The following is a 72089-nucleotide window of genomic DNA, read 5'->3' as shown; positions in this document are numbered from 1 at the left end:
CGTCGCTTGGGGGCGGGACTTACATCCGTAATCCTTTTTAAGGACGCCTTGGCCCATGACAAGGGTCCCACGTCATACGTGGTGGACCCGGTTTTTTATTTTGTAGATGTTGCATGATAACCAAACAGGTATGTGTTAGAGTTATGGTAAAATGTTGCTAATATGTTTAAAGGGATAGGAAAGTACGTATATTTATTCCGTCAGCAATGTGTACTACTCTTTCAGGTTCTACTATATTGTATTAGGAAACAATTTGTTTGTGATCGCTACATGTTATGCTGTGTGCAATGTTATGCTGTATCCACGCATTGAAAGTGAAAATGGTGGTTACAAAAAAAAAAAAAAATGGAAACGCAGAGTCAACGCATAACGATTGTTATATTTACCATTCTTCTAGAATTAACTCTTCGTCTGCCTGCAACTGTTCGCTCCCGAAATGCAAGGCATTTTCATCCACGCTTGACCCAAACGCTGAATCCAGTATGACACACATCTCCTCCATGAAGCGCTCATAGGAATCGCCACTGCTTTCTTCAAACAATTGGTCCGGAGGTAGGTTCATTTCTTCGGGTACCCATTCCAATGCATTTTCAGCTGAAAGGCTTGGTACATAATCATAGTACTTATGTTGTTGTACAATGTGGGTTTCAGGAATGGAGGGTGCAGATATTGCAGCAGGTATCGATTCACACGGAACAGTAGTAGCGGATCCATTGCTATTGGCATTAGGAATAAATATGCCATTAAGCACAATATGTGTGCCCTCTTTCACGGTGAAATGTTTATCCTTGGCAATCTTCCAGAAACCATACCTGTCTTCTAGCTTATCCTGCACACGTTCAAAACAGTCATTAGTTGATAAAGTGAATCTTACTGAGGAATTAAAATTGCGCGCATGCCCACGTTCTTGGTAATAAGGATATTTGGCTCTAATCAAATCATAGATTTGACGTGTGTTAGCTTTGTGTCCGCAAGTGGACAAAATCGCTTCTGCTATCATGAATTTATAGCCTTTTTGCGGATTCATAGTCGTTACGAATTCTTCATCCATTGCAGATTAACAGGACAAATGTGTGCAGGTCTCTGTTCTTTGCTCTTAAGAATGAAAGTGGTCAATGCATAACAATTTGCTGTGTTTCGTTTTCAAGGTCATAAAAAGTATCAACTCTTACTCCTTTTTTTGAAGCTCCAATTGGATATGTTGAATTAATTGGTTGAACGTTTGTGGTTTCTGATAGCCGTTTGTCTGACAAACATGTATCTTTTTTATCTCGTTTCTCATAACATCCCGAGACTTTTAATTAAGTAACATTGTGGTTTCTTGAAAAATAAAATAGAGCACTGTGTGAACATAGTGCTTACAAAGCCATATCATGAAATACACAGACACCTGCAAAAGGAAATGTTTTTTTTCCACATACATTTCTGTGTGTATTTGAAAGTCTGGTTAACTCCCTGTCTGCATCAGTAGAAGTACGTCTGTATATATATCTATAAATATATCTCTCTCATAAATATATATATATATATATATATATATATATATATAATGCAGGAGTACACACAACATATTGATGGCAGTAAGTAGGCCTTGTATGCAACCTATTAAAATGGTGTTAAACATGAGTGAATTAAGTAATAAACATTTGTTTTAGGCCAATACTGTTATAGGCTCACAGTTAGTATAGTTCTCAAACATTAGGCCTGTATTCTTAAAATAGTGTGTTTTCACAAGGAAGCATGAAGTGTATGTTTTTGGTAAATACATATATACCAGTTTAGATAGTACTATATATACATACACACACACACACACACACACACACACACACACACACACACACACACACACACACACACACACACACACACACACACACACACACACACACACACACACACACACACACACACTGTGTGTGTGTGTGTGTGTGTGTGTGTGTGTGTGTGTGTGTGTGTGTGTGTGTGTGTGTGTGTGTGTGTGTGTGTGTGTGTGTGTGTGTGTGTGTGCATATATCCATACATACTACATATATATTAGTATAAATTCAGAAATGTTCTTGAAACAAGAACACATAAATGATTAAAGGACAACATTACAATGGCCATCAAAGGTAAGTAATATTTAACACAAAATCCTACTGTACACGTACAAGAAAGATGTTTTCAGTTAAATAGGTGTTTTTTAAATTGCATGTGAATAATATGCACATGCAATGATTACATCAAGTAACACACCCAAATGCAATGTTTTGCTGCAAAGTCAATGGCAGCTTCTCTAAACTTAGCAACTGGCTCCTGGTGGACCATTACTGAATACACGATTCATACATCAATATTAATAACACTATTAATTAATTAGGACTGGTGAAATTTCCAGAAGTTCACGTGTACAAGAACATACTTGAAAGTTTGGAAACAACACAGTCTTCAGCATACATACAATATTAATTAGATAATCTGAAGTCAACAAAACAAGGCCAAATACATATTTAGTGAATTAGAACATTTTTTTTTTGTTCCTTTTGAGAGCGTGTAACAGGCCTGCTTGTTGTCTCTTGTATTTTCCTTTTTCGTTTTGCAACAACTTTAGCCACAACAGAGCCACTTTGAGTGGCCTCTGGCACTTCACGGGCAGGGCTTGTGGCCAGTGACTCACCTACAGGGCTTTTGGGCAGTGACTGTTCACCTACAGGGCTTTTGGGCAGTGACTGTTCACCTACAGGGCTTTTGGGCAGTGACTGTTCACCTACAGGGCTTTTGGGCAGTGACTGTTCACCTAAAGGGCTTTTGGGCAGTGACTGTTCACCTACAGGGCTTTTGGGCAGTGACTGTTCACCTACAGGGCTTTTGGGCAGTGACTGTTCACCTACAGGGCTTTTGGGCAGTGACTGTTCACCTACAGGGCTTTTGGACAGTGACTGTTCACGGACAGGGCTTGTGCCCACTGACACATGTGAGCAAGTTGGTAGACACTGCACATTTGATGGTTGGTCTGTTTCATGTGTGTCTTTTTTTGTTTGTGTCCAAAAACTGGTCAGTAGTAACTGCTTGTGCTGTTTTGTTTTTGTCGCCTCCTTTGTAGGTGTCAGCTGCTGATTTTGTACAGATGGCAGCGGTAGGATGTCGTCAGGAACCTGCACAGCAATGTCTGCTACTTGACCGGTAACATTCGGACCTGGGGAATGAAGATCAGATGCATGTGGTGAAAACTGACCAGCATGTACAGATCCTGCCTGTGAGGTGTTGAAGTTGAATTGTGGTACATTAGTCATTCTCAAGTAATTTGCTTGGGTTTGCTGAACAACTAATGCTTCGAATGAGGTGTTGATTTTTTGCAACTGTTTAGGCACTTCAATGAAGACTCTGTGGAGATGTGCCAATTGTGATACTGTTTCTTCCTGCAGTGCAATCATCCTTTCCAGCACTGTCATCAGGTCAGAATGGCGACGATTTTCTGCTTCCACAATTTTTCCCTCAGAAGCTACAATTGCATCGTATGTGGTAGTTGCTGGACGATTTGGCGGTAAAACAGTTTCAATTGGAACCTCTTCATGGTCACTTGCTTGTATTTCTGTGTCTATGGCGGCATCATCATCATCATCATCATAATCCTCATCATCATGTTCTACAAATAAATGTACACATTATTAAATGGCATGTTAATCTCTGCTGTGTTACTATGTAATTCTACTGTGTCATAAGTAACACCTAACATGTTTCCATATGTTTTATAAGCTCACATTAAAAACTACCTTGACTTACGAATAATGTTTGGACTCAGTATGAAATATGAATGAATGAAAACTTGCTCTAAACTCAGAACTCCTACATGATAGTTCACATCACTAACACAATACATGTTGCCTTACACTTCATTTTCACTGACACTAAGTAATCCTATTTAAAGAAGATGTGCAAAACAAATAATGAACATGACAACATAACATATAGAAGTGCACATATTATATGGCCACCAACTGATACACTCACCTTCTAGTTGTGTTGAGCTGCATGACCCAGTTGAAGACACTTGTTCCATCTCAGGTGACACATGTCCTCCAGGGGCAACTATATATAACAATAACATTAGTTTTACATTTACATGTGTAAATATTGAACAAACACTTATTGTATGTTCTGTATTTATGATTACCTAACAGCATCAGTTCCTTAACCGAAAATGTGTGTGAAAGTGAACATAAATAGTTGTAATAACAATGTACATGCCTGTGTACTTAGAACTTTTGAGTTCCCTAACATACAACATACTATGTTTCTGCAGTAATGCGTGAGGATAAATAGATTAAATTTGTACATAAAAATCATATGTTGTGTAGTCATATCAGTATCATAATGTACATAACTATCATGAGATGAACATTCACAATGGTTATCATGAAGGTGGTCATATTGCAAAAAGTGTTGTTTTTGGTACAGGATATGTGTGGTACATTAATAGAAGATGTGGCACACCTGAATGTGGCTGTCACTCAACAAGACAACACATGCAGTGTGTGATAATGTGTCGTTGATAGTAGTTCAACTATAGATATGAGTGAACTAATGTGTGACGTACGGTTTGATAACTAATGAGTTGTTGGGGCATTTAGTAGCTAGAGTTAAGCTTTCAAATGAGTGTGATTAACTTCAGTTGTGCTAGTCAGGTTGTAAGAACGGTATTCCCTTCCCCAAAAAGCCTAATCAGCCACACCTTTCAATTACTTCAAACAGGTGAAAATGGTGTGAACTAAGTTGACCCTAAAATGAGCCTGTAATTTGTGTGTGTGCTGAACCCCACCCCCTCTGTTGAAGTGTATGCTGTGATGAGATATTAATTGCAGCTGCTTTAACACAATGGTAGAGGAGCTAAATAGTCGTCTGCAGTGTTTAAGTTATGAACACAATGACATAACATATGCTACGTGTGCCTCATTATGCTGTCTGTATATGACATAAAGCAAAAATGGACCTTTTCATAAACAACTATAGATGTGTTAGTGCAAGTAATGTTTGTAGGCCGTTGCATGCAATATATTTGATGCATGTTTAAAATAGGCAGTAATGTCGTGTTTGTAGGAGTAAAATAAATAAAATACACAATAATATTATACATATTTATGTTCTGTACCTGTAGCTACTAATAATTTCTCATTATCATGTGTTACACATGTGTGCTACCCTGTTGTTCCCCATCTTCGCCCACCATAAATTGCTTCCAATGCAGCAAAGCATTGTGGGAATTCACATGCAAATGAGCACGCAATGCAACGTGGTATATTAGTTACTGCTTTTAGTAGGACTACAACAGATATGTCTAATTTGACACACACACACATATATATATATATATATATATATATATATATATATATATATATATATATATATATATATATATATGAGACAGAGAGAAACAGACATATACATATATAGAGGTAGGTATGTTTATATTGGGAAGACACTATAAAAAGCTGCGTAAATATGCAAAATAACTTTAAACAACGACACGCCTAGTACAGTAATATTTCTCACCTGGTGGAAATTGTGAGGGATAAATTCCAATATCACGGTCACAAGCCAATCCCTCCACGACGACGGGAAGTAATTTTCCCCGAAGCAGCTCCTCCAATGGAGTTAATATCAGACGTTGTGGTGTGGGCCCACCTCCAGTGCCAGTAGCATGCACGCGTTGGTCTTGTATTTTCCTTTTTAATTTTGACCTAATATCGTCAAATCTCTTGTGACAATTCCGCTTGTCCCTGATATGATTCCCACACGCATTGACACCAATGACTATTGTGTCCCACATTTCTTTTCTGCTTGATGCACTTGTCCGCCCTTGAAAAACATATAAAATATATGAGGTTAATTAATAATAATACAAGCACCAGTTTCCTACACTGCTAGCTGTTCCAAGAGATAGCAAACATGCTGTTTTAGGTGTAATATGTGAAGCACATGAGCATTCACTGCTAAACCTATACATGTAAGCAAGCTTGCATTCATATTTTATGCAGTTATGGCAAATTGACCGCCTGTGTTTAGTTGTCCTTGTAACGCATGATAAAAAGCTGTGTTTCCACACTAATTAACATAGACAGATATTCTGAACCCATATTTGCATATGAACAAAACTCAGATGACCTAGGATCACATGTATTTGAATAATAAATGTAAAGGTACACTTACCTAGTAAATGTCCATAGATACTGTCATAGTGCTCCAGAATCCCAGTGACAAGAGCTGTATTTTCCTGGTCATTGAAGCGAGGATTACGTGGCTTCTCCACACGTTTCTTCCGAGCAGGTTTAGGGTCAGAGCTTGGCTGGTGCTGACTGGACTCTCCTTCTTCCAATGGAAGAGCCTCCAAAAGCTGGCCACCAGCAAACACGCCACCACCAGACACCCCATCAGCAACTGCGCCACCAGCAGCACTCCCAGCACCAGCACTCCCACTCCTAGCACCAGCACTCCCACTCCTAGCACCAGCACTCCCACTCCTAGCACCAGCACTGACACTCCTAGCACCAGCACTCCCAGCACCAGCACTCCCACTCCCAGCACCAGCACTCCCACTCCCAGCAACAGCACTCCCACTCCCAGCAACAGCACTCACACTCCCAGCAAAACCACTCGCAGCACCAGCACTCCCACTCCCTGCAACACCACTCGCACTCTCAGCAACATCACTCCCCTGAACAGTACGTTCACTCCGACGCGTACTCGCACGAGTAGCACTCCCACTCCCACCAGCATCACTCTTCCCACGCTTTGCGGGCATACTTACAGCACTCACAAAAAACAGACAACAAATGTACAGCCAATCACACGAAACACTTCCACATATAAAACAAGACAAAGATGTAAACAAAACAACAAAGGACAAAGCTTTCCCAATACACAACAAGTCTCTCAGTCAATATGCAAATCTTCAATCACCAAGCTCTGTGCGTCTCTCTCTCTCTCACTCCCAACAACACAGAGAATGATTAGCAGTACACGTTGCCTTTAAATATGGCGCGCTATCCAATACATGCTTGTTTCGCCTGATTCAGCAAGATTTGTGATTGGGCAACCTAACAGCACCCCGCCACGCACGCCGATACACCTGTGTGTGATCGGCTAATCATCGTGAGAGTGGGCGGATTTGTTTTCGCCTAGATTTTGAATGTACACTGGCGACACACTTTATTCGAGCTCGGCTAGTCCCACGAATTCGGGTATACCCGGGTGTATTGAGGTTTGTGACTGTTTTCTGCCCGAGTATATTGGGTTATTTTCTAGGCAGGGATTGAAGCATTTTATTCCCCCTGGCTGCAATACTGCACAGTATATATATATATACTGCATTACAATTCATGAATTTATGCCATCTGGTAGACACGCGAAGCATTGCAGCCTATTAAATCCTAATCATTATCATTTAACAAATCAGCCGCCCATCAGCCAGGCATGAACCCAGGCTGGGAAGGCAAATGCAACGGGGCTTGTCAGAGGTGAGGAGCGGCGCATTCCAGGTATCTGCCAGGTACATACCGGGTATTTGCTCGAATAAAGTGTGTCGGTGCAGTATTCGGCACTTACTGCATACGGAGAGGAAAAATCGCCAATAACATGACTAATCGGTAAGCTTGCCGATTTCACATAATCGTCGCTTACTGCATGAGGCCCTAAGTGCTATTCCCTAATAAGGATGCACTTATATCTAAAAAATCACCAAAAGTCTCTAAAAATAAGGCTGCTGATGCTAAATCTGGAGGACATAAATACCCAGGCACTAACGTAAGGTGCCGAATCTGGCTGACTCAAATAATAAATATGTCAAACCTAATATGACGATGCAGATCAAAAAGAAAACAGCGTGATCATCACACTACAGATACAATCAAATTGGTCTATAATTAACATGCTACAATGGAGTAAAGACACCTAGCATAGGAATATGTAGTCCTGTAAAAGGGCTGGCACAAAGTGTGCATACGTAACGCCCTGAGGCACGGTTCACAGACCGTATCAAGTTATAGCCTCGTTAACAGAAACATATACAAGCTCTGTGAGAACATAAACTTTTGTATAAAAAGGAATGTACAGAATAGTGACATATGTCAGAACTTTCGCTAGTGTCTTACATACAACTTGACCACTGGATATGAGTCTCATAGAAAGTGTATATATTAGTGGTGCACAGGCATGGTGCAGTGGTACTGGCTCACCGCACACATGTGTTACAAACAAGGTCTCAATATGTAACAACCGCATAGTGAAACACTAGCAAACACAGAAACCCATAAAGTCATTAATGCCCACCTGTAGTGCAGCAGTAACAGTCAGCACACTACTGCACCACACATATATACATACATACAGAGGTCTCTACATGTAGCAATCGCTTAGTGTAACACTTGCCAACATGGAAACACTTCAGTACATAAAAAACCCCTCTCAGGGTCCCAGAGGTTACAGTCAAAGGATATCACCGGGTTCTTGTAGATCTCAGGTGGTCTAGACTTTTTGTTGAACCAAAGAATATTTTTTATTTTACATGGGGAACTAATCAGTTCCCCATCTCGACCCACCTCCTCTCGGTTGGATTTGAATGCCAGCTAATGAGTTGCCCTAGCTGTGCGGATCTATAGTAGTTTTGTAAGTTCGGGAGAGCTAAGCCTCCTTCTGATTTGGATTTATAGAGGATATCTTTACGAACTCTGGGTCGCCTATTTTGCCAGACAAACTTCAAAATCTTCTTCTGTATATTATTTAGGTCTTTCTGACAGATTTTAACCGGGAGAGTTTGGAAGAGATGGAGGAGTCTAGGTAAAATATTCCTTTTAATGGTAGTTATTCTCCCAAACCAGGATATTATATGTGGGTAAATCCTTAGCTATCTGGTCGAAAAAGGGTTTAAAATTTGCGTTGTATAAAGTCGAGTAATCTTTTGTTAATTGGACCCCTAGATATTTGCGCAGCGTAGTGTCCACACCATGAGCTAGGAAACAGTGCACTTAGCTCAGTATCAAATGTATCCGCCGATACATAATGTAGCCCAGAGAAGTGGGGAGAGCAGGAGACTCCAGCAGTGTAACTCAGGCAGCTGAAATCGCCGGAACGCTGGAGCGCATATCAGTAGCGTCCGTCCTGTATGGTGACGTCACGCCGTGTGATCACCTTGGAAGCAGAGGAACGGGATACCCTCTGGGAGATAGCATATCCTGTGAGACTGGAGACCGCAAGGGCAGAGCTGTCCCCGCTGGGGAAGAAGAAGGACTGCCCAGGGAGCCAGTAAGGCTGCCTAGGATAGGACATACCCCACAGGCCCCAGTTAGTCCCTATTCCCCAAAGAGGTTTATTGTAGGGCTGGCCAGTAGTCGGGGACTTGCCCTATTAGTGGGCACAGAGAAGAAGCACCGGAGCAGAACGGACCAGGGCGGAGGATTCCCAAGGCCTGGTGGAACGACCGCGTGGCTGCTGGAAGTGAGGAGAGAGGGGATTGTGTCGGAGGCCCTGCATCGTGGGTCCACGGATGCGGCCTGTCTTTGGAAAGGAATACCCTGGTGTACCCGAGTACCCAGCAAGGTACCCACATGCACCAACACTATACACGGGAGCGTAGCGCTGCCCTCACACTTAAACTTGGTACTGCCTAGGTGCCCAAGGGACATTGTGTTCCAAGATATAAGGGGAAATAGCTTTATCTTGGGGATAGGAGGAAAGGGGGCTGATATCTCTGTATCATTGCTGTGTTTTGATTTGCTGTGTTCTTGCTGTGCAGTGTTATGCCCATGTAGTCTCGCTCCCCACTCACCTCCATGGCGTGTGGGGGGAGGCTGCAGGGCGGACAGGAGCCACCGGGGTGGAATGGCAGTACAGGCGGCGGCCATCTTGATCCTCGCACATGCGCAATGGCAGATATGCGCAGTGTACAGAGTTGCGGCAGCCATAAGCCAGGCTCCGCACGGGACTATGAGTCCCAGCAGCCCCAGGGGCTGTACACTATGTGGGGCCTGACAGCCAATTGGGCCCTGGTATCCTCGGCAGGAGATGGATACTTTTGGTGCGCTGAGGACCGCACGGTTCAGTCGGGAGCAGGACGGCAAGGGGTGAGGTAAGGTCCAGGGAGAAGTGCTCCCTTGGACTAGGCCAGATATCCCCTTAGGTCCCAGCTAAGCCCCGATCACCTATAGCTTGTGGTGCTGTAGGGAAGGCCCCCAGATACGCTCCCGTTAGCACTTTAGTATTAAAGTACTGCCTCCATGACCGGACAAAACGGGGAGCTGCAGCCAGCGGTCTGGGACCAAACCACAGGCACACTTATAGACATTTAAAGGGACACCCTTCAGCTGGAGCTCCTTCCAGAGGTGGACGACTGAGGACAAGAGAGAAAGAGGATCCGGCAGACTGCGGCGTGGGACTACGTTGCGGTTCAACGGATCTATCATCCTGTAAGGGGTCTAGGCTTTTGCTTGAACCCGCCCTTACCTGGCTGCTGGGGACATTTTGATCACTGGCAGCCTGCTATATTGGCTGCACCTGTTTCAAGGCTTAAATGGCTGACAGTGACTTCCAGCAAGTCTGAGCATTGTATGCATTTGTCTGAGTGCTGGGCCCCTTGTATTCTGATTCCTTAGCCTGCCCTGTTCCCGAGCCCTCCTTTTTCTTTTGGATTCCTTGTTGCCGACCTCAGCCTGTACCTGACCACTGTTCCTGTGCCGCCTGCCTTGACCCCAGCCTGTACCCGGACTTGCACCTTTGCCGTCTGCCTTCATCTCTGCCTGGATCACGACCTCTCTAACAAGATTCTGTCCCCTGGCTCTGGTTGATCTTATACCCCTACCTCAGCCCTGTGGGACCGCTTCCTATTCAGAGTCGAGCATCGTTACACATCCAAGTTGGCCTGGTCTGGCATAAGACCAGGAAGGTACCCAACGTCCACCAACGGCCATACACAGTGGGTAGCGCTACTCCACACACACTTTGGATGGGCCTCGCTCTGTGGACACTGGGGTGGCTAGGTGCCCAGGGCCAGGACACTCCTGACGAAGCCGGATACAGTTTATCTAGACTGGGCGAAACGTGTAGAGTGGTATCTTTTTGGACCTGAAGGCGATCCGTAGTTCTCCAGCCGAGTAGCAGTGACGTCACACGCTTCGACGGGTGCAACGAGACAGGCCCCGATAGCAGACTACACGCAAAGGAGTCTTGGAGGATCCAGGGGAGGCGGTGAGCAGTGCGGTGACCCTTCGTTTCTCACAAACTGTGACCAATGCTTGTTTTTATTTTGCACATTGTAAGTACGCACTTTTATACCTTTTTATACATAAATTTTGCCTATCTGACTGATCGCGCTATGTAGTGTTCTCTTATCTCTCCTATATTCATCAACATACTGCTGAGTGTACCTTTGAAGGAGATCCTGACTGCATTTATTCCATACGGGTAGCAGCCCTAATTGCAAACTGCTCTTTATCCATCTGAATCCTGTGAGTAGGCTGAACACCCGAGCCAAGATTACATCATATGCCAGATTCTATGTTCCACACATCTGCACTTAAATTGTGTATTTTCTCTTTCCCTTTATCTCATACATGCTCCTCCTGGATTGTTTGAAATATATCTTACTCCTTGGAACCCGTGCAACAGGTCCCAGCAGAGGGTTTGAGCTGGGTTATTAATTAGCACATATTATGATTTTTTAATATCACGTTTATTAATTTTTACAACATCATTGATTAAGTTCACTTTATATATTTTTTAATATTGTTTATATCACTTTTAAGTTGTTTGCGCCTTGGTTCACTAATTTCACAATATACTATGTGCCCAGGGCACCTCAGTACTTTGGGGGTTCCACAGGGGTGGTGTTATGGTGTGGGCATTGCATTGTGGGGCCTCGCATGAAATTGTGTTATACTGTATGTATACTGTTATATTAGGTTGTTTGTGTTCAGTAAATATTCTTGTGTGTGTAATTACTGACTGTATTGGTCCCTGTGAGGGGCTATCCTGCTGCGCTTGAATCCCTCTCAGGTAACCAGGGAGGGTTGGGGGGGGGGGGGGTTAAGGGTGCTACACAGGCAGATATATTTCATGGCTACATGGTTACTTATAGGGCAGGGGTAGCCAACTCCAGTCCTCAAGAGCTACCAACAGGTCAGGTTTTCAGGTTATCTCTGCTTCAGCACAGGGGATTCAGTCAGTCTTTGACTGAGCCACTGATTGAGCTACCTGTGCTGAAGCAGGCATATCCTGAAAACCTGACCTGTTGGTAGCTCTTGAGGACTGGAATTGGCTACCCCTGCAATAGGGGAATAGAAAGAGAAACAGATGTACTGTAGCAGCCGATATTGCTCACACTGATGTGTTGTAGCGGGAAACACACAACATACCAGCAGGAGCAGACACCACTGTGTATGAATTAGCCACTTGCGAAAAAGGGGTGGGGCTAATGCATTATTGCACATAGTACAGTACGTTTGATTTAAAGCGATCCGTGAAATTGCATTACTGTAAAAATGGACACTGCTGGATAAGAATATTTTAGCAGTGGCTCCAGTTGTCAAATTACTGTACAAAATCTCATGAGACCTGGGATTTTTTTCGGGGGGTGGAAACATTAAATTTTTATGAAAATATTCTGATTTAATTTTGTTCAAAACATTACATATGAATGAAAAAGATCTTATGTCAAAGATAGAGACGTAACGAATGTTTAAAATGCTAAGAACAAGTGCTACTCACTCCATGTGAGTGAGGCTTGATCACCAGAGTGGGCAATCTTTGTAAAATGGATGCGGTTTATTCAGATTTCTCTATAATATATTGATGCCTTCGAAATGTTAATTTCACTTCACAAAGCAACTTGGGGAAATGAGCGAAGTATCAAATTAAGCTGCTTTCTGATCAGTCATAAGCCAGGTAAATAATAAACATATTTTGCCATGACTAAAGAATTAGGCCTGAACAGTTATACCACGATACAGTACAGTATATACAGTATATATTCTATCGTGTAATTCATAGGCCCAATGGGACTGATTTCACCCAGCTCACTTGGTGGATGGTTGCAACATTCTAAAATGTTACCTCAAAATCTGTATGTTTATGTATTCCCTTAGAGAGCTGCACAACATTAAATATGAGATACAGGTATTGGGACACGCTTACTTTCTGCCTTTTTTTAATTTCATTTGTGATGCTTTAACTATCAGGCTGAGTGATTCCTCTCTATTTTGAAACAGCGCAGATATGTCACCCTCCCTGTTCTTCTAATCTAAAAGTGATCAAATTATCCATTTGTTCAAATTAGTATTTTAATTTCTCAAATTACTAATTTCCATTTTTAACCTTTGTAATAATATTTTTTTTATTAATTAATTATTAACTATATTTGATGGTAGATGCCTAGAGACATAGGTTTTACCCTATAAATACCCCGTGTAATAGGGTAAAACCTACAAGTAACTCTCTAGGTATCTACCATCAACTATTGTTAATTATGAATGAATTAAACTGTATTTTAATGCTCTCACTGCTGGCAGGGTATTGATGGTAGTATATGGTGATGTGCTCGTCATGTGCTCTTTAATAATTAATTATTGCTCATTAATTATTGCTCCCCTTTTCCAAACTATTGGTAATTGAAATGAATCTGTACTAAGTATACACATTTGATGTTAAAACACTAATAGTACCACCAATTTGGGGGATTTATGTTTCTCACACGTTTCTTGCATTATTTTTTCCCTTAGTGTGCACCTTACTAGGTAATATTAAATTGGCTGAGCAAGTGTTTATCTTCTCGTTTGTCCTTTGTTATAATAACCACAAGTTCATACGATTGCATGAATATTGTCTGCACTACGTTACACAGTATGGATTGTAACGCTTCTACTAAATGTAAATGTTCAAAAACATTCTGCATTCTATGGTTTCCAATTGTTTGCTTATTGAATGTATACCACAGATCTGCTTTTCTAATTATGTCCTTAATATTCTGCCATTCTCACATGCCAACATTTTTGAGTCCACATTTGAGTGTCAATTGTCTTCATTCTTGAGTGTTCCTTACAGTAAGAATTGGGAGTTTGGGACAAAAAAAGGAAAAATTTCAAACTTTTTTTATTCTGGGAAATAATAACTAATTTCCTCTGAGCGAGACTCACTCCAAATAATTATGACAGGTTTTGTATTAGATGGTGACATGACAATGTGCGTCTCTAAGCCATAATTCTGCAGCTCTTGATGAATAATGAACAACCTGAAAGTTTAGGGTAGCCTTTTTTTAATAGGATTATCCGACGACGAGAGTGGGGTCTGAGTGGCGAGAATTAGACATCTTTAGACATATCGTACACATTGCTTTAATGCTCTGCATTTTCTCAGAGATTCTGAAGATTACTCTGTACGTAATTCTAATTGGTTTTCTTTTATCTCCAAGGGGATCAAGGAAAATAAAAAGCCTGGTGATTATTTTTTTTAATTAAAATTTTTATTTGTGTTGTTTCGTTTTGTCATAAAATATCCCAGATAAGATTAACATCATTCAACAAAGATTACATCATAGGATGGAATTTAATACAAATTAAAAAAATCAAACAAACGTGTTTTCTTTTTTTTTTTTATAGAAAAGCTTTCTATCTTTATTGCAAAAACTTAGAAGGGATTGGAAAATGAGAAAAGATACAGTAAGACAATTATTTAACAAGAAATATTAGTGTTGGTGTTGGGCAAATTTACTAGCCTACCATGCTGAAAATCAGTATTGCAAAATAATTAAAAGAAAATCTTTTTTACATATACAAAATAGTACATATCCTTGGTTCTAATCCGTTCTTTTCTTCTTCTTTTTTTTTACCCCCCCCCCCCCCCTCCGGCCAAAAATGTCTAACTGGTTGTCCTTCGAGACTTTGCAAAATAAAGGTCAGAGATTCTTAGAAGTTGGGAAAAAGGATTAGAGATGGATAATTCACATACGTAATTTGGGAAAACATCAGAAATACTTTTGAATGGCTATGACCTGAATTGTATACATCATCCACTTGCCTACTACAATACTGATTTTATTGAGACTCTAGCTGCTAAACTTTGGCATTGTCCAAGTTGTATCACAACAAACTTGCAACACTTATGTTACCGTTGTCTGTGCCACTGTTTCATCATTATGATCCTCAATCTATGATCTTTCTCTTAGCCTTCTATTAAAGTCAGAACCCAGAAGTATAAGATAAGCACCTGAACTTGGAATAATACCCTTGGTCATTCCATTACTCACAGCTTCTGTGACTGCTACTGTATGTTTAGTTCAGCTTCAAGATTTAGCTCGTGTCTTTATAGTTTTTAGTTAGTGTGAGGTAGCTTAAACCTGGGAAGTTCTAGATTTTGCCCTAAACTTTTTTTTTTTCATCTCAAATTGGAGAAAACATAGGGCAGGCAAACTGAGAATCCTGGAACTTTTTAAACTTTCTATCAATAATAATAATAAAAAAATAAAACAAAAAAAAAACAAAAGGTAAAAGAACAAAGCCCAGTTCAACTTGTACTTTCCAAAAAAAGTTTTTTTTATGTCAGTTGATGTTATAAAATACAAACTTGTTTTACAACAATAGCACCATTTCATTTAATTACACACACAGTACTCCCGCTGATATACACTGTGAGGGGGGGCGGGGTGGGGATTGTTTAAAACTGCACTTTGTACATCTGTTAGGGGGGGCCTTCAAACATGCCAATTAGTTTCCCACCTTCACGTGACCCACAGGTCTTACAGGAAGACAATAAATAAATAATACCATAATTTTATTTCGTAGTCTGCCCAGTTCTGGCCTTGCAATACAAAATAAAAAAGTCCAAAATGTAAGCGCGTGGATGAATGGAAATTTGGGGTCGGTTCAGCCATTCAGTGCAGAAGTCCTAAAAGTGATTGGAAAGTACTCAGGTCCTTAGGGTTTTTATTAATTTTTATTTTTTTAATTTGTTTGTTTTTTACAAGAAGCAGACTGGGCCAATGTCAACGCCAAATTCCTGATCAGCTCCACCAATATCCATAGGTGCAATGTCTACAATGGGCAGGCGAGATGTTTTCTGTGTTCTGTATTCAATAACTGTCTTGCCCCATTTGCCAGTGTGTTTCTAGGGGGGAAAAAAGACACAATTGTTAGCAAAAAATAGTACAATTCCAGTCAATAAATAACAGTTAAAAGTGTGCAAAATGTTTCCTTGTCATTTTAAAATCACCAACTTAACTCATGAAAAAGACCAAGATGGACATACACCATACTATCTCCCCAATACTCTACATTTCCATATGATAGTTCTCTTACTTTATCTATTGAATTATGTATTTGGAATATATTTCCAGTGCATAATACAGTTTATAGTATTTAAATTCTAATATGTTGCAGAATCTTTTACCTTGCAACCATCTTCCAAGGCATTGTATGTGAATCGGCTATTGCCCTCAGCTCTGATCTCGACATCATTGGATCCCTGGAGCAGAAGAGCTTTCTTCAGGTTGCCTGAAGCCTCGTCCATAAAAGCAATACTGTTCTTGCAGTGGTAGGTGACGTTCTGGGATGAGTCAGTGGATAGCAGACGCAGGAAGGTCATCTGAATGCTAGCAGTGTTAGGTGCTGAGCTGTCATCACCATAGCTGAACTATAAAAGCAAAGACAGATACATTGTAGGATCAAGGTAAGTCAAATAAATTACATACAAACTCTAATTACTGTATTTAGAGAAACATGTGTCATCATATTAAATAATATGAACCATTACAAATATTTAAATTTTAGAGGATATGTATATTTGGATTTAAGATTATACGTTTAGAGCAAATTTAAAACTAGGCATGCAGTATGCTCTTTTCCTTTACGCTAATAAAGAATTAAGCAGGTGAAAAATACAATACATTGAGGGCACATTAGAATCTAGACACTTACTTGGAAACCACCATTGATTGTCTCTCCAAACCAGATGTGTTTCCTGTCTTTGCTCTTGCTTGTCCACCAGTTCTTCTTGGGGATCTTGGCTGGGTTTGGATAGACACAGGTCTCTCCGGTTTCCATATTACAGAAGACCTTGATGGCATCTACAGTGCAGCCCTGGTTAGGATCAATCCAGAAGTCACCTGTAAGAGGAAGCAACAAATTACAGTTACAGTATGTTTAATTAAAACCAAATCTCTACTGGTGATCGCTAGCAGACTATACTCAACATCAAATGCTCTGGATGTAAAGATAAAACTTATTGCCAAGTTTTGTGTAACTTCTCCAATTGTCCGTTAAATGACTAGCAGGACACTATTCAGAAGGTGCTTTTCTCACCTTAAAAGTTAGAGATTCAATTATACTTTCACATGGCTTATGTTGATATTCAATAGGAAGTCTCACAATCTGCAAATCTCTGTTGCACCATACAAGAAAAAAATTCTACAGTATATCTACCACTATATACAGAATACAGTATATTAATAATGCATTATTAATGACTAAATCTGCTAGTGTGGCAATATAACTTTAAACATACCACTCTTCCAATCAGGGTGGCACAGTTTCAGGTCACGGCAAGTGCGCGCTGGATTCTTCCTTGTCCCATCTGGGCTACGAATGCTCTCAATCTGGTTGTTCAGGGATTTCAGAGTGGCATCAACCTCAACATCGTGCTGGCGGAGAGAGCTGGAAGCTTGGTCAGCACGCATGTAACGCATAGGATCGGGTCCTTTCTCCGGTTGCGATAGACCAGCGAATGCAGACATGTCAATGCCAGGGCCGGGAGGACCAGGAGGACCAGGTGGACCAGACTGACCAGGTGGACCCTATTTGAAGAGGCATAAACTATGTCAATTTTGTGTTGAAGATAATATTACACAAGTAATGTCTAATACTATGTATTCAAACTGTAATATGATTAAGCATTAGAGTTGAGCATATTAGACCTTCATGGCTTCCTTTTCCTACACTTTAGTCCGTATTGCATTTTTACATAATGCAAATTAGAAGATTAATTTTGCATAGTAAGAAGAACATGCAGCAAAATCCTTGTCTATACTTACAGCAGGGCCAGTTTCACCACCACGACCACGTGGACCAGGTGGACCAATTGGACCAGGTATACCATTCGAACCGTCTTTGCCAGAGGGACCAACAGGGCCAGGAGGACCCTATATAAGATAACAAGAGATAAGTTACACCACTGTCCCCAATATAAATAGATAACATATATCAATATTATAACATATAAATGTCATATCTCTATAACTTACTCGAGGACCAGCAGGACCAGCAGGACCAGAGGCACCTTGATCACCAGAAGTACCCTGTAAGAATAGAATAGATTTTATTATATTTAAATTCATGTTGTCCCATCATGTAACAGTCACTAAGCACGGAGGGTCCTAGTTTCAATGCTATTACCCTAATCTCTTCATGGAAAAACATTGGGGAATTAGGCTTTGACATTGTTATATTTACAATATAGAGTATGAGTGGCATATCTGGATACATTTGATCACATTTAAAGCAGCAGTTCAAGCTGCCGTTTGTTTTTTTTAAATTATTTTTTTGCCTTTATTATATGGATTAATAAAATCCACACAATGATAAGTAATTCGCTAAATTGCCAATCGATCGGTTGTCCTATGATCAATCGGCGAAAATTCAGCTCGGGTATTCACTAAATGGCTATCAGTGCAGCAGAAGTTAATGTGACCAGGCAGTCACTAGATACAATTGATGCACTGCTAGAGAGAGCTAGGGCAGTGCTCAAAAAGGGGTGTGCCAGAGCCTGTTTTAGAAGAGGAAGGGGATATGACTTTGTAAATGGTTGCTATAGAAACCAAAAATGCTGGTTACATTATAATACATTAAAAATGTCATTCACAGTTGTTGTTTTTTTTAAGTATTTTCTAATAGTACAGAATTGATTTATTAAATAAAAACACACATCTAGGATATTGCTTTGTCTGCAGCTTTAAAAATCATATGTGTTGTTCCAATGACCTTTTTGTGTCAATTTTATTATTGAATTAGATACTTCTTCATTTTCTTATGAAGCATATTGAAACATTACTCAGTCTCGTGGATATTCGTAGGGTAACAGCGCAGTCTCTCCACTTAGTTGCAGATTACAAGTAGACAATGAAACTACAGGAGATTATATTTGTTTCTACAATGATCAAGGGAGTGTAAATAAAATGTTACAGATTCTTTACTTTATCATGAATATACAATAATGGTGTGCTAATTCTATGGTAGATCAAAATGGAAAAAAGCTGTGTGGTGCACCAAAAACTCTGATGGAGTACCCCTATGGTTCCTTAATTGTAATAAATACCCCTTCAAAATGACATCACAAATGCACAATTGTTCGAATTAGCTGGTAGAGATCCCATTGGCACTGTAGTAGGGAATCAACACACTCTAGTATCCAGACATATAAGCATCAATGTGGGTGAGGAGTGAGTGGTGTATGAAAATAGATACCAATGACTCACGTTTGATTGCAGCCTCCTGATAAGTAAATACCTTTGTCCTGAGGTAGAGTTGTGCCTCCGTTGTCACAGCATACGTTGAAGAGGAGAAAAAGAAAATTGAGCACTACTACCAAGCAGATAAATGAGTCAGACAGAGAGCGTACCCATGAAGAAAAAATATAAAATTTAATGGAACATTAAAAAAGCAGCATATATGGGCAAAAACCCACACCTATGCGTTTCGAGCAAGGTGAATATCAAAACGCGTAGGTGTGGGGTTTTGCCCAAATACGCTACTTTTTAAATGTTCCATTAAATTTTATATTTTTTCTTCATGGGTATGCTCTCTGCCTAACTCATTTATCTGCTTGGAAGTAGTGCTCAGTTTTCTTTTTCTCCTCTTCAACGTATGGTAGATCAAGAAAATGCAAGGAATCAAGGACCAAATGTACATACATTCACACTTTATGGAGCTTCTTTTTTGTAATACTTACAGGAGGTCCAGGCAGACCCTGAAGACCAGTGAAACCTCGGTGACCTTTCTGACCTCTCTCTCCAGCTTCACCAGCCTCACCCTTATCACCACGGGGTCCTTGAGGGCCCTACAAAGATGGAATAAAAATGTGTTAAAAGTACAGTGCAAGTTGCCCACAAAATTATTGAAAAGCAAAATCATTGCCTAGAAGAATGTTAATGTTAATAATATTTTATACATGGGAGAGCTATGGCGTGATGTAGAAATCTCTTCTACTAGATCAGTGTTTTTCAACCAGGGTTGCCAGGAACCCTTTGTGTTCCCTGGGCAGGTTCCATGTAATTTTCACGTCATTTTAAAATTGTACCAAATACAGTAGAATTTAAAATGCATCTGATCCCAGACTTTTTTTTAGAGAGGTTAGGGTTCCTCAGAATTTCACATAGGGGTTCTTAACCAAAAAAAAGGTTGAAAACCCCTGTACTAGATATAGGTGAACATTTGGGAGAATTTGTTTTATGAACTTTGTTTGAAGGCAAAAACGTACAGTGAACTTATTTTAACAGTCACCATACGTTATGTTTTTAACATTTTGTAATTATATTAGCTTTCACCATTTGGGGGAGTTTCACTAAGAATATATCAAAACCTAGCAAGGTCAATGCAAACAGCACCACATTTGGTGAAATCCTATAGTACTATGGAAAATGGCGCTTCTGGACACAATTATAAACCTTTGCCAATTAGAAACTTTTTTGTAATACGCCAAGGTTTTTACCAGTTTCTTACATATATATTTTGCCCTTATTTGCGCAATATGCTCAAAAACAGACTTTTGCATATTTACTACGGCTAATGAGTTATTGTGCTATAGTATTGCTAGAACTTACAGAAGTTGAGAAAATATCAGAAAAAATATAGAGAAAATAAAGAGACCATATACTTACAGGCATACCACGAGCACCGGCCGGGCCAGAGGGACCCAGAGGACCTTGGGGACCCTAATAAAGAGAAACATATCAAAGTATTACCTTTTGGCAAATAACTATTTTGAGAAAATGTTCCACTACTACTGCAGAGTGAGTAGTTTGCCCTGGTTAGCAAACTTATTAACTTGCTCTTTGACTAGGGGGCTTATTTTAATCCCCGTGCTACAGTAGGAAGGATCTTCCCATCTGTATATTTAATGTAATTTGTATGTCATTAAGAACCACTCCCTCCCCCAATGTAGTATGTTGTAGTGTATGAAACTACAAATAAAAATGATAGTGATTGTATTGGTGAATTACATTTAACAAACACTAGAAAACTTCCTATCAGATTTCCATTCTTTTGCTGTTAGCACCTCCTGTTGTGTCATTTTAGCTCTCTCTGAAACCGAGAAGAAGAGAAAGGAATCCTGGCCAAAAATACATTCTAAGCTAAAATAATCATATGGAAGAGAAGGCTATTACAAGTACTGCACTATATTTCCCCCCCTAATGTTAAATTCTACTGGCTACTAGTAGAGGCTTGGACCGGTATCATGGAGTTGCTATTTCCTGTACCAGAATCCCTTGCTTGCCTGATCCCCATTGTTTATTGGCTCGCTATTGATAAATCTGATTCACTCTGCCATGCTGTTCTATTCCAGGCAGCAGGGATTTTCAGATGGACTTTTTTCCCACTTAAAAAAGCTCAAAAAACGTTTAGGAGGAGCCTGCAAGAATGCAGTGGCATGACCTCTCAGGGTAAGGAACACCAAGAAGATTAGTAATAATAATAATTATTATATTATTAGAGTAAATGAGATTGTACTTTTAACATGCTTTGCAGAAAGGATGACCAATACTTACAGATTCACCTCTGTCTCCCTGTTTTCCAGTTGGGCCAACAGGGCCAGGAGAACCTGGGGAACCTGGAGCACCAGGAGAACCAACAGGACCAGTCTCACCGCGGTCACCCTGTAGGGCCAGAGAAAATGGTTAAGTTCCTTAATCAGTTTTAGGGAAACTATTGCCAGTGATTGTGTAATCAGCAATAGGTGCTCAGCTGAACAACTATGGTCACATATGGTAATTGCTAGATAATAAAGATTGATATCAAAGGTTTTATATCAATTGCTATTGCCAGTAGGAAAAATGTCTAATACAGAGAGGATGGTATTGTAGCAAAGCTATATCAAAGCTTATTCTCCAAGAGTTTAAAAGGGAATATAGTGTGACATAGTTTTTGAGTTTTTACCCAAAAAATTTTTTGACTATCTTACCTTGGCACCAGCAGAACCATCACGACCAGGAGGACCATCAGAACCAGGGTTACCCTAAAACAAAAGTTTGGAAAAGTTATTGGCACTTGTTTAAGCCATGTGCTGTGATTATTAATTTGTATTATATACTTAGTAACGTTTAAAGTGTTCATTAACTAAATAGTAGTTCTAGAAACATCATAGTAACGTCATGGGTGACAGTGAGTAGCTTACAAATGCCTTGGGACTTATCTATCAAAATTTCCTGACTGAACATTTGGGCCAGAACAGGGGTACAAAAACTGCACCTAAATGTATCAAAGGATATAAATCAAATGCTTTTAGTTATATTGATTATACGGGAAGGGGACAGCGAGGCTCTGATAAATATATCCCATTGTGGTCAAGTTGTTTATGCCCTACCTATACAAAATACTGTGGTCCAAACATGAAAAAGTAAAAGGCAAATGTATGTACAGTAGTTGCGCTATTTATGTTTGCTTCCAGAACTTCAGGTTACCTGCAGTTTATATAAGATCTCCACATTGCAATTCAGTACATACGAATAGTAACTTTAAGGAAGAATTAAGATAAAGTATCAAAAACCCAGTTGATCTTGATATGCATAATTAAAACTGCTCGGATTTGGGGGTACCATCATTTTATAGAAATTTGTCAGGGAAATTGCACGGAATGATTGTAGAAATATTCTCTCCAAAAGCTGAACCCTAGAAGAGTAATGTCTGTTATTGGAATGATATTCTTTTGAGTGGGCCTGTCATTCAGTTTTTTTGAAAGGTCGTATTTGTTGTTATGTTGATGCTGCTTTACCAGCTTTATAGAATTATTCTCTTACTTCACGGCCAGCATCTCCAGAAGGTCCAGTCAAACCAGGTGGACCAACAGGGCCAGGGGGACCACGGTCGCCAGAAGATCCAGGGCCTCCTTGTTTGCCAGGCTCACCCTAAGGAAACATATAAGGAAGGTTAGGAATTGAAAAACTAATGATTTAGGTAAATAATCTTTCCTTTGCATGGGAATACCTATAAAATGATTAGTAACATTGCACATATAATCGCACTTGACATGCTAAGTTATTCGTATTCTTTCTAGGAACAATTCTGATATCATATACAATAAAGACTTATAATTGTGTCTTGCTCATAAAGGGTGTATTGCAGGTTATATTTTGATATAATTTTAACACGGGAAGCTCAAACATATGATCCTCTTTTCAAGTAATGCAATAATACTGTATATATTTGGAGGAAATCATACTTACAGATGGACCAGGAAGCCCAGGGAAACCTCTCTCACCACGCTGACCAGGCAGACCAACAATACCACGCTGTCCACCCAAACCTTGTGGACCTGAGGGACCATCTGGACCCTAAGGAAAAAGATGTAGGGATTAGTAAAATAAGTCATGCTTACAGCAGATCTACAACAGAGAAGTACACAAATAGTACTATTGGCCACTGCTGCTGCTTCTATAGATGCAATACGTTTCTTAAAGTCCACAGACTAAGGTAACCTTTCTTATTGGAGGGAAGAAAGAACTTGCTTTGTGTGTTTTGTGCCTTACAGTAAAAATAGGATAATTATTTCAAAGACTGCTTTGACTGAATGACATACATTAAGGGTCTTTTAGTCATCAGTTGGACTGCAACTAGACCCTTTGGAAACGTATTGTTTTTGCAAGGCTGACTGTTGCAGTGCTGGGAATCATTTACCTCCCGTGTGAACTATAAAAGCTACAATGTTGTTTAAAGAACCACTTACAGCGGGACCATCTTCACCAGATTCTCCCTTCTCGCCAGCAGGACCAGCAGAACCTTGGAGACCAGGGTCACCAGCACGGCCAGGAGGACCACCGTCACCACGAACACCCTTGGGTCCATCCTTACCAGCAGATCCAGGAGGTCCAGCAGCTCCAGGGTTACCCTACAGAAAACAAAATGATACTCCAAATCCCATACCACCATTGCAACAAATGTCCCGCGTCACATCCCTCTTATTGGATCTACCATCACTATAACATATTGAACTAGACATTTGCTGAAAGCACAGTAAGTGCATACAAAATCCCACGCTGCATGCACAAAAGTTCCCTTTTCTTCTACATTATAATTTTTTTTAGGGATTCAGTAGGTGCTCCACATGCAATATGAATTCTAAAGCTGTTATTGTATAGCTAATCAGCAGATTACCCCCACAGTACCTGATATTCCATGTTTTTTAAATGTGGTCTACAACATTCCATTCTTAGGCTGCAAACTTACAATTTACTATATTATGTGTATCTTTCCTCTTAATGTGCCGTATACATACAATAATAAATATAATATTCTTATGAAATCAGGGATACATTGCAACTGTGCACACAATGGCTGCATCATATAAAGAAAATACGTTGTCACTTACATTGGGACCAGGAGGGCCAACTCTGCCAGCAGCACCAGGGAATCCAGTGGCACCCTATGTAGAAGAATACATATTTAGAATTATGCCATTAAATAAGAATCCTAGCATGTAATAAGCATCTGTTTTGGTGTGAAAACACGTGTCTTATTCTTGGTACCTTGTACACATTTATTGAAAGAAATTGTTTTTGTCAACCTAAGGCAAGCTTTCGGTGACTATGCTGCATGTTCATTATTAAGTGAGGCTTGTTCTTCTGCACAAATCTCTTATAACTTTAATAAGTTGTAGGGGCATCACACATGTCAGAAAGACTAATTGAAATGAAGGGAGGTACCTGTAGACAAGCGTGCACTTGGGGAGAGAAAATACCTGTCCCTTAATTCCATTCTAATACTTTACATAGAGTTAGGATGGCTAGAAGGGTAACTTCATACTTACAGATGGACCCTGGGCACCACGAGCACCTTTAGGACCATTAACACCAGTTGGGCCCTGAATGGATAAGGAAGATAAACAAATAAAACGTTTGCACATTAAATGTGTTGTGAACTTGTACATATTTGTACATTAAATGTAGAAGATGTATGTTCTTCTGTTCTGCCTTTGGATATTCTATCATATTTATTGACTGTGTTGCAAATGTGTGCATATATGTATTACTCTGATTACTGTTGCCCATAGAAGAGACAATGCATTATATGTTGGAGTAATACTCATACTGTATATGCTGTCGTTAGCCCTAAAGTAACCCTGTTTAGGCTAACACGAAGCATGAGTTTTTGAAACTTCATAGGTCTTTTCTTCAAATGTGACATAGTCCCAAGTTGACTAAGCGGTCATATGCCACCAAACATTTTCTGGCATTGGAAAACACCTTGGGGCATAAGGTGTTGTATGGAATATCACTAATTAGTAAATAGGGCCCTAAATATTTTTTGGGGGAATATACATTAAGCTTTATTCAGTTATTGGCCTAACTACCATTTCCCTAGTTTCACACCAACAAGTTTAAACTAAGGCAGGTATTATAACAAATTGCACTAGCTTCTACACTTCTAAGGTAGAATTTCTATATTATACAAAGCAGACTTTTGCACTCTAATTGTCCAAAAAAAAACATTCAAGTCAATATTCAGACAATCAAGAATTAACCTGTAAGAGACAAGTTTGTGGTTTTTATCTATGTGTAGTATTATCACTGTATATTTCAGAGACTTTGGACCAACCTGTGGGCCAGGAGCACCAGATGGACCTTGAGGACCAGGAGCGCCAGCATCACCCTTCTGACCAGACTCGCCCAGCTCACCCTTAATACCAGGTTGACCATCAGCACCCTGCAACAAAAACAAGGAAATATCTCAGGTTTAGTGAAGATCCAACTTCAAGCAGCAGAGATCACACAGCAAATAGATGTTGAATCTCAGAATGATTTGCTGAATCTGCGGAATGATTTTAGAGTTATAGCAATATGTAAGAAATGTGTACCATGGTCTTTTAATTTCCTACACATCCTGCCACCAGGTATTTTGTTGCATAAACACCAAAATTCTAATACTAAGACCCTGTAGCAATGGGTCTATGTACTTGATTGTTTTTATATGACGTTTTATATGACTGGAAGCTTCTTAAGACTGGTATTCATTGACAAAGTGTTCTTCTGTTTTGTAAAGCACGACAATTTAAAGATAATTGATGTATATAATAAATATTAGATATTTTTACTCACAGGAGGACCAGCAAAACCAGCAGGACCAGGAGGGCCGGTCTCACCACGATCACCCTGTAATAGAAAGAAAGTCGTTATCACTAAAGTTCGTGAGTTACATCAGATCAATCATATAATCAGTTGTAAGATTATACCATGTTACAGTACGTTATTCTTTATCGGGAAAGCTTCATTATGAATTAAAGAGATCTCAATTCTAACGAGAAGCCAGAGTAATTTAAATTTGTTATACTGATCAGCTAAAGGTATACCATTACATTTTGTAAGACTTTGGGATACATCAATTCATAGAACAGACACTGTTATAATTCAAAAAGTGCGTCAAACATTAGTACGCGTTCCAAAAAAGAATTCTGACTCCCAAAGAGTTTTTGATGTAAGAGTAGGGCACTGAATTTAAGCAGTAAATAGAGTGTGTTAAGTACAATAATACTTTACTGAGGACTGTTATACTGTATATGTGTGGAGAAGTCTTAAAGATCAATGTGAATAGAAACAAAAAATATGGAGACAATAGCAAGAGATATAAAAATACATGGCAGATAAGGTCATGTAAATATAAAACCCAATGTTAAGGAACTTACAGGAGCACCACGGGTACCACCAATACCAGATGGACCAGGAGGACCAGATTCACCCTAAAAGATAAAACATGGTAAGATATAACCCCAATCAATCCACTAAGCCTCCCATTGTCTACATAAGCATACAGTATGCCATTGATTTTATGGCGCTTGCTTCCTGCCTTATAAACTTGCTGCTCTACTTTCAGTAAACATGTTTAAATTGTACACAGCATCTCTAATTGGTACAATGAGTCCTTGTTCTCAGAGATACTGATTACAGATCTACAGGTATACTTAGAGATCTACTTTATCATAATAACTCACAACTTTCCATTTCTGTACCTGACACATACAGTACTGTATAGCTGACTAAACTGACTTTCAGACATATCTAAATGCATGTCTAATTTACAGGCTTTCTAACTATCATCATAGATCATATTGTTGGGACAGAAAATGACTACTTCATATTTCTGTTGTGAATTAAATGGTAAAAGTATTTTTGATGCGGCCAAGGAAATATAAATTATGCCTGAACAGCTTTGGTGAAGAGGGCAGTAAATCAAACCAATAATTTGCAAATCATTATAATATTATCTGGAAGTGACGAAACGACATTTTGATTATATATTCTACACATATCAGAACTCCAACTGAATGACATTTTAAGAAAAAAAGGCAATTCTTACCTTCTCGCCATTAGGACCAGATGGACCATGAGGGCCGATTGGACCAGTCAAACCCTACAAAAAAAAATTATCAACAAATTAAGACATATTTCTCATCTGCAGGTTCTGAAACAACTACATCTATACTGTACATCTACACGGTCTAACCTTTAAGTGTGTAAATACTCCCTTCATTGTCTTTGCCACATCTAGATGGCCACAATGCAAAATGTATATCTACAAAACTCTGGAAAAACTTATTCTATTTCATCAAATATCCAATACGATATTGTAAAAATTATCAGTTCAATTTTAATTAAGTTCACAATGCTAACAGTCACTATTGAGCTCATCTTTAATCTACTGCTATGTTACTTCTTTGGACTTCAATATCAGATGCCACACTTGGCATGCAGTCAGAGTCGGACATAGATTAGGCACGATAATCACACATCTCCCAATTATATACAATTAACTAATTGTACTGTTTATCTTTATTACAACACAACTTTTTTGCTTGAAAAAAACTGGTAAATAATTTAGAGTTTTTCACATGTTCACATCATTTTTTTTTTGTAAGTTTTCCATTTTTGACCCTGAAAATCAACACCTTTTCAGTGTCAAGCCATGGATATAATCTGGGCTCAGGTTTCACAGCAGATACAGTATTACTAAGGGACAGACTAGATGAGCCAAGTGGTTCCTCTCCTTGTATGTGTCTCTGTTTCTATGATGTCATTATACTTACTCTTGCGCCATCTTTGCCAGCGGCACCTTCTGGGCCTTTCTCACCAGAGTCACCCTGTGTGAAAAGAATAGTACACAAAATGAGTAAAATTAAAAATCTGAATAAAAAAGGAAGAAAATGTATCTGTATACAATAGCCTTACATCCTTCAATAGTCAAGTGGATTGTGTAAGATTAAGAACGCTAACACATCTGCATAAATAGCAAATTATTTGTAGTCTCTACATTCAATATATACTAAAAAATGTAACACTGCCATTGTGATTGTACTGAAATTAATCAATTAATGTTGCAAAGGTTAAGCCGAAAATATAAGCATTTTCAGGATTATTTTTTTTTTTAAACAAATGTACATTTGTACAAGTGCTACAAAAAGATACCAAATATAAATAATGTGTATGACAACATAAAAATTCAGTTTCTAATGAACCAAATGAATATGGTTAATTTCTAAACAAAAAACATAAAATGCATTAAGGCAATACAAGGATTAAAATCACGCTGTGGCAGTCATCTACTTTATATATAGAGCTTTATTTATATAATGTTTATTTTATTGATGTCCCAATACAGTACATTTGACACAAAGCGTCATGTTCTGTATGTGAGCCCTTTCATTTCTTTGTTTTGGCCTTAAAAACGATATGAAATATTTTGATATTACTTTGAGTTATGAAGCAGCCTACTATCATTCCTTTTTAATCTAATGTCTTGTCCGTTATGCTGCTCAGTAATATTCACAACCTAAGATCTTGATCGTATCAACTACTGTACATTCAAAGTACTGTATATGAAGTATGAAATCTGTTCACTTACTCTGTCACCTTTAGCTCCAGAAATACCACCTGTACCTCTCTCACCAGGCATACCTTGAAGACCAGGAGGACCCTGGGCACCATTGGGACCAGATGGGCCACCAGCACCCTAAAGAAAACAGAAATGATGTGTGATCACCCTATAATGATATGTATTTACAGACATTAGCTCTCACAGATCACAGATAAATTACTCGCCTTTTATGACAGTTCGTTAAGAGATTATAAAGATCAATACATTTCTTATGAAAACATGGTTCAACTTGATCTTACCTTGGGACCATCAGTACCAGGAGTACCGGGAATACCACGAGGACCCTGGAGACCCTGAGGACCTGAAGAACCACGTTCACCTGGGAATCCACGTTCACCCTGCCAGATAATGACACCATTGGTTATTGTGTTGCTAGGGTGATTGGGTGAATGCAGAAGCGAGAATAGTATCAGTGCCGTAGTAGTGTTTATTGGGAAAGGTAGATTACATGGCATATCAGGGATTATATAACTATTTCACACACACTGGTGGTAATATGAAGGTGAGTGAATACATGTATACACTATTCAACCATATATGCATTGTAAATGTTTGCAGATATATAGGGGGAGGGACGAGGTTGTAGTTTTGTGTTAACTATGCTTGCCACACTCTTTCCGGTAGCCTTTGTGTACATGTAATAATGGGAAAAGATGGATCCTATTTCTTCAAAGTCAGACAAAAACATTATGTTTTTTACTTACTCTTGGTCCAACAAGACCTGCGGCGCCAGCTTCTCCGGGAACACCCTGCGGGGATTGAAAATATTGGAAATGTAAGGTTATCATACACTCTAAATATTTTACAATTATGGTAATACATTTGGTTAACTAGTTAGGCAATGGTGCCGCTATGTGTTAAAACCTTTTGGGCTACCATATTGAGAATAAACATAGTTACACAGTAGATGAGTTTGAAAACAGACATACAGGACTTTATGTCCATCACATTCAACCTATGCTAAAATTAGACAGATACAAGAGACTCTAACATTAGGAGCACATACTATATAACTTTACTTCTCTGAGCAATACATTTATCTATCATGCATCACACATGCATCCTGTAGGAAGTTAAAAAATATATATACTTCACTCACCATATCACCTGGTTTGCCACCTTCACCTGGAGGACCTGGGGGGCCAGGGAGTCCCTAAAAGAATTACAAATACAGTTTTAATTAGGCAGCATTGATTATTAATGATTGTGGTAAATGAACGCACGGCAGTTCAGTGCAAATGGTCTGAGATCCAGAAATAATTTTCACTGACAATAGATATACTGGAACTAGTAGTATTCATTAAGTTATATATTGAATTACATGTATCAATGTGAGAATCATTTTTACTGTCCCATTTGTTTATAAAGCTACACAGGCTTTTTTTTAACGCTGTTCTCACAGTTTTAATGCCAGCCTCAAGCAAATTCGGCTTTCACATACCTGGAAGCCAGATGGACCAGGAGGACCATGTTCGCCTCTCTCACCAGCAGGTCCCTGGAAAAAGAACATTGTCATTAATTTGACTTGAAGACCACAGTATGAAATTCAATGTGTGTATCAGCCATATGCCAATGGTGCTATTTGCTATCAGCTGATATTACAGTATATATAGTAACCAACATCTAAATGGAGTTAAAGGCTAGGGAGACAATAATATGATTTTTTTATTGTAATATCTATACCTTTTTGCAGGAGGGGTGAGTGTTAGAAAAACACTACACTCGGTTAAAGCTTCAGTTGCACTTGAGAGTATTTTTGAGAAGGGAAAATGTAAAACTGATCCATTTTAGGTAACAGGGAGAAATAATTTACACGGTGGATCTTGTGGCAGTGGTCTTGTTGACAAACTGCTCCAATGTGGTATATCTTCCTGTGTGGAACCTCCAACGTTACACAGTATGCTCAGCTCATAGGGTCTTCTGAACTGCTGTGGTGCAATCTTCTGATTTGGTGTTTATTTGTGCCAAATGGAACCTTTTGATGTCATGGGCACTATATGTCAACATACAGTATAACAAAATAAGTGGAAAACATGTGTTACTTACAGCTGGGCCAGATGGACCTTGAGCACCAGTTTCACCATCTTTACCAGGAAGACCCTGAGGTAGAGAATAAAAAAATTAGTATTGGTCAAGCTGCTATAAAAAGAACAGTCTTCACAGCACCCTCTAGGATTAATGCTTGCAAACTAACCACTATATTAACAATAACATACAGTATATGATACAATAACAATAGTCTGTTGGTTATACAAATTTTAACATTTGTGGGCGGCAAGTACTGTGTGAATCCATCCTCTGTTTTAAATATTAGAAATGTGTTAGCCAAGTGTATTACAACTGCAGATCGTAGAAGACTTTACACCAGGCATGACAGAGTTTTCTAATACTAATGATGTTGGAAAGATAAACAGAATTTGGCCCATCTCTTTATAATATGTGCACTGGGTAACTCCTCCTTAACTCCTATTGTCCTTCCTCAAATCGCAAGCTAATACATATGGGGCAGAATGGCAGACTCAAAATGCATCATTGAGCAATACTTTTATGGCAAAATGTGCATCTCTTCATAGACAGCTAACGTTGTTTTGTGATTAGAAATTAGATATTTCTAAGAGTTTTTTAAGTTACGTTGCTAATGATTTTCCTAGGTGTGAATAAGCGAGAGAACATGCCAATAGCAGCCAAACGCTTACGTGACAAAGTGAAATTAACTTACTCTCAGGCCAGGAGCACCAAACAATCCTTTCTCGCCAGGTTTTCCAGCTTCACCCTGAGGGAGAAACAACCATACAAATATCAGTGAAAAGCTCAAGAATTTACATTACAAGTGCTAAATAATGTATGCACTTTACCAGCTATCCTACTGTTATTTCAGAAATTACATTCTGTTACAGTGCACATTTTACTGGGTATCAATTTTAATTGCAATGAGGGGCACACTACTTTAATTCAATAACTCTACATCACTATCACCACATTATCTTTAGAAACCCACCCACTACACTAATAAAGTGTTCAGTTAAACATTATTCTACTTTACAGGACCCTTTCATAGCAAACAGCTTAGTTAAATGTACCTGTAATTCCTGTTATTACCATTAGGTCCATATGTATATGGGGATTAATGATTACTGACAAAATAGTTTCTGTGCTTTATACATGTTACCCTGCCGTAACCTAAGTAGACACTGCAGTTGCTTACATTGGCACCCTTAGGTCCTGGGAAACCCATGACACCAGGTTGACCACGGGCACCTTGAGGGCCAGGAGGTCCAGGACGACCATCTTCACCAGCAGCACCCTGTAATCAATGAAAACATAGTCATCAGCAACTCCCTCCACACTATATTGAACAGTTTTTTTTATAGCTCACAAATTACTCATTTTAAATGTACAACAGAATGTCCATTAACCTTATGCTGATCAATTAAGTTTTGACCTCTCCTCTATTCGGACTAACCACTTTCAAAAATAAAAAATGTTACTGATGGCAAAGATGTATGATTTTGGGTTAGTGGAGTCCTGGCAATCAGGCTTTTAATTTTTAGAGCTGGATAACATTTCTGCATACTCTGCACACATTATAATGAGGCAGCATGGATACTGCATAGTACAATGGGGACAGGTAATCTATAAAAGAAGACATTCTAAAGGAATGGGAATTGGGTACTGGTGAAAGAGGAGTGTAGGGAAGTCCTATATACAATACAAAAAAAGTTTAAGAATGGTCTAGATTCTTGCCACTGCCCTTTGGGCCAGCAACACAAATGATCATATCATCACACTCAAGTAGGGAGGCAATACACTCTTAGACTTTCATAGAAAATGCAGAGAGATTGTACCATCTCCTGTTTACTAGTCTTTGTACTAATTATCAATCCTATTATTTATTTTCTAAATGGATTTAAAATCACATAAATACTTAAAAAGGAAACTTTATTAGAAAAAAAGCTCCACCTTATTTATGGCCTTCTGTGTGTTCTAGGTTTCACTTTGACAGAATTCACATCTGTCATACTCTAAAACCAAAGAGACTAGACAAAACCAAATACAAATATAAAATCTGGTAATGTTCTAATTGTGTAACAACCATTTCCACATGGACATGAATCTCAAATGTGGGTCAAATGTAACAACATAAAAGATGAGAATATAGTGCAAGATGGGGCCAGTTGAATGTTGACTAGATTCTGATTTTGAAACGTAAGATATAGTATAGGCCTCTGCCTCCACTGCACTTACAGTTTCATGTCATTAAGTGCAGCCTGTTATGTAGCCTACTTATATGGGGTCCTATATTCTCTGGTAACCATCATATTTCTCTGTTGCTTTATCATAATCAGGTGATACAATTTCGTAGTCACTATTGCTTTGAGAAAACAAGCTTATAACCTCGCTGAGAAGCAGGATAAAAGCGTTCAACTTACAGTGGGACCAACTTTTCCTTGAGCACCAGCATCACCAGGGCGACCAGTAAGACCCTAGAGAGAGTAAAATAATTGATTAATAAGATTAACCGAAAGGCAGTGTCCTTACAGTAGTCCTCAAGGCCAAGTCTTAATACACCCTAATGTCCTTTCAAATCAATAGACTTTAAGGTTCTCTTCTAGGCCTTGGACCTTTTAGTAAACTTGTGCCTAACTGTTCTATGGACCAATTTTCTCTCAGAAATTGTCTAAAGTATTTTATTATGGGAATTCTAGAATAAGATACCACTTTTGGGGCTGAAAATAATGTACAGATTTATACAATTAACGTAGAAACTATTTGGTATATAAGACCTTGCAGCTTATTCTATATCCGGCAAAGCGGCTGATCTAGCCTTTTTTGACAAAATTCTCCATGGTCTAAAATAGGGAATTTCAGCCAAAAATGGCCTGGTCAGGCTCTTCGGCCTACTGGGGGTATAATACTTATGCTACTAGAATTAGTTCTATAACTCAACCAAAGTACATTAGCTTGTCTCGCAGTCTGAATAATCTAATAATTGGTGTGGATGTTGTATTGGGTTGATACATTATTTGTTCCACTTACTCTAGCACCAGGAAGTCCTGGCTCACCAGGGCGACCGGGATCACCATTAGCACCCTTTGGACCGCCAAGCCCTGCAACACCACGTTCACCAGGAGCACCCTGTAAGAAGGAGGAAGGACATCTAATTGTAACATCCTCGTAGATAAAACATCAGTGAGTAGTTACATAAGAAAGTATCAACACCACTGCACCTAAAATCAGCGATCAGTTCGGCTACATACTGTATTACGTGGTTACAGGGTCTAAGGAATCTAATTTTAATGCAGTGATTTCACTAAGATAATTCTGAAAGTAACAAAGTAATAACATCCCACTTCCTGCTAAAGTTACATGCAGCACAGATATTAAAGAGTATTACATGATTTGAAACCTAGCATGGACTGATAAGATTGTAATATACAGTCGCATTCAAAGTAAAAGGTACCTTGTTCCACTGTCACTGAATCAACCTAACGTGTTAAAAATAGTACCAGATTTTTGAAAGGAAAGGAATCTCATTGAAAACAAATGGAGATTTTCCTTTGATAAATCTGGTGCAATTCTCCTGCACGGGTTTTGCTCCAATTCAGATTAAAAAAATAAAAACAGTGTTGGGGAAGGGCAAGAAGAGATTAAAGTTTTTTTTTTTTAAACTACAAAAAATGGCAATTACATTGGATTGCTACTTTAATGCGCAGCAAGGTTAAAACCTATCATGTCTTAAAATACTGTGCACAATCTTCTTTAGGGCAGAAATCCTACTGGATAATGAAATGAGAAGTAATTTTCCACGGTAGAATTCTAAAGCAAAAGGGAAAACAAGCTATATGAGTCACTCACCTTGGGACCAGCAAGACCATCTTGACCAGGGAAACCACGGTTACCAGGAGCACCCTACGTAAGAAAGAAGACAGAGAGAAAAAACATTACATGCAGTAGGTGGTATACTATTGGGGACACCAATCTAAGTTGATGACCAGATATTTAAATACAGGTCTATCATTAAACGGATTGCAGTAAGAAGGCCAAGCAATAAAACCCAGGACCGTGTCTATAATTAAAAAAGTATATAATATAAAGCCACTTTCTTATCATTTATAGCTTTATTATAGCTATATAGCTGTAGCTTTTTAATTTCTTATTTTGCCTAACTTTAGATGCACTGTTATAAGTATACAGTACCAGTAGAGAAAGATGTGCTAAAAGTTCACACAACTTAGCGTTTGCAGTGAAACGAACAAATTCTTTTCGTGAAAAAAATGGCAAGATCATGGTCACATGACCAAAATGTGTAGAGTCACATGACCAATGTCCAGGTCACATTCATCATGTGACCTGTTTTTTTTTTTGTTTTTTTTAAATGTAATTAACAAACACATTTGGTCAAAATGATACATTTTTGCAAATTTTACAAAATGTTTGCTAAAATTTAGACATTTTGCCCATTTTCCATAAATTGTAGCTTTTAGGGAAACCTTTGTGAAATTTGCACATAATTTTGTAAGCTTCAGTTCTCAAACGGTGTTCCACATTAGTCAAAACCATAGTATTTGTATTAATATGACTGTTCTATTTTAGATACGGTCTGCTTCATGACCCATAAAAGGTTTTACAAAATGCCTTCAGCTATTAACACTTACTCTTTCACCATTAGGACCAAGAGGCCCAGAAGCCCCAGGTTCACCACGAGCACCTCTCTTTCCTTCTTCGCCTGCCGGGCCTGGAGCACCTTGAGGACCTGATGGTCCCTAAAAAAAACAAAGCCAAACAAGTCAGAAAAGTGCCAACTGATTATATTGCCAGATTATATAACTAAGATCAGCATCTGTCTAAACATTCTTATGTGTGATACAGGTCCGTATAATGCAGCTGACTTTTGTTCAGGTTACACACTACATGATGAATGCAGTAGCTGTAATTTATCATGTAGTGCATTAAAGAGAGGTCCATGCTTGGGGTGTTAGAAGAACATAAACATGCTGCGGTAAAGTGAAAAGTGATTATGTTTGTTAGAGGCCAGTTGGGTTTGGTACTATTACTGGCAATAAAATGTTATGCACATTGAGCTATGTTAAGTTATATTTTCTCTGAGGAGAAAGTTGCTAGAGTCAAAAAGTACAATACATAGAGATACTAGTTATTACTAAGGAGATGTGTATTATCTCTCACAGCCATAAACTGCTCCTTTATTGTCTAATGCAGCAAATGTTTGAAGGGCAGCTGAAACGTAGGTGGCAGTGCTGGGGTTGCTGGAATCATATATTTGATAACCAGACTAAAGCTGGTGAGATTTCAATGAATCTTAATAATGCATATGTACTGTAGATACTGTATGACATTAGTAGTGTTGTTTGATATACGGTATTAAATAGACAAAGCTTCAAATGAATGTGGATTCAATGGCTTTTAAAATACTTACAATTTCACCTTTGGGACCTAGTTCACCCTTGAAGCCTGCAATACCAGGGTCACCCTAAAAACAAAACACACAAAAGTTTAACAATTTCATGCGAGTGAGCCCATGAGAGTATGGCAGGTCATTAAACTGCTATTGTAGCTAGGGTTGCCAGGTGTCCGGTTTTCACCCAGACAGGCTGGTAATTCTGATGCCTGTCCAGTATAAAATTGGAGGTAATACCGGACACATATGTGTCCGGTATTACTATTGTTGCGGCGGCAAGCGCGAGGGAGGCAGTGGCAAGCGTGAGGGCGGCAAGCGCAGCTGGAAGCACTGTGTTGAGACAGGATAGTGGGCCGCGGACAGGGCCGGGCACAGTCAGGAGGACTTGTGTCATGTGTTGTCCCTAAGAGTGAGTGCGGCCAATCAGAGGACAGCAGGGGCGGAGCCCACACCCCAGCGGCCCAGAGACAGGTCCGGTGATATCTGCGTCCTGCCAGGAAATAATGTAAGGACACAATATGGTGTGGGGATAAGATGATGATGGGGGCTAGCCTGGGGAGATGAGATTATGATGATGGGGTGCCAGGATGAGATGAGATGATGATGGTGTGTGGGGGGGGGGTTAATAAGATGATGAAGATGATATGGGGGGATAAGATGATGATGGGGGCCAGCCTGGGAAGATGAGATGATGATGATGGTGGGGGGATGAGATGATGATGATGGGGGGTAATAAGATGATGATGATATGGGGGGGAAAGATGATGATGGGGACCAGCCTGGGGAGATGAGATGATGATGATGGGGGGACAGGATGAGATAAGATGATGATGATGATGATGATGATGATGATGATGATGATGATGATGATGATGATGATATGAGGGGGGATAAGATGATGATGGGGGCCAACCTAGGGAGATAAGATGATGTTCATGGGGGCCAGGATGAGATAAAATGATGATGATATGGGGGGGATTAGATGATGATATGGGGAGAGGGGATAAGATGGTGATGGGGGCCATCATGGGGAGATGAGATGGGATCATGATGATGAGGGGCCAGGATGAGATGATGTTGATGGGGGGGGGGATAAGATGATGATATGGGGGGAAAAGATGATGATGGGACCAATCTGGGGAGATGAGATGATGATGGGGGGCCAGGATGAGATGAGATGATGATGATGGGGGGTAATAAGATGATGATGATATAGGGGATAAGATGATGCTGCGGCCAGCTTGGGGAGATGAGATGATGTTGATGGGGGGCCAGGATGAGATGATGATGGGAGGGGGGAATAAGATGATATGGGGGGGTAAGATAAGATAGTGATGGGGGCCAGCTTGGGGAGATGAGATGAGATCATGATGATTGGGGGCCAGGATGAGATGATGATGATGATGGGGTGAGGGGGAATAAGATAATGATGATATGGGGGGGCCACATCAACAGCCCTCTCTCCTCATCCACTGCCCTCCCTCCGCATCCACTGACCTCTCTCCACATCCACTGCCCTCCCTTTGCATCCACTGCCCTCCTGCCGCATCCACTGCTCTCCCTCCGCGTCCGCTCCCCCCCCTCTACAGCCACCAGCCCCCCCCGCAGCCACCAGGCCTGACTTGTCACCACCCCCAAGGTAAGTCTGAATTTTATATGTATTGGTCCGGTGGATGTATTTTGTATATGTATTGGGGTGTGAGTGTATTTTGTATATGTATTGGGGTGGTGGGTGTATTTTGTATATGTATTGGGGAGGTGGGGGTATTTTGTATATGTATTGGTTTGGTGGGGGTATTTTTTATATGTATTGGGGAGGTGGGGGAATTTTGATATGTATTGGGGTTGTGGGGGTATTTTGTATATGTATTCGGGGGCATGGGGGTATTTGTTATATGTATTCGGGGGTGTAGGGGTATTTGTTATATGTATTCGTGGAGGGGGGGGGTCGGATCTTTTACCATTCTTTCTAGTATTTTTAGACAAGTCACCTGGCAACCCTAATTGTAGCAGCAAATTATTACATGTATGAGAAGAGAAAACTACCAATGAATGATGCATTATCCATGAAGAAGACACCAAGCTGTGCAGTAAATATTTTAGGGACTGCTGCTCAAAGTGTAGTGTGGAGGGCAAGTCTGATACAAATTCACAATCCTTATCCATAATGTATTTGATTTCCATTGTTGAATATTTTAGCGTTCGTGTTTGCAAATCACTTCTTGAAGAAGGTAACTGCGTAATACTGCTGGGCCATGTAAGATATACAAAATGAATTTTCCCTGATGAAGTAGTTGGTGAACTATGAAACGCGTAGGATTTTATACTGTTTATATGCTTTTGACTCCTTTGCCTTTATAACCGGCGTGCGGCTCAATATGTTTTTTTTTTGGCATATCCTGTATAGCCACAACTGCTGTGGCGATATACAGTGACGTCATCAACCACTGCTTCACACTGTCTGGGTTACCTTGGACTGGAGTCTTTTTACTCTCTACCGACACTAGTATCCATATTGCCCCACTCTTGCCTGCAGTTGTTTCATTGCGATTTCCTGACAGAAACCTCATGGTCACGATCCCCCGTGACGCTGTGTGGTGACGTTGGGTGTCTCTATTGCTAACACTGCTGTGCTTGCGACCCTGGAAAGCTGTTTCTATTTTAAATATCTATCGGTGGAACACACCGCCAAAGAGATTGGTTCCTGTATACGTCACAGAGGATTTATCGTGCCCGCTTGAGTTATGTCACCTACTGTGAAGAAACCAGCCCTATTCCACCACGCTCCAGGAGAGACCAGTCGGCGTCGAACATCCATCTAGTCCATTCCAGTGTGGTAACCCATGTCTTGTAACATTAAATGTTTAAAAGAACTACTCTGATGTACGCACAATACTTCCCTTTCTATGATCAATTTTATTATACTACATTTTACTTCACTCTGAGCGTTGTGCGCTATTTTTTGTCTTCACTTTCTTCAACCATGTATGATATGTAAGAGATGGAGGATGGTACATTTCTCACGTCAACAGACTTACCTGCTGACCTTTCGGACCCAGAGGACCAGTAGCACCTTGAGGTCCTGGTGGACCACGTGGGCCAGGGAAGCCAGGGGCACCAGCAATACCAGGACCACCCTATATTATGAAGAAAGAAAAAAACAGGAATATGGTGGAGTCAATGTTACTGAGCTGTTTGTCACAGGACATAAGATTTAAGTTTAAATGCATATCACTAATTTATGTAATTTGCTAAAAAAAAATGTAATATATATTTTTAGTGAAGGATGATCCAAAATTAGGTCAAACAAATATGCTGTTATTAACTGATTGTTTTATGCCAAGTAATTCCTACTCAGTGAATTCTAAATTTTCCATAGAAAAATAGTGCATACTACTTACAGTTGAACCTTTAGCTCCAGGGATGCCATCAGTACCAGGGTTACCCTAAATAGGAAGAAAACAGCGGTGTTAGGACTATGAGCTTAGATATCAGAAACTAGTTTTAATCACGGAAGCTATCCCAACTCCTTCATGTCTACTGGTGGGATATGTAGTCATTTCCAAGCTTGGTGTAGCCAGGTCAATGAGAGAAATGTATGACCATAAAGATCAAACTCTTGATAGCTTTGATTTTATGGTTGCCCATAATTCACAAGAAGATGTCTTGGGCCAGCAACTTGGGATGCCCCTAAATGGGGTCTAAAGAGATAAAACGTATTAGACCTCGGTGCTAAGGCAGAAATAATCTGGTCAAGAAACATGAATAATGGTCAAGCAGTGGCCAAGCACACCAAAAACTCAGGAGATCAATGGTGTGCAAAAACTTACTTTTAACAACTTAAAAAGTTACCCAAGCACCCAACCAATGTTTCGGAGCAGAGCACCTTCATATGGTCGCCCATAACACATATTATTTTTGTTGTGCATTTTTGTTATTGTTGTGGGGACATGGCACATTACATGGCACAGGTACTGTTGTTGCATACATAATAAAAGTTATATATATATATATATATCTCTTTATATATACATCTTTATATATCTATAGCCATATATATAGCTATAAATATATCTCTATATATAGATATATATGCATGGCTAGTGTCTTAATTACTGAAGCTGTGTTTTCTTCTCTTCATTCAATAGAAACCTTTATTCCTGATCTCTGAATTAATTTATTCCACCCTTGCCCAAATAACCAGAATTTGTTTGTGGTCATTTTGAAAGGCACTTACAGAAGCTCCAGAAGGTCCAGGAGATCCAGGAGTGCCAGATTCTCCTCTGGAACCCTGAGCGCCCTCGGGACCACGTGCACCAGTTGGACCAGCTTCACCCTGACGAAAAGAGAGATGGATTTCAGTCACCATACACAAAAATAAGAACACATAGATACCCTCTATGAGTATAAATATAGAACTTCCATAGCAACTTGCTGCACATACAGTATACTGTTGAAAAATATCACTTCTGTTAACTTGATTACTTGCAAGCTTTCAGTGGACCAAAAGGGAAACACTCTAATTAGATCTTGCTATTGTGCAGAAGCTCTTTAATAGTATTTAAAATCCATATTCCACACTATTGGCCCTTAAAAAGTATACTAAGAAAACTGCACAGGCTACAATCTTAAATATAATAATGATAGTGGTGAAAAACATCCCGTATGCAACTTCAGGTGTTTGTGCTAGACCAATCTAAAATTAGTTTCAATCTTGGTTATCCATTCCGTGCAGGTGCAGACTACAATTAAATATTGCAGGGAGTTGCCTTCACTGAAAGGGTTAAACATTTGTGTTGCTCAGTCCAGTTGGACATTTATGACTTGTACAACTGTAGATATTTTCTATTTGGATACCTTCTGAAAATGATTGTGCTATAATCTTTAACAGAATATTACCCAGAGTATTGAATAAATAACTAATCCAACTTTGTGGTCTGAAGCCTCTGTGGATTTAAGCTCATACACCCGAGGTGGGCAACCCTGTAGCAAATAGCCACAACTGGCTAATTGGCCATCAAAGTGTGGCTAATTGGAGTTTGCTAAAAAAAAAAAGCTTAATAAAATGTGATATCGATCTGATAAACTAGCTGCTATAACAAGGGACGGTACACCAGCAATGATTGGAAGAAAATCGGGATTTGTTTCTCGAATTGCTGATTTAAATTTGGAGGCGGAGATAAGATGTGCATTGAGTACAGATATTCAGCCAATGTTTCTGCAACTTGTCAGAAAGAAAGATTGCCAAATTTCGCATTAACTTGTCTTACATTTTCAATTTGAAGAATTTTCATAATTTGCGTCTCAGGCAGTTGTAACTGAGTAGTCAAAGTGTGCATGTTTTTAATAAACTTGTTCAAACAGTGTGTGTTGTTTTAAATGGTCGTTAAAGTAACCTAATTTCTCCATTTTTACATGGTGCGGATATTTTCACTTCTCATTCGCCACACCTAGGTTGCCCACCTAGGTTATACACAGTATATACTGTACACATTCAAAGACTCATTTGTGCCTAAGGCCATTAGTACATTTGGTAAAGATTTCCGACATCTACAGGTTAGCGCCATCTAGTGGCTACTTTAATTCTTTGTCCTGTGGTCTAAAATAAATTAACTAAAAAATGTCAACAAGCCTATTTATCAGCTCAACAAATTGACAAAAATAGTAAGTTACCGATGTTCCAGGCAACACTTTGAAATGTAGTCCATCTTTGCTTTTTAGTATTTAATTCAGTTGCATTTTTTGAGGTTATTTGAAGTTTCACTACAGCCTTATGATATTGATGCTATTTTTATGGCCAACGAGTACCCCCTGTCTAAGGACACTGAGACTGCATGAAATTAAATGGATTATTTTGAGAATGTAGTTACTGAAACTACCAACTCCATGAATTATAACTCATTTTCAATCTAATCTGTGAATGATTTACACTTCTGTTTATTGACTCACATTACTCACTCTCATCTACAAAAACATATATTTTGTATGACACTCGCTTAATATTACTGTCTGACGAACTTCGTCTCTTTCTGGAAATCTCTGCTGTGAACTTTCCAATAATGCCAATTATATTCTGCCTGCTAACTCAGGGGTGCGCAAACTTTTGGAGCTGCGCCCCCCCTGCCTGCTCCCTCCAGTGCTCGCGCCCCCCTTACCTTTTTTTCTGGCGTTAAATGACGCCGTATTGCCAAGGTGACTGGCGTCAAATTACGCAGTGGGGTCATGTGACGTGACATCCCATGACCCCGCAGTGCCATGGCGACGCGTCACACCAAGCCTCTGAATCTCAGTAAGTGAGTTACAGAGGCCTCGCACAGTCCCCCGTCATTTAATTTAAATGTCATTTTTAATGAGTTTTAAAGCATCCTTTGATTTCTATAGCAGGTTTTAACCCAGCTCCTAAGCTGTGCGAGATCTTTGTAACACTTTCCTGTTTGTGACAATTTGTTTGCAATATTCAGAGCACTTTGAGCTGCAAACTGTAACAATAAATAATGTTACCTAAGTAATATAAGGATACATTGTAGCTGCTGAGTTACACTAACTGAAGCAGCCATTATATTAGTAACACCATAATGATTTTTTCAGATTTATAACAGGAGTACCAAACGATTGCCAGTTTAGGTAAGAATATAGAAGGGTACATACAGTAGTTGAATGCTTTACATATACAAATAAGAAAAGAAAAGAAAAGAAAAAAAGGGGGGGGGATATAGTATTGCTGCTTTAAATAATCTGTATATACCATATTCAGATGCAGCCACCAGTATTAGAACACTTACCTGGGAGATTCTGGGAAATTCTGGGAGATTCTGGGGCAGTCTCACAGTACAGTAAATGCCGCAACATTTCTGTGAGATTCTTAATGGCCCATCGGATTAACACAGCGGGGGGTCCCTGCAGTCCCATTCAAACTGAATCAAACTGAATGGGACTGCAGGGACCCCCGCTGTGTTAATCCGATGGGCCATTAAGAATCTCACAGAAATCTGGGGCAATGTTGCAGCATTCACTGTGAGACTGCCCCAGAATCTCCCAGAATCTCCCAGAATCTCCCAGGTAAGTGTTCTAATACTGGTGGCTGCATCTGTATATGGAGAAGGAGCAGCTCAATGAGTAAAGACACTGACCTTGTAAACAATGACACTAAATTTACATCTGGGGAACCCAGTTCAATTCCCAGGGTCAGGTCCTTGGACAAGTCACTTTATCTCCCTGTGCCTCAGGCACCAAAACATAGTTTGTAAGCTCTATGGGGCAGGGACTGTGTCTGTAACGTTCCTGTGTGCTGCGCACTATACTGTAATTGTAAAGCCTTTTTTTTGTCCCATAAGCAGAAAAGCGCTATATGAAATGTCTTTTGCCTAACGTAATTTTTTTTTAAAGAAAGATCTGTTTGACTACAATAAAACATTTGTTGACAAACTTTGACGAGTAAGACAATTTTCAAGCTTTAAGATATATTTTTGTATACAAAATGTTAACCTATTGTATATTTATTAGCAGTTTATTTTCATAGTAATAAAAGTTGAAATCAAACAGCTGAGGCTCACCCCATAAAAAAAAAACATTTCTTCTTTGAAATCGGGTTAAATTTCCATCAATTGCCTTTCATCTCTCCTCAAATTGCCGATCTTTGGTTTGAACATTGTTTTCCCCCAAAACTACAAGCACAGATGCATTTTTCCTGTCTCCTTATCACAATGGGCCTTGTTTATCAAAATTCCATGCTGGCCCCCTGTGCTGTCTGGTTACTATAGGAACCACTGAAATTAGACCCCATGGGAAAAAAACTTGAGCCCAAGAACAATACAGCTTCCTATTCAGTCCCATTCTGAAACCGTGCAGGAACACTCATAAATGTTTTCTCCAAACTCACCATGCACTTCTGTGGCCTTTGCCTGAACTTCTTTGCCTCCCGCTTCTCCCCTTAATCCTTTTACTTACTAAACATGTGTCCACTGGGAACAAACCAAGTGTGAGGCTTCATGTTAGAGGGGCTACGGTTTTCTGCAATCTAAGAATGATGCACCAGAACTTTTTCTATAGAAAAGAATCTACTTCCATTGATAAATCTGTGATGCTTTTGCACCGATACAAAACTGGATGCAAAGTTTTATAAACTATCCCTACTGAATTTGCTTTTGGCAGCACACCTTTACATGACTAGACATTTGGTAGCATAACCCTATAGTAACCACAGTGTTCCTTCCCAAAAAGGTATTTATTGTTAAACTAACATTAAAATCATGTGTAGAGGTTGCTGTATGTTATCTAGGCCCAGTTCTCTGTTTTGACTATCTTGGGTGTTTATTTTATATTTTTTTGTGTGCATTGATTCTTTAAGTGAAACCTTATATCTAAAGTTGCTCTACTTTGTAAACATAAGACTCAAATCTAATCGGGGACTTCATAAAACGACCCGTGTGCTCTTTTGCATATTATTTCCCAGAATCCCTGGCTGCAGTGGAAGCACTGTATGCTAAGAGATAATGGTGAAAAGCAAGGTTGCAGACCTGTCTGAGACATGTGAATGTGCTCACAAGTGGGATTTTCATTTGCCAAATAAAGAATGGATTTGTGCCGGCTTTCAAAGCTCGTGTACTCAAGTGTAAGTGTCTACAATATGTACAATGTTTATTTGGGTTCAATAAAATGTATCAGGGACCTGAATCTCTGACAGGCATATTATTTCATGCATGAACATTTTTATACACCCATTATGAAGCAATGCGTTGCTGTCTCCTCCTCCAGCAGAATCACAATTATAATTAAACACTAATGATGTCAAATGTCATTCATAAGCTTAAGTTCCAATATACAACACAAAATAAAACTTCTATATAAATAACGAATACAAGAAACTAATGTAATTCAAACAATGAATGCAACGGAATTGAAACACCTAAACAATCTGACTCCTTTTGCTAATACATTCTTCACAATAAAAGCTTGTTGTTTTGTGCTGCTCCTAAACTTCTTCCTCGCCAGTGAAATGTACAGCAAGACTACCAATCAGTGCTAAACTTCACCTTCATGGCTCCTCTTATTTCCTGCCTGAATCTATACTTTCTGTTCTATTAATTAGTATTCCGTGAAACAGGCAGCCCCTTGTTTAAACTGTCTGTAGGAGAATTTAGTGTTTTTTTTTAGCCTGCTCAGTGTTTTAACTTTGTTAGCTACGTTACTACTGAAGGATCCATACATTTCCCAGCAAAAAGCAAAGAAGTCAAGAAAGCTCATTTTAAATCCGCTGACGAAATAAAACTTTATCAAACCATGTGCCAAATCAATTCACGATCATTGCTAATGGTACATTTTGCAGAACTGTGCAGTTTCAACAAACGTTTACCTGTTTGTTATGTGATTGTATATTTAGGGAAGTCGTTTGAATGGTGTTCTGTCTTTCCCTCAGGACAAGTTTGCATATGAAGCTGGTGGGACAATGGTGGTCTGCTGCGTAACAGCGGCAAATTAATACATACCTTGGAGCCAGGGGCACCGGGGAAACCAGGAGCTCCAGCGGGGCCAACAGGTCCCTGTAAAAAAGAGGGAAACACAAGATTGGTTAAACAGTGAAAAACTCCCGGGTTTTCAACAGGTTTCACTCTAATTACTCAACACTGAGCAAATTTCCCCGCCATTTAAGTTACAAAGGAGTTCCCCATATTATATTGCTATAAAAGCAATGGATAGCATGCCTAGCCACCTAACGCCGCGCGTATAGTGCCCGCGACTGCGACGCGTGCCATAATTTGTTATCATCGCCGCTAGCGAAAGTTGTATTTCGCTTTTGCGGTGGCAGCGCGGGCAACCAGGCCATTGATTGGTTCAGGGGCTGTCACATGAGGTGACAGCCCCTGAAAAAATCAAATATTCCTGGGCTTCAAAAAATCGCGTCGCCCCATCGCTTTGTCTGTACTATAAGCACACACGGCGGCGCCGACAATGCATTTGTTTTCGGGTGACGTCGCCATTGCCGGCACTATAAGCACACACGACGGCGGCGGCGGCGGCGGCGGCGACAATGCATTTGTTTTCGGGTGACGTCGCCATTGCCGGCACTATAAGCGTGGCCTAAGGCTTCGTCCCCAGTGTCGGCGCTGCATGTGTGCCTGCCAGGCTGGCGGTGCGTGCAGCTTTATTACCCGGTCTGTGTAGAGTTGCAGAAGGAAAGACGCGGGGGTGGAGGGGCGTGATGGGGGTGTAGCCATGAAGTAACCCGGCAGGTTATCCCTCATTGGCTGAACTGCTGGGGGCGTGGCCAGCGCTCCATCACCAGATCTGAAGACAGTTTTTCTGTCTTCCGAAAAATCTGGTTGCGCAATGCGGTGGCCAACCCTGGTAGTGGGCTCGGCCCCACTGAGGGGCAGCTCTTGTCCCTGCAGCGTACGCCATAGTGGGCGCTGCATCAGGCAGCCGAGACCTAGCCTAGCCTAAGGCAGTTGCCATGGTGCGAGTGACGGTACGTGCAATGGCGCACGTGGCTCTAACAAAATGCAGGGGTTCTAAGGGTCCGGCCATAGAGTGCACAAGAGTGCATGCAAAGAGGGAGACAAATGATTTTGTTTTTGTCGGGCGATGGCTGGGTCACGTGAGTGGTTCAGCCAATGAGGTTGAGCTGGCCTTGTGATGTCACGGCCACGCCTCCCCATGGCTGTGGATTTCAGGCATCTCACAGATTGCTCAGCTGACAGACGTGCGCAACGCCATGCGCTCCGACTATATCCGAGGCCTAAGAACTGCAAGCTATATTATTAGACTGGAAGCTCTTTGGGGCAGAAACTCCTTTCCCTATTGTTACTTTTATCACTGAAGTGCTTATTCCCACTAGTATTAGCCACAGTGCTACTCCTATGCTTCTTTAAGCAAGTGTGTCTTAAGGTGAGTCTTAAAGGTGGATAGAGAGGGTGCTAGTCGAGTATTGAGGGGAAGGGCATTCCAGAGGTGTGGGGCAGTCAGTGAGAAAAGTTTAAGTTGGGAGAGGGCTTTATAGATACAAAGGGGGTAGAGAGAGGCATCCTTTTATCCATCATATTATGTCACGGGTATTACTGCTGTGAAGCGCTATGTATCTAGATGGCGCTATACAAATAAAGATCCACATTAAACAATGTGTCAGATTTTCTTGTAAAATCACATGAAAACAAATAATTGCATCAATAGCTTTATTGTGTCACCAATTTGGGTTCAAAATAGCCACTGACAATCTGAAAGAAGGCAAGCAAATGGGTATGCTATAATAATACTACTACGTATGATTACCATTTACCATTATATTATTATTCCAACCAAGAAAACAACAGAAAATATTATTAGGAAGATAAACTAACAAAAGAGATGACTTACTGGTGGACCAGCGGGACCAGGAAGACCATCATTACCACGAGCTCCCTGTGAAAAGAAGACATTTCCTTTGAGAGGAGTGCAATATCAATATATATATATATATATATCAGTATATTCAGAATATTTCTTTGGCACTGGTATTCACTCAGTTAATAATGGTCAAAACTCAGAATATTTATTGGATTACCTGTATATAACAGACAAAAAATTGACATGTACAATGTAAAAATATTCACAACCTAGCACCAAATAATTTGATCTCCTAAATGCTGGAGGGTTTACAATACGCTGCTCTTTAATATATATTGCAGCCTCCTTTAAACTAATAGTAGTAGTAGGGATATAATAAATAATTTGTCATTTGTATGAAAAACAAATGCTATGTTTTAATATTGAGGTGCATTCAAACACTGGTAGGTATCTAATTTCAAAGGCAGACAGCCTACATCGTCTCTTTTTGTGATCTAAAAAACTGCTTCAGTAATGTTTGAGACATAAGTCTGTTTTGCTACGATGGTTAGTAAATCATGAGTTGCTATGTTGCCAAGTAACATTCATTACTGTGCTAAAAGGCCTAGTCCACTACAATACTGTAAGTCACACATTTGCAACCCCATGTTTTGTCTATTATACACTTAGCTACCTGGTGAATAAACAGCTGTACTAAGCTCTAATGGTCCTTCCCATTGTTATTGGTTATACTGCTATGCTGCCACACAGTGGGGGAAATGGCACACGACACACATTTTCCAAAAACCTGCATTTTGAAAGACATTCAGTAGGTTTGGAATAATGTGAAGGTCGTTTAGTTCATAATACTATTTTATGAGTTAAAATACTTGGGACACAACTAAAAGATGCAAGGAAGTCGTTCTGGGGGGAAATTGATAAAGATGTGCTGTTAATCTAAAACACTTTTACAGTACCTTGTAATTCGTCATAAACATTTAGCAGTCAGTGCTGTCAATGCTAAGAAATGTGTTTTAGCAGTGAAGCACTATCAAAATATGCCATCTGTGACACTTGATTTAAATATTATAACTGGTATTGGCGTTGCAACAAGCTGTTTAATACTATCTCCTTTTTGATGCTGTAGCATTTAATAACAGAGATACAGTACATCTGCATTCATTTGTTTTTTCTTGTTTTTGAGATGAGGGGAAGTGAAACAGTGGCTCCCATGTTAATATCCTATGAAGTAGTGGTTCAAATGGAAATGCAGTCCTGAATATATTGAAGTGTTTTCATTGGTCTCTCACAAATGTTTTGGATGAGATTGTATCTTAAAAAGAGCACTAAATAGGAAACGTTTAAGAAAATAAGAGTGGTCAGACTGAAAACTACACATCCCTTTCTTGGTATAAAATAGAGGCTATGCCATTATGTTACAATCTGAGGTTCTTTGATGCCTGTTCCCTTATCTCGCCCTATCTCAGTCTTCATCTCCAACTCCTTTCTCTTCTTTGTTCAACATCTTTTAAGAGCTTCAATCATCTACTCTTCTTCACTTGCTTTGACATTGTCACTCTTGGCCCAGCTGTCTTGTTTTTAGGCTCACACTCTGTGGCTATATGTCATGTTCTAAAAGTGATGATACTGTCATGAAATTGATGGCGCATTATTATTAAATCACAGTACTCTAAGTGAATTTTCTTCAGCTAGTACGAGTGAGTGGTTTGACAAATGCTTACATAGAAAAGTAAGGGTAGCAGACAGAACAAGGACTGTTTGGCAGTAGGTACTGTGGCTTAAGTTTAGAGCTTGATGCACAAGCCCCTTTGTAATTTGCATTCGCTTTCTTGCAGTCTTTTTCTGTCTCTTTCAGTAAATCTATTGAAATCACTTTTTTTGCCACTATCAGTCTTTTCTGCATTATTAAGCCAATATTTTTTCATATTTCCTACACTCCTTGCCTACCATCGTTGCTCTTGTAATCTTTCCATCTCTTTAATGTATTCTCTGTTAGTTAATCTTTGTTTCATGCATGCAATCTCTGCCTTTTGCAGTCACCATTCGTATTGCCTATTGCAGTGTGTACCTGTGCTCTGGTAGAATGGACGTTGATGCACTGGGAACTTTATACTACCCAAGATCTCACTATATTTTATGGGGGCCCCTGTCTCTCTTGTTATTCTCTATCATGCACTCACATTTCCACCTCTGCAGTAAGTGCCTTTACACTATAGTGCTGACCTGATACTGATTTTAAGGGCAGCTCAGCCAGTTCTTATTTAATACCTCTGATGCCAGTCGGTTTTCCCTAGGAGGAAACTGTGTTTGGGATAAAAAATGCAAAACCAGGACTGCCTAAGACTACCCCTGACAATCAAGGTTAGGTTACTACTTACTGACAGAGAAGACTGTACCAATGCAAATTATTGCACTGTGCACTAAGACAGCACCCTCTCACAGCATTTTAGAAGGGGGTACCCAGGAGAAAATTGTATAGATGGGGGCTTGCCTATTGGCTTGTAAAAGCAGCAAATTCATGGTAAACTAACTAGACCATTACAAGGGCAGCTGTAAGCCAGGGTGAGCTACAGTATGAAGGAATGTTGGAAGCGAGCCCAAACAGAAATCCTCCTTAGATACACTTTGCAGAGCACAGTGAAGTATGCTGCTCTTACCTGGGAGCTGCAGGGGATTTAGGGAGTGTTTTCCATCAGTTGTCCTTACAATGACAGCTTTCACAGCAATTTGTTTTCGTCTGTCCCTTAAAGTAACTATTTGTTTTTGCGGTATATTTGCCTACAGAATTACAATGCTTTGTGGTTCTCCATAAAATATAGACGTACAAATGTCCTTTGAAAGCACTGACAAACATCCGGAAGTTTATGTAGCTAATTTAATGAACCTGGCTTTTTCAGGGCCTTGTGCCTACAAGGGCATGCTTGCCTGTACATGCAGAAGTCGACAGCATTTGTGAATTCATGGAGCAGCATAATCCTTACTTCACACTCCTAATTGTTCTTTTTTTCTACAAGTCATGTCAGGTTTCTCACCCAGATGTGACTTCAAAGACACATCCACATATAATATAAGAAAAGCTCTCCACACAATCCGACAAAAAGAAAACAGCTACAATGCCAACATACTGTACTTAGGTTACTGCTGCCAGGGTTGCACGTGGGTTCAGCACAATGTACAGTATGTGACGTTACATGATATAAATGGCAATAAGCCCTATAATAATCAGTTCAGGGTGGGTGTGTCTAGAAATTCAGTAATGAAAGATACGTTATCCTGAGACTCATTCATTGCCGTTATCATCTTATGATGTGAGATATAAATACATGTCTGTGTTTCTAAAGTAATGATAGAACAAATGTAACAAACACACTTTAATTTTGAGATGTTGATTAATTCTATGTAGTCTAATAAAATGTAGGCATATCCTATTATATAGATGGGGCTTAAATGTCTTTGTTCTTGGAGGTGCCAGAATGTGGCTGTTATACTCCATCTGCAAAGTGATTAGTAGTATAATATGCAGCCGAGCCTGCTTAGCAAGAGCATTGTATGTGCAATCAATGTTGATATTATATGAGCAACTGCAGTAATCAGATAGTCCTGCAATAACCCCCAAAAGTTTGTGACCTGTGAAATATGGATTGAGTCTGCCTTGGATAATAGACAAATTTTGTTTTTTCCACGTGAATTGTTGTGTTGTGTTTTTGTTCACCGAGAGCATAGGTGTCAGGTTTAAGGCATATATACACGCAGGGTTATTGAATTACTATGGATATATGGAATGTGTGCAGCACTTTAAATTACTTCTAAAATTATGTTTTTACACTGTACTACTCCTAAGTATGTTTTTTATACTTACAGCAGCACCAGAAGCTCCAGGACGTCCTCTCTCACCGGGGAGACCACGGGGACCCTAAAGAAATGATGACAAATAGTTCTGTTTTATAATTTGTTATATAATGCTTTCTTACTAATTCCCTGTTATGGGCATTCAAAACTTATATTTTGCCTTGGTTTTTAAAATGAAAGATAATGTATCACTTCTGGCACAACATGTGATTACATCAACTACATACTTGAGAGCACAATTTCCTTTTATCTGTGTTGCCATGTCAAATAGTGGTACAAAAGGGCAGACTCAAATGTCCATATCACCTCTCTTTCTCCATGTTTGAACACAGGTCCGTCAAAGGATAATTCGATGTTTAATGCTATGTGAGAATCCTTACTATTTTATCATGCATTTTTTTCTATTGAAATTGTGGGGCATTTACTGAGCTAAATCTAAATTCTGTGCAATACATGACTGGAGCAATACTTATAACATTCCCACTGTATGAATCTGGAGAGAAATGGGCTGACTATGTCTCTGTATTGTACGGAAGCAATATTAATTATAGGCTACCTTTGTGTTCCTGCTATCATTGTGCTGCTATTTACCCAGTTGTGTGGAGAAAAAAAATTGTCGGAGCTATCAGTCCTTATCAATGTATTATGCCACAAAGTTTCGACTCACCATTGGACCAGGAGAACCAGCTTCACCAGTAGAACCACCTTCACCCTAGGGCAGTAAAGAGAACGGGTTAAAAGATTTGAAGGTATCACCCCAATATATTGCTAATCTCACAGGCTTAGTAATGATGTTTGTATCAGTACTTTTATTTTATTAAATGTAAGATTACATACTGTGTATAATTGACCGGGTTTTCTAGTTTAAAAAGTGAATGTGTTGTCTCTAATGCCAGTTGGTGCAATTTAGAACAAAATGCAAAATATTATATTTATATACAATATATAACACGGCATCTGTGTAATCACTGTGCTGCAGGACTCTGTGAAGAGGTAAAAAAAAATCAATAATGCTATATTATTCACCTTACTTTTAGAAGGCAGAAGTGCATTTCATGGTATCACACAATTTTCCTACTACTTATAATCTGATACATGAAAAGAAATGAAAATATTTTGTTAGAAGCCTCACCTTGGCACCTGCAGCACCAGCCTCACCCTTTCCACCATCTAGACCTGGGTAACCCTGGATAATAAAAAAAAGACCAATGATTACAAAGTGATACATTAAAAAGAAATAGGTTCTTCATATTTTCTATAAGGGCAACGTGACGGATGTGAATTAGGTTTAAGCCTTTCACACCTCAGACATCTCTGCTCCTTTAGCTGTGAAATGTTAACATAAACTTTGTAATTAACCTTTATTATCTGTGGTGCCAGCAATGCATTGCTTGCCTCTCTGGCAGTGAAAGGGTTAGAAGGAAAATAATAGAATAGAATATACTGTAAACCCCATTGAGATGCTTATTTTACATCAGGGGAGCGCACACTTTCCCCACTGCGCCCCCCCCCCTCCCCCACCCCCGCCTGCTCTCCCCCCTCCTTACCTTGTCTTTGGCGTCAAATGACGCCATGGGGTCGCGTTGCCATGGCGACGCATCGCCAAAGACAACGTAAGGGACGTTGCAGATGCCTCACGCCGTCCCCCGGCATTTATTTTAAATGCCGAAGAGTGCGTGGCCTCTGCAATTGTGTCCCCCTCTGAAAAATCTTGCGTCCCCCAGTTTGCACACACACCTGTTTTACAGCATTCAGCCCGCAGTGCATATTAAGGGACAGGACTCAAATTGATGTCAGAAAGGCACATCAGAAGTGTTGCAGGGGTGAATTTGACCAACGGGAGGTTCACCCTGACAGTGAAGGTAGTAAAGAAGTGCAGAACTTATGCCCCTTATTGCCCAAATACTCAGCAATGCATTGCTTTGCAATGATTTCCTGAGCCATCTGGTTAACAAGATACAATGATTCAGTTACATAGTGTGGTCTATGAGGATAAAATATTGCACTTCTCAAAAGATAAATGATTTGTACAAACCCTGTGTCCTTTTACTCCTGGAAGCCCTGGAGTTCCAGGGAACCCTCTAGCGCCCTGAAAAACAAAGACAAAGTGAGCACAGTGCTAAACATGGGAAAATTGCAACTGCACATACGTGAGCATATTGTATTAGTAAGTAAATTACAGTGTAATCAACTATCACTGTGTTACATGTGTTACATGCAGCCCCATAGTTAGGGCTTACAATGAACAACTAACTGTATAACTATGTATATATAAATAATAGTATATACAGAAAAGGACTGCGCTTGGGTATGGTGTGACAGCAATAATATAATAATAAATGATCAGAAAATGTATAAATGTATAAAAAACCTAAATGACAATAATAATATTTAACTGTGCAATCAATACGTTCACTAAATGCATATATAGTTATAAAAAGATGTGCTGTGGATCCAATAACAGAGCAGAGTAGCAGAGCAGCAGCGCTTACAGATCCTTTGGAGCATGAGTATTACTCATACAATGCTTTTTTTATCCTTTATGTTTGTGAGTTCATTTTATGGGCCTTTTATTGGGAATTAAACAATTGTTTGCACAGTAATGCACTAGGATTGGGCGCTTTTTTCTTTTATTTTCTATAAATAATAGTATGTTATAATAGGAGTTAATTATATTATTTTCTGTGCGCACTAATTGTCATCTTTGTATGTCTCTTCTGTAATGCTGTTAAGCAATAAGAGGATAATAATGAGTTTTGATTAAGCCTTGTCACCTTTTGTTTTATTTCAGCTTTGCTAAGCTCCCATCAATCAGATATACTGGATATAAGTAGACTGAATTAATGTAAGCCCATAAAACGCATGACTCATCAGGATCGCTCAGATTAGTGGGTGACATTTATTTTAAGCAATGAGCAATTTTCATATTGTGATGGGATTTAAAGCAGCAATACTGTACATGCAAAATCGTATTTGTGCTTTTTTATTATATCAGTTGTGTAGTATTACATAATACATTACTGCCTCCCCCTCACACTCTTTGTGTCCTTTATAATGAGTTTTAATGTATTAAGCTTACATGCAAAATCCTATTATATTCTTTTAAAACGAGTTGTGTAGTATTAGATAATATTTACTGCATGTCTCCTCCCTTTCACTTACTCTTCATGCCCTTTTTAACGAGGTTTAATGGATTCAGCTTCCTTGGGTTGCAATAGCATTTAGAAAGACACCACGCTTCCTGTTTTGGAATAGGCGGCCATACTGTAATGTAAACCCTGGGAAGCAGGATCATACCGATCGATTACGGGAGACCGGATCGATCGGGAAGTGTAGGTAAGTAAAGTCCTTTAAAGCTAATCATGCTGCATCTATTAAAAAAATGCAAACTGTATTGCCACATTAAGGCGAAGAAGGAGCAGTGACCTCCCCGTATCATCCAACTCTTTGAATTTTACCTGGGGTCCTGGGGGCCCACGTTCACCAGATTTGCCAGGTTTGCCAGCTTCACCCTGGGACACAGAAGGGAACATCAGTTTGTTTCTACACGTACACAAGACAATCTAAGCAGGGAACGTTCTTCCAATGGCAGCAGACACTGGAAACAGCCCTATTATTAATACTCTATGTAATTCTGGTCATCATGGTGCCATTTTTCATCTTTGTAACCGAGGTACATTGTACAATCTTTGTGGCAGTCATTTATGTGTCTACTTTGCACAGCAGTGTATACAGTACATTGGTACTGTGTATATTGCTATAAAGGATGGCTCCATCGAGCCTCGCATCAGTCAGCTAATGTTAATACTGCACTTGATTTCATTTTGTCTTGGGTGCGTAAATGCTCATTTTTGTTTGAAATAAAAAAAAAAATCTTACATCATCACCGGGCTTTCCAGACGGACCAGGAGGACCACGGGGACCCATAGGGCCCTACAATTAAAGAAACAAATCCAATAAGACACAATTCTAGACAAATGTCAAGTTTCTTGAGAACTTTATTCCGTCCCTCCACTGCTAGAGCGCTCCCCCTACAGGAAAGAGGTTAGAAGTGTTGTTGTGTGTTGCTTTATTCTTTCATGCTAATGTACATACAGTGATAATGAGTTTCATATTGGTGACTGCTTGGTATTTGTGTTGGCTATATCTCTGAGGACATTGGTAACGTACTTTGAAGACAAGAGTTTTTGGTGCTAGACAGGTAAGAAAACTGTAATCTCTAACCAACCCACCTACATAAGTATTACTGAACATAAGGAAGAATTATATATGTGGAAATACCAAACAGCGGACGACATAATCTACCTGTTCTGCATCAAAGGATATATATAGGAAAATATTGTAAAGTGTAAATGAATTAATGTGTTTAGATTAACATTGTGAAAATATGTTAGTACAGACAGCCTCAGACACATCAGTTTTGTGTCTATGTAATGCTAGGTTGCATTCCTTAGAAGAGTTCAAATAAAGATAGTCTGTTTGCATTTCAAACCGTACAGTATAGACATTGTAAGAAATCCCATATATTCTAAATGTACCATGAGATCTGTATTAAGTTACAACCAGAAACAAAAGACTTAGACAAAGCCATAATAGCCCCGTGTTTATTGTTGGGTCTATGCTTATGGTTTACCATCTTAGACACCTGCTTTTGTATCTTGGGAATAAAGGATATTATGACTGGGGTTCATGAAACCATAATGAGGGATATCACACCTCCATCAGGCGGTAATGCCTTCCAAGCCAATGGCTTGATGGATCCCGGCTGTTGAATCTTAAACTTTATTATACCACTTTGGAAAAGACAAGGCTGGTGGGAAAGCAGTGATATTCCGTGCTTAATGCTGCCTCCAAGAATAATTATTATAGCAGACAGCCCCTTTCACAGCTGGAAGCTGATTTACTCATGGCAATTACATTTACTTTAACACACTCGTTGCGCCCCTATTAGTTGACTGCCAGTGCTAATATGTAAGGAAGAGATCTGATTACTCACACCAGCGCCAGGTTCACCAGGTTCCCCAGGGTTGCCTTGGAAACCTTGAGGTCCCTAAAATTAAAACCAATTAACACATTTTAGACTTCATATGACAAAAGTGCCAATTAAACAAAATTAAATCAAACTTGGTTAAAATATAGAAATACTTACAGGAGCGCCTGAGGGACCAGGGGGTCCTCTCGGTCCCATGGGGCCCTATAATAAAATGAACGCATGATTAAAACACAAGTTTTAGGAATCACAGTTGGAAAAATACTGAGAAGGAAATCAATGCTCCTCTGTAGAGCCCTGTATAGCTACTTGGTATCTAACTGTACACCGTTTGTTTATACTAAGTCACTTATTTACACGTTTCTTAGAAGCTTTATTCTGGAAAGCAGCCATGTTTACCAGTTCCAGGTTTCATTTAGTGCTTGCCAAGAACGGCTGGAATACAGACATTTCCTGTTGAGTTCTTGGGGATTCTGTAAAGCAGTAACTGCTGTCTGTGTGTTTAAACTTCCAGTCCAAGAGCAACCAACCTTTAAACACATCGTGCATTATGTTAACTTGTGTAATATTAGACTTCAGCTTTGTGGCTTCTGTCTTTAAACAAACTGGGAAAGAGATGAAAGAACAAAGCAATTTACACTGATCCGTATAATCTAAATGACATAATTACTTTGTATTGTAGTCTTTCTTGGCCTTTTGTCAGGAAGTGTAGTACAGCTATACTAATCCAGTCCTCTAGGTGGCTCCACTACTAAATTCATAGGTTGTTTTTAGGGCAAGTACATTAAACTTCTTACCATTGGTCCTTGCATAACACCCATTTGAGCACCGCCGGCTTTCTCGTCAAAACCTCCTGTCATCTGAGCAGCAAAGCCCTGCAGACACAATGACATAACTTCATTAGGATTCAGGCAATATTCTGATTGGGCGAATACAATTCATATGTATTTTGTATTATGTGCATTTGGTATTATTTATTATTACATGTCTTTATATAAATCTATGTTTTGGAAGAAGCCGGCGCACGCCAGTCTGAATAAATATGAGCTTATTTTAGACAAATCGACGTTTCAGTGTCTTATTCTACACGTTCATCAGGACCGATCCTGATGCAAGTGCAAAATAAGACACCGAAATGTCAATTTGTTTAAAATAAATTCATATTTATTCAGACTGGCGTGCGCCAGCTTCTTCCAAAGCATAGATTTCTATAAAGTCTTGTAATAATAAATAATACCAAAGGACATGTAATAATAAATAATACCAAAGGACATGTAATAATAAATAATACCAAAGGACATGTAATAATAAATAATACCAAAGGACATGTTATAATTAATAATACTATCCCTTTTTTCAGTTTCCCAGAGAGAGCAAACAGCTCAACAGAGCAGTCAGAGAATAAAGAGTAATGCAGTCGTTCATGCCAATTAATATGAATGAACAATAGGAAAATGGAAATACAATATAGATGTAAAAGGCTTACATATTTTACAGATGTGTATACCTACACCTGCCTTTTTTTTTATTTAACCGCTATTAACCTTATATTGCTTTACTGCATTTGCATTCACTGCCATCTATTAAAATAATGTATAGCCTTATTACAAATCATAATATATGCTTGACCAGGTTTGCATTGTCAATATTATCTGAGCTCTGAAATAATCAGACATGTTTTACTGCCGGCTTTATCTGCTCTCTTCACATATTCACTCCCCATATTTAAATGGACTTTAAAGGGCGTCTAATCATGTCTTCTAGCTTTGAAACTGGTGCAAAAAATACTTTGTGCACTTTCATTAAATGTTCTTCATAGGTCATCATGGGCTACAGATTAATTTATATTTGATATGTTCCTAGGTTACTGTTTCTTAGCCAGTGTGCCATGTCATTCAGATGCCACAGCCTAACTCAGCCTTAGGCTGAGTCCATGGTGACTCCAGCCATGCGGAGGTGCGCTGAGGCTGAGGGAAAGCGTGTGCTTTCCCTGGCCTTAGTTCGCGCGCCGTCTGGGGGCGTGTCGGGGGGCGGGCCAGTGATGTCACGGAGCTGGTTCGCCCTCATTGGGCGAACTGCTCACGTGACCGGCCCTGCGCTCCCGTGAACGCCAAAACTAAAAAAAATTTAAGTGGTACGCCTGTGGAAGCATGCGCGAGCCCCTGCTAAAGCCGCTCTCATTGCGGCTGTAGGGGCTCACTGACAAGTGTCAGTGCGCCTCAGCATGGGTCAGCGCCTAAGCGCTGACCATGGACTCAGCCTAATTCAGCCTAACTCAGCCTAACTTGAAGTGTGAATGTTGTATTATTGTTCATAGATTTAGAATTTAAATCAAATGCATAGGAGCACAAGCCATTTGCAATTATATTGAATAACCCTGCTATTACTGTATAATAAACTGTGAATGCAACTATAAATGTAAAAAGAAGTATTCATTAGGTATTTTATTTTAGTTTTAACCAGGTTTATATGAACTTGACCTATCAATAACCTAATGGGTACCACAGCAATTTGATCACATACAGTATATTTGGGTGCCTTGTAAAAGAAAGGTCGATACTGAGAAAACAGTTTTCAATTGTTTTACTATTTAACTCCTTTTTATTTAATGCTTCAAATAGGACAATAATCATGTTATTTAGTCTTCTACAATTTGTTTAATCTTTGATGAACTATTATTTTTTTTATCTCATCATCAGACATGCTCATCTGCAAATGTTAAAGACAAGCTAAACCCCTTTTGAATAGTAGTATCAATGTGTTAAAGAAAGTCTATGTACAATATGGCAGATATTCAAAATAAACAATACAATTAAATAATTTTCTCCTTATGAGTCTGGAGTGAGCCATTCCATACGTTTATGCTATTTCTACACTGGACTCCCATGAGAGGCTGCAGAGATTTGGTATGTATTATTAAGCCCTTTGACTTCTGCTTCCGCAGGATAAGCGCAACCCTGTCATTTTCTTTGGTGCTAACATGTAAAACAGCAGAATAAAATTGAATAGATGAGAAATCTATAGGATTAATAACAGATTTCAATATAGACTGTTGAAAAAAGACATATGTCCTTCTAGTTCAACCATGTTAAATGTAGACGACAGATAATTATCCTACATTTGTATTTACAGTATATTGATCCAGAGGAAGGCAGACACAAAACCCCAGTGAAACATTATCTGAGATGAGATAAGAATCTCCAATACCCCCAATAATTTAAATATCACAAATATGGCTGCCTCCTGACTCCTGTGTAGGGGGGGAAACCTGCCTGTAAATAATATTTTGCTTGAAAGTTAATCACAGAACTCTTTCACACAGTAGAATGTATCAATCCCTCACCAGACCGTGTTTGTATTGTGTCATAATAATGTGTTATATACTGTTCTGAAAGAAGAATAGTTTCAGATTGGTGTCAAATTGTAGATTTCCTTTGTGTGGTGGTAGTGATCATGCTCTACAATTACCCAAATAGCTGCTTGGGGTGTTAACAGGTGCATTGCAGTTTATTGCATTGCTAGGCCCATCTTCTACAGGTTATGTTAGGCTGAGATTATACCCAGTGCAAGGGTGCTGGCGCCCGCGCGACAAACACAAATGGCTAATCCCTATGCGGCCGTCCCTAGTGTGCGCGAGCACGCACGACGGAGCGCGACGGCGGGACCACGTTTTGAAAAGACATAAAATGTGTCTTTTCAAGCGCAGTCGTGTAATGTCAGCGTTGCATGACCGGTTCGGCCAATGAGGGCGAACCAGCTCCGTGACCCGTCCGCCACGCCTCCACCACGCCTCCCCATCGCCTCCTCAATCTCCTGCAGCCAAGATCACACATCGCTCGTGCGAGAGGCGCCTGCGTTGCGATGGGCGCGTGCGTGGACACGCGCAAGTGCAGACGATAATCGTGGCCTTATATTAACATCAGCAGCTACTGATTTATTTTCTTTAATAACATTAATTTTATTATGGGCGGAAATACACACACACACACCAGTCTACCAGGGGATGTTTTAAAGAGAGAGCAGTGTTAAAACAATGTTCCTGTTGATCTGAGAATTAAATGTTGGAGTTGATTCTTTTTCAATTAATAGTTGAATGTAAAACTAAGTTGACACCCCAGAATTTCTTTATAAAGCTTCTATCTAAAGAAGTGTCTTAAAAAGTAGTTAAACTGTGCAGAATCTGAAAACATTCTGAGTCTATTAAACATTAGAGCCAAGTTTTTTTAGACTGTGTTTTAGAAAGATGCATGTAATATTTTTATTTAAAAACAGAAAAGGAGGGATTCTTTCAAATATAAAGATGATTTTTTTTTAATAAAAAGAGTGGGAATAGAACTGTGTAAATGAAAAAGTCTTCACGTCTGTAAATCAAACAGTATTGCTACTTTAACCATTAAATGACTTTGTTATACCATTCATTGTTCATCGACAATGGAGTTGATACTCATGAACCTACATCAGACTCAGGACAGACTCACTGTAGTATTTCATTGTTCGCCATGTTTAATTGGAAATTTTATAGAATGTATATTGTAATCATTATCTCTATGTGAAAGTCAACCCCTGTTTAATATGTGGTAACAAAGGAGGGAGCAGGGGGCATGCTACCTTTTATTGGTACTGTAGGGGAAATGTTACAAGTTTTTGAACCTTTCAGTGTCCTTCTTCGATATCGCTACATGTTACTACTTGGAAGAAAGGACCAACACGGCTACTCACCCTTCTTTGCTGTTTAATATGTGCTGATTAAATAGCATCTAATGTATGCAACAGTAGGATATTCAAGTTGCGATGAAATGCCAGGGCATTAATGAGCCTGTTTATAAATTGAGCAGTCGTCTGCTTGTATATAGGCCAATAAAATACATTGAGTAAAAAAAAGCTACTGGGCATAGGAGATATTTTGTGTCAGAGAAATGCAAACAAACTGTGATTACAAAGAACGGCTGTTGTGCCTTATTCTGCAACAGTGAAGGCTTTCAATGCACTGCCGAGTTTTGAAAGCTGGAGAAAATGTTATTGGCTTGTATGTGGCTGTTGTGTGAATGCTGCTGATTTGTGGTGAGGGCTGTGTATGAGGATCAAGCCTACTTACTCCGCCAAGGCCAGGGGGTCCAGGTGGGCCATGGGCTCCGGGGTTACCAGGAGTACCGGGTTCGCCATCTCTTCCACGGGGTCCGGGAGCACCCTAAGCAGAACACAGGATGGAAATGAAACATGTTACATTGTGTCCTAGTCTTGCAGCACCGCTATGGATGTGGGTGAAGTCAGCTTTGTGCTACTTGATTTAATTTTATTCCTTGTTTCGCTCATTACACTTACATGTTCACCCTTTTCACCTCGATGACCTCTAGCACCTTGTTCACCAAAAGGTCCCTGGAACACAATAATGATAATAACATATCAATATGGACGACATAATCATCATGAAAGGAATGATACATCGTCATGAACGGAAATATCTATATTTAAAATGTTCCCTTCCCATAGGATATTATCAAAATAGAGGGTTCTACCTGTGGTCCAGGAGGTCCTCTTGGTCCTAAAACCTACATAAGAAAAAGCACATAAACACTGTTTATTATACAGAAACACAGTAGTATGCTCTGTTTTCCAGATGCCTCAAAGTGATCTTTTCATAAAATGCTCACTTCAGGAATAAAACACTTACATCTCTAATATCACCAGGTTCACCTTTCTGTCCCTGAAAATGTAAACAAAAAAACAAAAAATTATACTCTGGTCGACTTCAAAATACTTTTTACATAAATGCAGAATGTGTTAACTTTGACATTTGTCTTCAGTAGAGAAACAGTTAAACCCAAATTATTCAATTAGCATTAAAATCTATTGCACTTGGTTTGACATCATCAGGTCGAGCGCACTTGCTATAGTTTCACTGCCTCTTGGCACAACATCTGCCTGTAGTTTAGCAGCCAAAGTAGCAAATACCTTAAGGATATAGTAACAGTTTAAACTACCAGTGAAGTATTTTAATATCAGGAGAGAGCTACTGAAACTTCTGCTCGTATCGTATTGTCATCTTGCTCTTGCTAAGGCGTTTTGCTATGGTTCCAGACTAATATCACTTAGTCCTCGCTAATGAACAGAATTAAGAGACATAATAAAAATAATTTACCTTGGGCCCTCCTTGCCCTGTTCAAAGAGACAAAAAAGAAGAACAGTTAGATTCTGCCGTGTCAGTTTTAACATTTAGATACATGAAACTCTTAAGAGAAATCAACATACAGTGTTTCGATTGACACAGATAAAGACAGACAGTAGAACCAAAGACAGAGGTTGGACACAGGGAAGGCCTTCTTGGGGTGTAACATTTCCCACAAAACTCCACTTGTTCCATTCAAGTAGGAATTGTGATCAGGGCTGATGAAGGCAAGTATGATTTTGTCTAAGTAATGCTGGGGGCAATTGACTCTTTCACTGCAGCGGGAAGCAAGATTGTGTGCAATGCATCTGCTCTTTCCAGCAGGGAAAAGGTAAACAAGCACATTTGAATGCACATTAATGCATATTAATGCAAAGTGATTGTACATTCAAATAGATTTTGTCATGGTAAAATCTGAGAGCTGATCTGTTCAACTCACAAAACGAAATGGTTTTGCCATTTCTAATATCAGTAAATAGACAGGAAGTAGCAATTTAAGTTAGTTACAGGAAGCCAACAAAACAAACATGGATATTAAAGTTGTTAAAAGCTTCATTTAGCATTGTTAAACATACATTTTGTATCTAAGGAGCAATGCAATAGCTCATTACTCACACAGGATTGTAATGAAACATATAAATACTGTTAACAATTACAGTGTAACCTGTGTAGGTAAGCCTTACAAAGGGAACCTCAAATACCAGTTTAACTTCTGCCTCATAGATAAAGAGCTCTTTTATCTGTTTTAGGGAACATCAAATGTTTAATTTCTCTAACATATTTATAGTTACATAAGATTTATATAGTATCTGCTCCTATTCTGCCTGTCATTATAAACCATAAAAGCTTAGACTTGTGGTTTAAAACCAAAAAATTAAATAAGCACATATAGGCTCAGTCTACTCTTTTTGACGTCATCCTTAATTGAGGGTTACCAAAGTGTACTACATGGTGATCAAATTCTACAAATTCACATATATATATATATATATATATATATATATACTGTATAGCAAATAAAAATATTACTTGTGAGCACATTCACATGTCATAGACAGGTCTGCAACCCTGCCTTTCACCATTATCAGATGAAAGAGAAACATTTTACATTTTACACATTGCCCTAAAGGTAACATCAATGGGCTTAAAGTTCAGGGAATTGAGAGAATCTTCTCTAAGGAAAGAGGAGGTGATTTGCTCAACCTCCTGGACCGCAGGGAGGCTTACTGGATATTCATGCTTCAGACCAGAACTCCCTGCGGTCTAAATGTAGAATGGAACCTGTCCCATTTTTTGCAAAAACATTAATTAACTGCATTAAAATAGTCTCAGACAGAAAATAATGGCATCATTTTCCAAGCATACTACTGTTTCCTCTGTTTGAGATATTTCATGGTGGTCTTGCTTTGACTAGGTTGCACTTTACCTCAAAACAATTGGGGAACCCTTTCAAAATTTATAAACTATATGGTAGTGGTATAAATCACAACTATAAAATTGTAATTATAATACTAAGTACTGTAAGTCGCCATCAGTTGGAAATACAACTTGCTTATGCTATATCAATTATGTAGATTGTTTAATAGTGAATTAGAGCTTTATAATGAATAATTGCTTGTATAAAAGTATCATACATTTGTTCTTCCTCAACCTTGGGGACATTGAAGAGAAGACATACAAAAAAGTCTTGCTAATTGTATATTTTGTTTTTAATTTAATTCTTTTATAAATACATGTTCCGAACAATGTTTCAAAATGCATATTCAATGCATAATGGGGATTGTTTGTTGTTTTTTTAAGGTGTGATATATGTCAAACTGTATGTCTTTTATATGTGGGATTGGCATGGATAAGTATAACCACTTACAGCAGCTACATCTAATAATGTGATTATATTGATTTGTCCCTGCTGTGGGGTATTAGTTAGCGTTTTATATATTTTTCATTCCAGGTCCTGTATACTACGATAGCCTTTAGTGTGAGCGCAGGGGATCTGATGTGATTGGTGCAATGTCGGCTGTCCAGCACTATCATTGGTGATGCAGCGACATGTATCGGCCTATCAGAGTCCCGCGGTGACGTCACTATGGGCAGGAGTAGACATACAGACCGGATAAGCCTTGTTGGCCTCACGCTCCATTCTGAGCATGCGCGGACATTCACTATGGGCGCTTCTTACCCACAATCCCTCGGGTAGTGGATGCGGCGCCATGAGTGACGTCACGCGCATGCGCACGGGGCGAATGTGCTAATCTTGCGCAGATTTCTTCAATTTACCTATCATTAACCAGGTATATAAGGTGCCTTATCCCAGCACATCCCACACTCCTTGATAAAGGACCCCCAGGTCCGAAACGCGTAGGAGGTTCCTGTCTTTGTCCCACCAAGGGGATTACTTGTCTCGCTGCATGCACCAATAAAGAAGCAGTTTTACTCCACACCTGGCTCCCTGGCTGTGCGCCATTCGTTTTTTCCTTCTTTCACCATTATCACCTAGCATACAGTGCTTCCACTGCAGCAAGGGATTCTGGGAAATGACATGCAAATGAGCACACAGTGCCAACTTTTGTCTTACCTCTATTATGACATGGAACCCCTAAGCCAATGCTCGTGGTCTCACCATTGGTATCGTATACCTATACTATCTATATGTGACATGCACTAGTTCTATTGATTATTTCAATTGGAGTGCCAACTACCTGCTCAATATATATATATATATGTATATATATATATATATATATATATATATATATATATATATATATATATATATATATACATATATATATATAATGCATGTTTGACCTTTATACAAGAGGCAGAAGAATAAACCAGAGGTGGCCTTTTAAAATCCAGCAGGGATCTATGGATGCCCAATCTGTTAAAGAGAAGTGTTTCATCCATAGGTAAGGTATGCTCAAGTAATTTATTTATGGAACAGAAATAAATAAATTACGACCACTGGCGGTGGAGGAGGACTGCTCAGTAGGACAGATGGGGCAGCATTCTCCGAAGGGGATCTCGGCATTGGGGCAGTCTTTAGTATCCTCGCAGATTATCTCGTCGCAGAGAATAGTCCCAGTGTCACAGACACAGATTTGGCAGGGCTCTGGTTTCCACACATCTTTATCACTATACCTCTGCCCATCCTGTACGCAGCTCCCTGCGTCCACTGTACCAAAGTGTGGAGGGTTAAAAAGGTGAAGAAGAGGCAGCAGAGGAAGAGAGGAAGCAAAGAAAATAAAATGAAAAAAAGAAAAACATTCCATCATAATAGGGTCATATAAACCTTTAGTCTCAAATATATATGTAAAAAAAATAAATATATATATATATATATATATATATATATTTTTTTTTTTTTAAATTAGACATACTGTATAATCAGCAACTTTGATAACTCCTTGAGAATCTCCCGGTCATATCATTGGTTGAGAGAAATCTTAAAGAATTCTTGTAAAATACCTTTCTAAAATATTGTATTAAAAGTTTTTCACTTGCATTGAAAACAGGGCACTCTTCAGTTTGTTCCCTGCAATGTCTATCTATAATACTACTGCATGTGTGTAGTGTGACACTGTGCCAGAGGGGGGCAGTGTTGCTTCAAAAAGACATGAAGGTGAATTAAGTTCACATATACTGTAGAGACTTCCTGGGGGTGCTTCCGCATAATATATGTTGGCTGGAAGTTTAGGAAGCTGTAATATAATACAACAACATGAACTATGGTGAATTGTTAATAACTTCGGGTTTCCCTAGTAAAAGAGTGACATTGCGTAGCTATAGAAAATACTTTGAATGAAGCTGCAGCATTGCTCCTTTCTGGAGCTATCCAGTGCTGGCCCAATAAGTACAGCAGCTAATAGGGATGAAAAACTACTGTAAATAAAATGCATACTATAAGTAAAATAAAAAAATATATACATTTAATCTAAAATCTAAAATAATATTTTTTGGTTCAATAAAGTGATACTTTGGGAATTGTGGTGCACATCGACTAATTTCTTTTATATATATATTTAAAAAATGTTATAAAAAAATAATATAAATGCTATGGTGTGACAAAGGAGGTAGTACTGATCCATTGTTACTCCGGTAGTGATCTTCAGTAGACTCTTGCTGCTCCCCTTAGGTCCCATGCCCAGGCTTGGGTAGCCCAGAGGACCCTTAATGAATGGTCCTTTTTATGGACTACACAGAGGTCCCAATTCACATTTCACTGTCAGGGGCCAGTTTAAATAAATATGGGCAGCATTTCAACTCCATCTGGAAACCATTGCTGCCAATCCTCCCAGTGCAAACAAAGTGTCACAATACTGAATTGGAGCCTTTAAATAAGACCACAGCTCTTCCTCTTTTAACCATCTTTATAAATCTCCAAGTCAGAAAAGTACTTTTTTTTTAAACAAACAAATAAATAAGAGATTTACGGATTTTGAATAATGTACTTTTTAAATCAATTTGCGTCTCTTATCTCATAGCCCAAATCATAGGTATTCATACTAACACACATGGAAAGATGATTAACCCCTTCTATGCAACAGTGTCCTGCAACAATGTCAAATCGATGCATTGCAGGGCCCTCACCTACAGGGTTCACACATTATTACACTAATGTTATTCATTCATAACATGCAAGGTTACTCTACTTTACAAATGTTGACTACAGTATATCTATTTTCTAAGGCAACTGCAGTTATTACAGCGTTGTTACATTTACAGCAATTTGAATAGCCTCTAAGGTAGCAACATAGATATATTTCTAGCTGCAACATACTGAGTTACTCACTTATTTTTGAATTCAATAGAAATAGCTGTGTTGTCCAGTTGCATTAGTGCAGAGTAAATGAGTACTTTAGTATTAGGTGATACCTTTTTAATTTGAACTAACAATTGATATTATAAGATGAGCTTTCGAGTGTTCTCCTCTCTTCCTCAGGTCACAATACTGATTTACATGGATTCCTCCATACATTTGATGGATTCGTGGAATCTGTGTAAATCAGTATTGTGACCTGAGGAAGAGAGGAGAACTCTCGAAAGCTCATCTTATAATATCAATTGTTAGTTCAAATAAAAAAAGGTGTCACCTAATACTGAAGTACTCATTTACTCTGCACTAGCAATCATTTTTAAAAGATGTTAGCAGGCTGCTTTAACATGTTATTTATACATTGTCTCTGTCTGCATATTCATTTTCTGCAGATGTGATTTTCAGTATAAGACCTTTTTTTTGATGGAATGGAAGATTGAATCCAACAACAAAAGAAAAATGGCAAATAGTCAAGAAAACATGCCTTTTCCATACGAGCCATGCAATGGCTTTCCAATCTGTAGTATGTGAAGACTCAAAAGCACTCGTAAAGGAATTTTTTTTTTTTTTACCTTTGGGAACCTGCCCAAGCAAGTTAAAAAATTTCTGCTAAGAAATAAAGCTTCCAGCATTTATCTAGAAGAAATGCCCAGACTGCATCGTAGCCAGGTGTTTTCTCATATATTCCACTATTTTCAGCCAGTGGTTTAAAAAAAATAAAAAAATTATAACAATGTGCAGAGCAAAAGCAAACAAAAAAAAAAGTTTATATTACAATTTTACAATAGTATTTATTGAGAATATCAATCATATGGGGAATACTATATGGGCACAGAATATTGGGAAAAATTGCCTGATAATTACATTTTGTATTTATAAAGTAGATTGCAATCTGCTATGCATTGGTTCCAGCTTGCCTAGAAAAGAGGGCTTCTGAAGACATATGTGTATAAGAGAATCTATTTTAAGGGGCTGTTTGGAACAAATGGAGGTCCCAGGAATGTGTTTCAACCTTCAGGTGGCCTGTGGTGGGAAGGTTCCGTTTTTGAGCCTCAAAAAACGGTTAGCTATCAATTTCCCCAGGAATGCAGCTCCTGTGTTCCCCCTTTATTACTGGTAGCACCTTACTTGCGATCACCAGAGGTGGGTGTCTGTGTTTTGTCAAAAAGTGACAAGAGAGCCTATTTTTTTATCTCTTCAACTATCAATCAGGGTTGAGCTTTTCAGCAGTGAATAGGGTAGGAATTTTAACTCCTAAAACAGCTCTGTGTCATTTAAAGTCTCTTTTTATTGTCATTTCAGCTGTTTCAGAGCGGATACAATTACCCAGCTGAACTGCAACACTTCTGTATACTTTTTTAGTATGTACAGTAGGATCACTATGTAGAATTTGTAATCATTCCTGTATCCATTTTTAGAAATTGCAAATCATCAACTTTGTAAATGGTTTCGTTGGTTCTCTTTGTGCACTATTTTAATTCACTCGTATTGCCCTTAAATATACAGGGAGCCTTTCGTATTTAACAGTATCCAACCATATCAACCTTGTAATTACATGATCGTTAATCTGATTATAGCCAGTTCTGAAAACACAAAGATTTGAATTTTCATAGCTGCTATTGTAGTAATTCACATTCTCTTCTGAAGATAATAGTATATTTAAACACACCATTAGCAAAGCCTGCACTGCATCTGCCAAGTGTGCAAACCCCATGTGGATGCTCTTACTAATAAAGATGCAGCAGCCTTAAATGTTTTAAATTCGCCCCCCATGGAAATTACATTTCTGGTGCATTTCCAGACTCTGATCTGTTGTCAATGGCCCATCAACATACAGTATGTATATTATTTGCCTGCATTTATTTCCAATCAGCCACACCACTTGTCCCTTTAAACTTCGGAAGACATTAACCCCTTCAGTGCTATGAGGACCTATAAATATTTTTTTTCAGGAGGTCAGAGTTCACCGTTTCCAGGCTCTTTAACCACTGCAGAGGATAGAAATAAATTGAAGAGGGAAAAAAAATTGCAACTTACGGATATCTTCATCTTGGCACCGGACAACCGCTAATAATATGACTTGTGTGGCTGCGAACAGCACTAGAGTCCTTGAATCCACAAAGCTGAACATGTCTAAATGTTAGACATGCAGAATCTTTGTGGGAAGAAATGAAGAGGAAGGGAGGAGGAGGTTGGCTGTCCCCAAAAGTTATCTTGTCCTCATGCAGCCGACTTCTTGGGAAAAGAAGGAGAATCCAGTACCAGGCCCCAGCAGAAACTTAGTACTGTCTGCTCTGAGGCCAAGGTACTGAAGTTATAGTCCTCAATGCCTTCAAGTCAACGTATATGCCCACATCTTAGTCCTCCCCTGCCCCCAGCAGGGCTGAAATCTGAGCCCCTTTCCACTCCTCTCTGCCCTCTCCCCATCCCACCAGACCCCTCCTTCTATTGCAGGGTCCCTTTCCCTGCCTTGCCACTCTCTGCCCCCTTCTCCCTCCCCTCCCAGTGTCACAATCTCCCCTGTCCTCTCCCCTTCCCTCCCCCATCACCTAAACTCTTTCATTCCTCTGTAGAAGAGGGAGGGGGGGGGGGGGGGGTGCCACCAGTTAGAGGGAAGCAGAAAAAAAAAACCCTTTGGTAAAGCAGGTCTCATACAGAAAAGCAGGTTGCTGAAAAGTTTTGCTGCTTGCTAGAGAGCTCTGGTAAAGTAGGAAAGTTTCGTTCTGTGAGAGCTGATCTGGGGAGGTCTCCCAGGTTCATACGGTTCTTGTGCGTTTCTGGCTGTGGATCGATCCAACTTTCTCAAGTGGCTCCTGGAATATGACACATTTACAGTAAAAGGCTCAGGGCACAGTATGTGATGATTTCTACTCTCTGTCACTTTTTGTCTCCCTTCCTCATTTTCCAAACTATATTCTTACTAGACAGTTAATCTGTCTTATCTGCAGTTAATTTTCTTCTGCTTATCCCTTTGTTTTTATAAGGGCTATGTTGCATTAATATCTTTTCCTTTGAAATCAGCTAACTGAATCATGCATAGAGGTATTTGCATCAAGGAAAATAGTCCTTCTTTTACATATAAAATAACATACTAACTCCAATGCACGTTTGGTTGTTAATTTCTTCAACCCTCCTTCTCAATAGCTATCATCTATAATCTATCTACCTATCTATCTATCTATCTATCTATCTATCTATCTATCTATCTATCTATCTATCTATCTATCTATCTATCTATCTCTGTGCATGTTATTTAATAGCTGAAGGTTATTGAATACAATATTACTTCTAGCTACAGTATCTCCTACTATCTATCTATCTATCTATCTATCTATCTATCTATCTATCTATCTATCTATCTATCTATCTATCTATCTATCTATCTATCTATCTATCTATCTATCTATCTCTGTGCATGTTATTTAATAGCTGAAGGTTATTGAATACAATATTACTTCTAGCTACAGTATCTCCTTCTATCTATCTATCTATCTATCTATCTATCTATCTATCTATCTATCTATCTATCTATCTATCTATCTATCTATCTATCTATCCATCCATCCATCCATCCATCCATCCATCCATCCATCTATCTATCTATCTATCTATCTATCTATCTATCTATCTATCTATTCATATTCAATATTATTAGATAGAAGGACGTTTTAGTAGTTCGAACACTCACTCTACTTTTAGGACAGTAATGAATGATCTTTCTATTGCAACCTTATGTTTAAACTAGGAATTTGTTTTCAAGCTGATGTCGGGCTGGCCAGGTGGTCCATTTCAATGGGATCTATGTCTTGTCTGCTTTTCCCTTTTGGGCTCTAAGTGCTGGAAGGGAGGGTCAGAAAATGCATTTTATTTCCATTGTATATTTGGAACGTCTATAAAAAATATATATCTGTATTTACTTTATTACAAGTATCTTGGGACACTATCAAAAGGTAGAGAACTTTATTACAGTACTTACATAATTTAGCAATATGTGCATTTTGATAAGACTTCACATGTTGTACAGTTGAAGTCACTGTCCCTGCATCAGTTCAGCACTATATGCTATAATACATTACTGTCCTGTTCATGTCTTTTTTTCTGTACTGTTACAATTTCGAGGAGATGTTTTATTTGTACCACAAATATTCAGGTAATCAATAAAATTATTTATTTTTCCTAAACAGCTAGTGAACTACTCTTCGAAAATAAACCTGAATAGACATGCCTGCTTAATGACCAGTATTTTATTACATGAATCTCTCATTAAGAAGCAGTTCTGAAAAGAATAAAGATATTTCAGTTTTACATTTAACACTAAAACCAAGTGGACTGTTAGTTTAAAATGTAAAACTTACATGGGCGGAGCCTTATTTGAGAAGGAA

The 72089-nt window shown here is 39.2% G+C and overlaps 1 protein-coding gene across 2 annotated transcripts; it reads right to left on the bottom strand.

Annotated features, from left to right (window-relative positions):
* Positions 1 to 14569: 14569 nt before the first annotated feature.
* Positions 14570 to 70121, bottom strand: COL2A1 (collagen type II alpha 1 chain). Of its 2 annotated transcripts, XM_075591677.1 has the most exons (54): positions 69745 to 70121; positions 65854 to 66066; positions 62865 to 62881; positions 62397 to 62429; positions 62242 to 62274; positions 62048 to 62101; positions 61821 to 61913; positions 57523 to 57600; positions 56885 to 56929; positions 56732 to 56785; positions 55615 to 55668; positions 55194 to 55247; positions 53771 to 53824; positions 52868 to 52921; positions 52403 to 52447; positions 51746 to 51799; positions 47917 to 47961; positions 46053 to 46106; positions 40805 to 40903; positions 39969 to 40013; positions 39606 to 39704; positions 36586 to 36639; positions 35807 to 35914; positions 35007 to 35060; positions 34188 to 34286; positions 33581 to 33634; positions 32356 to 32454; positions 31870 to 31923; positions 31197 to 31250; positions 30592 to 30645; positions 30250 to 30303; positions 29855 to 29899; positions 29390 to 29488; positions 29118 to 29225; positions 28303 to 28356; positions 27576 to 27629; positions 26905 to 26958; positions 26321 to 26374; positions 25821 to 25928; positions 25033 to 25086; positions 24595 to 24648; positions 23953 to 24114; positions 23453 to 23560; positions 23027 to 23134; positions 22192 to 22245; positions 21779 to 21886; positions 20891 to 20944; positions 19963 to 20070; positions 18260 to 18313; positions 18050 to 18157; positions 17524 to 17812; positions 16938 to 17125; positions 16411 to 16653; positions 14570 to 16128 (listed from the first exon to the last, which is right to left on the bottom strand). In XM_075591677.1, the coding sequence occupies exons 1-54, from the start codon at positions 69836 to 69838 to the stop codon at positions 15982 to 15984; spliced, it is 4470 nt and encodes a 1489-aa protein (XP_075447792.1). In that variant the 5' UTR covers positions 69839 to 70121; the 3' UTR covers positions 14570 to 15981. The 2 variants fall into 2 exon arrangements, with proteins under 2 accessions (XP_075447792.1, XP_075447793.1); XM_075591678.1 differs by lacking the exon at positions 65854 to 66066.
* Between the last annotated feature and the right edge of the window lie 1968 nt (positions 70122 to 72089).

Source organism: Ascaphus truei, chromosome 3 (genome assembly GCF_040206685.1).
Source record: "Ascaphus truei isolate aAscTru1 chromosome 3, aAscTru1.hap1, whole genome shotgun sequence".
Lineage (NCBI taxonomy): Eukaryota > Metazoa > Chordata > Amphibia > Anura > Ascaphidae > Ascaphus > Ascaphus truei.
The sequence above is the reverse complement of the archived record's forward strand: the minus strand, read 5'-3'. Positions and strand labels throughout refer to the sequence as shown.

Bases quoted from the DNA above. Each gene is read 5' to 3' on its own strand.
- COL2A1 (XM_075591677.1), bottom strand. From the start codon at position 69,838: ATGTTCAGCTTTGTGGATTCAAGGACTCTAGTGCTGTTCGCAGCCACA. The intron at 36,640-39,605 runs GTAAGTCTGTTG...TTTTGTTTTTAG, and splicing joins TGGGTCCGAAAGGTCAGCAG to GGTGACCCTGGTATTGCAGG. The intron at 30,304-30,591 runs GTATGTGAAAGC...TAATTCTTTTAG, and splicing joins CTGGTCCATCTGGCTTCCAG to GGACTCCCTGGCCCCCCAGG.